The 72,089-nt window shown below is 38.3% G+C and overlaps 2 long non-coding RNA genes across 2 annotated transcripts; both read right to left on the reverse strand.

Annotated features, from left to right (window-relative positions):
* Positions 1 to 2,670: 2,670 nt before the first annotated feature.
* Positions 2,671 to 22,207, reverse strand: LOC136237213 (uncharacterized). The gene is made up of 4 exons (XR_010692345.1): positions 22,067 to 22,207; positions 7,194 to 7,223; positions 2,992 to 3,136; positions 2,671 to 2,939 (listed from the first exon to the last, which is right to left on the reverse strand). It is a non-coding gene; the product is annotated as an uncharacterized lncRNA (long non-coding RNA).
* Positions 22,208 to 22,563: 356 nt separating this feature from the next.
* On the reverse strand, positions 22,564 to 34,618 carry LOC136237214 (uncharacterized). The gene is made up of 3 exons (XR_010692346.1): positions 34,523 to 34,618; positions 32,683 to 32,897; positions 22,564 to 22,802 (listed from the first exon to the last, which is right to left on the reverse strand). It is a non-coding gene; the product is annotated as an uncharacterized lncRNA (long non-coding RNA).
* Between the last annotated feature and the right edge of the window lie 37,471 nt (positions 34,619 to 72,089).

The raw sequence follows: 72,089 nt of genomic DNA on the forward strand, positions 1-72,089 counted from the left end.
AAGTTTTGGGCTTGGTTAAATTCTTCCAAGGGTAGACGTGCTCAAATACCGCCTATTACTGTTGCCGGAGTACAGCTAACTGAAACTGTGGCAAAGGCTAAAGAATTTAATCAGTATTTTCATTCTGTTTTTACCAAAGAAATGATACCAGCTTAAGGCAGTCACTTAGGTTTTCCAGGCCTCTCCTATCAACTGTTAGCTTTTCACCCCAAGAAGTGTTTGCTCAGTTAAGTTCGATTGACATCTCTAAGGCTTGTGGTCCTGATGCAATACCTGGATTCCGTAAGGGTTGTTCAACTTCCCATTTATTGTTACAGGTTGTGCATGATTGGGCAAACGCACTTAATTCTCGGAGCAGTTCTCATTGTTTACTGCAAAAGCATTTGACAGTGTACCTCATCAGCGTGTTTTGCTAATGTTTGGGGATTCATGGTGACCTATTAAAGTGGCTCAACTATTATCTTACTAATCATTTTCAACGCGTGATGATAAATGGACAGTTCTCTGAGTGGCTACCTGTGTTGTCTGGAGTCTCTCAAGGGTCTATTTTAGGACCTCTGCTATTTATACTGTATATTGATGATCTCCATGTTGTAGTTAAGTCATCCTCTTTGAAAGTATATCCTTTTTGATGTGTTGACGACTCCTGTTAATCATTTTAAGCTAAAACTGAAACGTTTTTCGTTTTTAAATTCTACTGTAACTTTCGTCTTATTGTTTGCGTGTGTGTTTGTTTTGTAGCTGTTTGTTTGGTATAGTTGTATGTTGTGTGTAATTTTTGTGGGGAAGCACCCTGTACAGGCTTATGCCTTTTGTGTGACCCCTGTCATTGACAAAAATTGATAAAAATAAATTTAAAAAATAAATTGATTGATAGCTAGGGCAACAGTTCCTTTGACATAGCTTTGTGCAGGGGTTAACTTTCTCTCACTTCACTTCTGGGAACTGATAATGGAAAATTTGAAATCTATTTACTAAATTTGAACTGTTTTAAATCATTCTTCCAACTCTCCATTTATACAAGCAGTCTATTGTAGATCTCTCTGCATGTTCTATTAGAGTATAATCTTTAGGCTATTAATGTTGTGTTTAAGCCATGCATGCATTTCTGCATCAATTCCACATGCAAAATGAGCAACATTATGTAGAAAATACAAAAGCACACCACACAACTATATATTTATTATTGCCATAATAGCAGTAGGTCTGTGGTATGCTCACAATCTTGTTCATCAAGTAATACAGTACCTCTTATTGTGTAACTACCATATACAAATAGTCATTGGTGGGAAAATTTCTTTCTAATCCTACTATCAAAATCACTAGCGTTGTCACCATCATAAAACACTTCTTTTACAAACACATGAAAATATCATTAACTTAGGAGAGTTCACTACAAGTACAGTAATGCCTTCACTGGTCACTGATCTCACACACAACACTACATGTACCAGTCCACCATGAGCTGACAATGAACTCATAAAATTGTCTGAGATATTTGTATCTTGAGACTTAATAAATATCTATTGTAGATTTTGGTTAAGAAAAATAGATGAAAGTGAACGAGGAAGCTTAACAAGCTTATTATAATATTTCAAATACCTGAGATCTCCACAACTAGCTATAAGATGGTCCACACCAACATGTAGAGGATGATGACCAACAGTTAACACACAATGGTGAAGTGAAGGAAATTGGGATAACAATGGCACAATATCACCAACAGCACTTACCACAACTTTGAACAGCATTGCAGTGCTTTTAATCCAGAATGTAACAACATACACCAATCAATTGTTAAGTGAGTCAACTTCATGTCACTCAGTATTTCCCACAATTGAAAATGGTTCTCCACCTCTGTAACTGGTATGTCCATCAAGTTTAGTCCTTGTAGGCTGTGACAGTGACTAGCAATAGTACATAGGCCTTAGCTTGTAAGTTAACTATTAGATCTTAAATCAAGTCTACGTAAGTTAGGACACAAAACAGCTAATCGTTGCATGTGTGGATAAATGTGATGCATCAAAGTCAGTCATAAAATCAAGACTGGTAATACAATAATTCAACTGATCTGTCTTCATGATGCTATTCATTGTCTGCAGTTTTGCCCTGCATATTCTTGTCTTACCACCACAACTACAATCTGTCAGTAGTAACACTTTCTTTAGCCCTACTGATTCAAAGTTGTTGCAGCTCACTTATGGAAGACTAGAAGTTTCACTAAACTCTAACTGAAAGATTGGTGCTATAGCAAAAAGGTTCATTGAAGTTTTTATACTTTTGTACAATTTGAAGTGACTGACATGGCTAGGAAATGATTTAGAGTTTGAATTGAGCCAGTTAAGTATCATGTTCTCATAAAAGAAAGGATATATATATTCCTTACTTTGGCCCCTTTTCTGTTACACCTTATCAGTCAGTCAGTAAGTCAAGTCACTAGGTCTAAGTCCTTGAAATTAGGTTAGGTAATCCTAAGGCTGCAGTACATGTTGCTGTCAGACCTTCAGTGCTGGTCACTGTAAAGTGCTAATAATAATAATAATAATATAGTCGTTTCGCATATCCCAAATCAAGAGTAAGGGTTTGCGATATGAAACCATTGGACATCCAATATTTAAACCATATATTAACAGATTCACTACATTGCGAACGAAAATAATGTCTGGCTATTCTCTTATCCAATCTGATTGTTAGTTCTTTAAGGTTTATACCTGCACACAGTGAATATAGAAGCTGCGTAATCCCACTGGATATCCAGCCTCTGTAGACAACCCAAGTGTTGTACAACTTGTTCTATTTGCTCAGGGTCCAACTTGCAATTGGTCGTTGGTATACTCAAGCTCAACATTGCTACAATGTTTGGTCATTTTCACAAGTGTTGCTGGTGTCACGTGATCAGGGAAAGAAGCTTGATAGCTACTCCACACACCCTCAATACACTATTAACACAACGTTCATCACCAGAGTGGTAATAAGGCCACACAAACTCACTCCACAGTGATGGTATTTCGCACACAGTTCATAGTCTGTTGGAGACACATCGTCGTACGTCCACACGTTCACGTGCTGTTAAAAATGACATGATATGAACTATTAACTCTGTTGGAAGAGCCTGCAGGTGCCTCATCAGCCTCCCCTAATAAAATAATTGCACACACTTAACATTATGTATGTTCAAAACTTAAAAAAGAGGATGAATAATAAAGATATCATGCTGCACTCATTACAGGAATATTTTGATGGTGTACTCTCCCATACAGAAAGAGTGCATGCTGTAGTGTTAGGGGTGGCACTCCAATATACCCTGTACTCCCACCTTCATCCTCGGTCAATGTTGTCAAACTTGAAAAATAAGCCTTGATCCTTGACTTACATTAAAATCCATGCTCAACTCTTGACCAAATTTTTGTACATTTTCGTAAAAAAAATTATAAGTTATGTTAAGTATTAATTGTGGCATTCACTTTACAATCAAACTTGTCTTTTGACCTACACTGTATTGCAAATTTCTTGCTTGACTTTTGACTTTCGTTTTGACCGAGGACGAAGATCAGAGTACAGGATATATTGGAGTGCCACCACCTTGTAATGCTTGGTGTCTGCTAAAAAATCTGCAGGTTTTTGTAGTACGCGTTTTTTACCCAATGTATTTCAATGAGGTATTTCTCAAAAACAGAATTAGCTATGCAAACTAGTTGGGATTTTGTTCAGCGGGTCACATATATAGAAACTGTGCTAAGCCTGTAGTAAACTTCCACAAAGGTAAGCTTTGCACTGAGGCTGCTTGAAATACAGGAGTCATGACTCTCTACAGCTTTTTATTGCTTCCAAATAAATACACTTCAGACTGTAATACAACATAGCTTAAGGAGAGAAAACTGTCACTCTATGGTCGTCAAAATGCATGAGTACGATATAATTACCTTAACAGAAGAGTGAGTGACTGTAACAAAGCTATTTGATACAAGTACACAAAAAAATTGGAATTTTATTCAACTAGAGTAGGGACCATAACACATCGATAAAAGTACTGATCAGTAGTAATGACTTGTGGCTAGCTATTCAGCTAGGGCTGGTGTCAAAGGCTCTGGCATGTAGGTAATTTGTTTATGGCTTGTGGTGACCACGAGCAAATCCTAGACAAACAGTGATGGTTGAAGCACAAGCCCACCTGTCTGATTGGTAGCTTTGACTTGTGGCATGTGTACTGTGTAGCTTTGCAAGCACAAATTTTGTTGAATTATGCACATTCAAGTGTATAAATTGTAGAACTCTAGAGTAATAAATTATGGTAGTTGTCCGACTATCAAGCACTGAGTAGCTATGTAGACCCGGTACTATTAGAAAATGGTACGCATTTGATTTTTGGAGCATGATGCTTTAAAATCCACTAGGAGATCTGCTAGCAGGTTCCCTGCAGTGGGTGGCCAGTCAAAGTTCAGCTTGCTACCATAGTTGCAGCCTTAACACCTTGTAATGTGATAGATAATGCATGGAAAACGTCCTTTTAGCTATTACTTGGTGTTTATCTATGCATGATTGCAGTATAGCGGAATGCCTATTTGCAATTGATTGATTGCATCATTCAGTACTGCTGCTATGCACTTTCCAAATGCTTACAAACTTATTAGACAGGATCAGAAAAATAAAATTTAAGAAGGATGTGTATAAATACAAGAAAACCTGTAACTTGAAAGCCAATACCGAAGCTTCGAATGTTCAAACATTTTATTAGCGAATGTTTGAAGGTAAATTTCAATATTCGTCCCAGCTCTATTATAGAGTGTATTCCTTGGGCGTAATGTATTTCACAGACTGGACTCATGAACTGGACTCACGGACTGAGCTGGAAACAGCTTTTAAACAATAATCCAGGAATTATCCATCTCTTGCAGCACTGAAGACACTACTATCGAGCTACAACTGCTGGTACTGCTCTTCCTTACAAGTCATGGCACTAGCGCATGTACTAATTAATTAGAATACACTTACCATACAAGGTCTCACACAGTGGGCATGAGTCTCACTCATCTGCATGCGATCTCATGCTCACATGCGCAAAACTGCTAATCTCACGCATTGCAGAGTGGCTATACTCTTCTCAACATTTGTCATCAATCACAAGCTCCAAGTTCAACTAATTGCGCTTATAACTGAATACAGTAATTATGCTTAAAGACGCTTACTTCTATTTTAAAACAATAAATAGCACTAAAAAGTAGCTACGTAGGCATTATACAGGCTAGCTTACAAGGATGGAGTGTGTGGCAGTACTACCATTCATTGTGTGATGGGTTCTATCTGAAGTTGACAGCTACTAATGAGACTGACATGAAGTGACCGCAGCTGAATTTGAGGGAAAATAAATGAAGCTAGTTTAGCTATCCACCTGCACTAATATAATAGATACATTAAGTTTATGCACTATGAGAAACTACCAGTTAATATGCATTACACCATTATATCCTGTAAATGACAATTACTCTATTAACTTGTATGTTGCTTTGTGCATGGTAAGTTTTGTACAGAGCCTTCCTAAGATAACAATGTTCTGTGGTACATTAATAAATTTACATCTGGTCATGCAGGGCAATCTCACTGCCAAGTGATTGTGAACCTAGGCATCTCTGCATGGCGTACCAGCAGTGATAAAGCGTGATAGAGGCTATTGTTGTAGCATAGATGTTTTCTTCTGTTGCTTTAGCACTAATGTTAGGGCTGTAGGTCAAGATGAACCAATAATTATTCTTAGCAGGTAGACCACCGTGTGGTCGAGGTGATGAGGCTATGCAAATAAACTGGCTCATCACTACAGCCCTGACACCAGTGCTAGCAACAAAGGAAAACATGTACGCTACAACAATAACCTCTATCACGCTTTATCACTGCTAGTACATGTGTATCGTAAGTATGTTTTAATTAATTAGTGCACATTCTAGTTCCACGACTTGTAAGGAAGAGCAGTACCAGCAGTTGTAACTCGATAGCGGTGTCCCCAGTGTTGCAAGAGATGGATAATACCTAGATTATTGGTTAAAAGCTGTCAGTCCATAAGTCCAGTCTGTGAGTCCAGTCTGTGAGTCCAGTCTATGAGTCCACTTCGCGAAATACATTATACCCCTGCTATTTGTGATTTAAGTGTCTTTAGCACACCTAGTAAAACAATTGTACACGTTTAATATTCAAATTTCAATAGACAGCTGTGCAAAAGAAAAAATATATTAAGCTGCACACATTACAAAGAATTTAATTGATTTCATCCAAGCAAATTACATTTTGTTGTGATGATGTAGTTGGTGGTACTAAAACAAACAATTATTAACATTATGTTCCAACAGCAAAATCAAGTTGTATGAAGATATACTAATGGACATTTAATCCTATTTCAGTCAGGGAGGTTGCATACACCTGAAGATATATACTAGTGGACATTTAATCTCTAATTCGGTTTGAAATGATTAAATGTCCATTAGTATACTTCAGGTACATGTAGGTGACTTCCCTTGTTTTCCTTGATCTTAATTTTTACTTGTACTTGTTTGTTTACTTTTTGTCACATTATTATAACTGGTAAACATGCATGTGTTGCATTAGGAGAATGGCGCACATTGTCTGAGTTTGTTTTTTTGTTTTTAGCTATGTTCAGCCCATTACACAGTGTTACAAACAAATTAAGAACACTACGAGAAAGACATCTGTAATCAATCCAGTCACAACAGAAAACTCGGACAAATTCTGTTACAAGTGTGTGGGGAAACAATCCTGCAGTACTACTGCAAATTGACAACTTGTGCTATCAGCAAAGATAATTGGGACATAAAGGCCGGAGGACACAGGTAAGTCCATGAAGCATTGCATTGTACAGGTGTATGTTCTGCGGTATATCAACAGGCTGAAGCAACGTCATATAGTGAAAAAAATCAAGCCCATAGTCTTAACCGATATCAACTTACACTTGTCTGAAGGCATCAATCAGTCAGGCAGTCGGTCAGTAGAAAATTTCACTGAATATTTTTTCTTGTGTTAATACTGCTAAGGTTCCATGCAGGTATTGTGAGGCTGGTTTTAGGGTGATATTTTTAGCCAGAAAAGTTCATGATCCTTTTGGTCTGTATGATTGCACACTTGTAAATTGTGTACAAAATCTCTCAGTCAGTAAGATGTAAAATTATTAAACTATAGTATGCACATACCTGTGGAGTCAGCTGGTGATAGTGGTTGATCTACAGTGGTGAAAACAAACTATATTACACACTTGTGAGAATTTTGCATTAGTATAAGATACAAAAGTAGCTTTAAAACAGACTGGCTAGGCTACATAGTAAATTGTGCTCTAACTTTCATTAAAATTTACTCTAAAATTTAACTCCTATGATGTCTACTCCATCTACAGTTATATTTGCTACAACAAGTGCCTGTGCAGTAGGGGAGTATACATAAGAAAATTTCCCCAGCCATTTCCGTGATACGAGTGGCCAAAAAATTTTTTTTTCAGTTTTTTCTTTTACTTCTTTTCGCACACTTTGCAAAATCTGCAATAAGATATAAATGCATACCCTGATCAAGCTAAAACTTGGCACACTTTAAGGGCTCATTACAACGGTACCATGTTTGGTGGGAACCCAATAAAGAATCACAGAGTTATGACTGGTTATTTGTGTAAAATAAGGTCAAACTTATGTCATGCCCACAGGGTAAACCCCTTGAAGGAATGAGCCCATGCACAGCCGTCTGTAAGTCTTTTCCTGTTTTGATGCTGCATTTGATGTCAGATGGACTAATACGATTCCATAAAGGAGATTTTCAAAGATGTTTCTTGGATGATTTTTAAAGGAGCCGCTGCCATTTTAAGCAGCACACGTTATTTTTGGGGGTCTTTCTGGCTTTTATCTTCAATCAGGTTAGTCTTCTTCCTTCTCCATGCAATGAAACCAAAAATTTTCCTATCACCACTTTCCTTGAGTGGCATATTTAGACACCGCAAACTTATTGAAGTGCTTATGCTAGGTAGATACCTGTAACTTCACGATAGGTTGAATGCCACGCATATTAATACAATCTTTGTTGATTAATAATGATCAAGCACTGAGATGGGCAGTTTCGTACAATGGCTGCTTCTAACCCCTACCTTCGTTGGGATCAGCGCCATCAAGAATTGTGGTATGAAAACATGTCCAACCCCAACACTTCACAACGGTGGCCATGCCCTTAATTACTGTGGGGCTAAAAACCACTACCCAGACAACCGCCCTCACTCGCCCTTTCGTGACAGCTCGCAACGCTCTAGACCACCAAATCGCAGAACATCCGGAGCTTCAATATGCGGTGAATTTAACAACGGGCAGTGCACCAGAAATGCATGCACTTTTCAACACATCTGCTTTACATGTAAGGGTCCCCATCCTCGCATCTCCTGTCCTGACAGGAGACCAGCCACCCAAAAACCAGTGAGGCCAACCTCAGGTCACGGCGACCGCTCATTTTTGAGTGTGACTAAGCCCCTTATAGACCATTGCTTACATTCAGGCAGCCAGGCGTTCAACCTTTACTCCATTTAGAGTACACCCATGCCTTTGGAAATGAAGCTTCAGAACACACCTCGTGCACTGAAGCTTTAGCACACCCACACACTAAACTTCTACAACACAACTTGTGCAGTAAAGGTTTAGACAACTTACTAACCGCTGCTAATACTAACCTTTTAGAACACACCTCGTGCACTAAAGGGCTAGAACACTCACACACTCCTGACACCACAACTTTGGAGCATACCCCTCAGAGCACTCTTGCACCACTGCTTTCCACACTGAAGCACCACACCCACCACTTAACGTATGCACTAACACTCCAAAGTTATTGCACTCGCATGCAAAGCACCTGCCATGGCAATTGCAGTATCTTATCAGTGCACGTCATCTTAACTCAAAGCCCTGCACACCAATCAACCTGCATGTTCTACAAAATGAACTAGTGCTTCACCCTGATCAAACCTTTGTGCGCACTTTAATTCACAACCTAGAGCATGGTTGTGACATTGGCTACACTGGACCACAATTTACACATTCCAGCAGCAACCTTCCCTCTTCACTCCAAAACCCTAGCATACTGGATGCCAACATCACTGAAGAATGCAACATGGGTCACATGCTGGGTCCATTCCAGACTCCACCACTTCCGAACTTCCACTGCTCAGGACTGGGCTTGGTCCCTAAGCATGATGGTGGCTGGCGTGCAATTTACTATTTGTCTGCCCCATATGGATCCAGCATCAATGACTCCATAAATCCAGAGGATTATGCACTTTCTTACTGCTCAGTTGATGATGCATTTGCAATCGTATCTGCCCTTGGTAAGGGTACTATAATGGCAAAAATAGACCTTACGAATGCATTACGTCTTGTTCCAGTAAGACCAGAAGACTGGAACCTTCTAGGTATCCAATGACAAGACCAATTCTATATTGACATCTGCCAGCCTTTTGGCCTTCGATCTGCACCTTTTCTATTTAATCAGTTAGCTGATGCCATCCACTGGTCCCTCCAGCACAACCATGGTGTACGCCATGTACTCCATTATCTAGATGATTTCTTCGCTGCTGGCTCTCCCGGTACAGAGGAATGCTCAGACAACCTGCAAGCAATGCTCTCCCTATGTAACAATATTAATGCTCCCGTCAAGACTTCTAAGATTGAAGGTCCATCAACCCGACTCATGTTCCTGGGGATTGTTATTGACACTGAGAACATGACAGCCAGTATCTCACCAGAGCGAAAAGCTGACCTTATCTTATCAATACAATCACTCATGAAGAAGGATAAATGCACAAAACATCAACTGCTGTCCTTAGTTGGAAAACTATCCTTTGCTTACAAGGTACGTAGTCCCAGCAGGCAGAATATTTCTACGCTGACTCATATACCTTAGCTGCAAAGTGTCACGCATGCACCACCACCTACGCTTAAGCACAACGCATGACTGGTGCCTAGCCTTCCTCCCCACTTGGAATGGCACATCATATATCCTGGAAAGCACTTGGTCCACCTCTCCGTCTATGTCTCTGTTTACAGATGCATCAGGTAGCCTTGGCTGGGGGGCCTATTGGTCTGGACATTGGATTCAGTCACACTGGTCAAGTGACCAAGTAGACAGAGGCATAGTCTGGAAGGAACTATTTGCTATAGCTTCTGCAGTGAACACCTGGGGCCACCATTGGCCTAGAAAGAAGGTCTTGGTTCATTGCAATAATCAGGCTGTAGTAGAGATTTGGAGAAAAGGCACCACTAACTGCCCTGAAGTCATGTCCCTTGTCCGGATGTTCTATTTTTGTGCAGCACAATATAACATACATGTAATTGTTACTCATATAGCTGGCACAGATAACTGCATTGCTGATGCTCTCTCTCGCTTTCAGGTCCACCGTTTCCACTAACTTGCTCCGAGAGCAGCCATCAACCCCAATACCATCCGTGCATGGCCGATCCAGTTCTTGAGGGATTGCTCAACCATTATCAATCCTTAGGGGTTGCTCCATCCACAAGGAGAACGTATCAAGCAGGAGTGAGAGCCCTTCAGCAATTCTGCAACTGATACACAGTTACAGCCTTTCCAGCCTCACCACTTTACCTTACGTTATTTTTGCTGTTACATGGCATGCCAGGTGTCATACAAAACTATCAAGGTATACCTTGCTGGCATACGCCTGGGTCACATAGAGAGAGGCTTTGAGGACCCCATGAAGGATGAGCTGCTCCACCTATTGTGCACTGGCATCAAACGATCACAAGGGGTATCGTCACACACTCGCCTACCAATAACCATCACTGTCTTTCAGACACTGAAGTCTCAACTTAGTCTGGATCCTTCATTCTCCCCCCTGGAGAAGCATCTGCTCTGGGCAGCCTTCATGCTAGCATTTTATGGGTTCCTGAGAGCTAGCTAATTTGTAACCCCAAATCTGACTTGGCGCCACATACAGCTTACTGGGGACAGATACACAGTGCTGATAGAGCAGTCTAAAACTGATCCTTTTAGACATAGCCATACCATTGCTATTCATGCTAGAGGTAAATCCACATGCCCCGTCAGAGCACTTCAACTTCATGTTTCAGCAATTCTACCACTCCAAGATGACTCACCAGTGTTCAAGGGTGGAAGATTTTCCCCATTAGACAGGCAGCACTTGACAAATACCATTCGCCACCTTTAGCTGAAAACTAAGTGCAGTCATCATCAATATTCCAGCCACAGCTTAAGAAGTGGTGCAGCAACCACTGCTGCTGCAGCAGGGATACCGGATTGGCTAATCAAGATATTAGGGAGATGGAGTAGCAATGCATACCAAGTATATATACACTCCTCTCCGCAATGATACATTCCATACCTGCACTCCTAGCTCACGCCAACATCTCTGATACAGACAAGGCGGCCATGGCACAATAATCTCTACTAACATGATATGTTGACTTATGGTACTCATGTGCTGCTTGATATGCTCATTGTATGTGTACTGCTCGATATGCTCATTGTATGTGTACTGCTCGATATGCACATTGTATGTGTGCTGCTTGATATGCTCATTGCAGGTGTACTGTTTGAGATGCTTATTGCATCTATGTTGCTCCCGTTGTATGGGGGTGTGTGTGTGTGTGTGTGCGTGCGCGTGTGCGTGCGTGCGTGCATGTGTGTACCTGCTACTGAATTTTGGGGAAATTGGGCGCAGTGAAGCTGCTTGGCCAGGTAGATTGACCATGATGCTCGTTATATAATAGCCACGGTCATGAGATGACAAGTGTAATGCAGAAACCGTGTACTAACTTGGACAGGCACTTCACTTAGCCATGTTCTGGGCTGCCCATTGTTTCCCAAATTATGCCAATCATGCACCCGGGTTTGGGTAAGCACGGCCAATATAGGCAATTTTGTAACCATTTGCCAAATCGCCAAATTTAATCCCACGCCAAAATTTCTGCCTATACAGTACATACAGTGTAGTCAACCTACAAGAGATATCATACAACAATTGGGGGGATTACACCAACATACGACTTTATAAATTAAATAGGTTATTATGGTAAAAGATATGATTTGTGCAAGTCATACACATACATGCACAATTACACAATTTTTTTTTGTGGAATTTTCAACTAGAGTAGGGACCATACCACATTGCTGAAACAAGCTGGAGTAGTGCATGATATTAAATCACAGTAAAACAACAAGAAGTATTATATCCCTACTGTGCTCAATATACCATAATGGAAATGCACAGTAGAGATATAGCACTTCTTACTGTGATTTAATATCATGCACTACTCCAGCTTGTTTCAGTACTTTATATCAATGTGCTATGGTCCCTACTCTAGTTGAAAATTCCATTTTTTTGTGTACTTGTTAGTTAATTTTTTTGTAAATAATGTTATTATGACTGGTGAACCCATGCATACTGTGAAAGAATTGGCCAGCTATGTTAATTATCATCTGAAAAGTGAAGCATCCATTATGCTTTGTTGTCAGCTATGTTCAACCTACTACACAGCAGTATGAATCAAGAACTGTTCGAAAAGCACCTCTGCAATCAAAGTAGCCACTATGAAAAATACGGATGATTTTCCGTTAAGAAGGGAAGCCATCACAAGCTAGCTACCACCAAATCAATACTCTTCGCTGTCAGCAAAGATGAATGGGACACAAAGAAGGACACTGGTAAGTCCATGAAGAATGCATTGTGCCAAAATGACATAGAACAGTGCAAGCATGTAGCCTTAGCCGTTATAGAGTTATGCTTGTCTGAAGGCATCAGTCAGTTACTCAGTCGGTCAGGGGCGTAGCCAAGGGTGGGCATGGGCAGGCATTTGCCCAACTATCACAGTTTCTTGCCCAACCATCACAAACCTTTTCCCAACCATCACAAGTAGCTTAAGATTCATGTGAGGATTCACAGTAGCACACACAACAACCACTGTAAATCGTAAACGTGTACCTCATTTGTTGAACCATGACTTCAAAGAAGGGATCGAGATAGATGGTGTATCACGTGATCCATCACGCGGAAAATCCCTTGGGAAGTCCCTATAATTACACTTCTTGTAGACGCACGTGCCATGCTCGAGCTCCTTGGCGTGGTTTAAATTCTAAATTTAAAATGGAGTCGAAGTGTGGTACACTATAGTCGTGGTACTGTATCTCTAAGTCACAGTGAGTGATAATCGTTGGTAGAATTCAGTGTGGATGGTGCTGGCAGCAAAAGATTTCGTTTCAGATAAGGAAAGTACCATATAGCCTAACTTACTGCTGATGAAAGAAAATGGGAAAACGTACTCTTCTAGATAACAATAATGGAATATGGAGCTGGAAATGGAGAAAAGGTAAAGTCATTATGAAGTGTCACATGCACAATTTGTGCAGATTAACCGAGTTGTGGTTTATACCAGATTCATGCAAAATGCACATTGGCTGCTATAAGTCTGGGAAGAAGCTTTATTGGCATGCTGATATTTGTGATAGGACTTATAGTTCATAAATCAGCTCCCCTGGCCTTCAATTGGGGCCATGTGGCATTTATTTGAAAAAGCAATACATATCGCTGTGGTGGTTGGTCTGTAAGCTATACTGCCAGTTGATTGTAGTAAATATGTGATGAACTGTTTACATTGTTGGTTCTTGTTGGTTCAGCAGTTTGATGTCACGTGATGCTCGGCTACGACGATCATTGGTGGATGCTTGCCCTACAAGTTTAATAGAATAGCATATAGCTAGTAAATGTTTGCATGCATGCAAGCAGCATTTGTTTTCCCTCTAGCATAGGAAGCTGTAGGCCTTGTGTGCATACACTTTTCATTTTTTTTGTTGATAATGTCTCACATAAAAGTGAGCGTGTTTCTTGTGTGTGTGTAGTTAAGTTCAAATATTGGCTGGCTACGCCCCTGCAGTCAGTTAATAGAAAATTCTGTTTAATATTTTTTTTATAAAATTTCGTAGCAACTTGTTGAAAGCGTTTCAGGTCGATCTGAAGACTTAGTTTTACCTAACCAATACTGCCTCATTGTCGTCAGGGAAAAATGAGGCTGGTTTTTGGGTGACGTTTTTTCATGGGCCGCACCCACTCCTTTGTGGTCCCTACTATATATGATAGCAGGAGCTTATGAGCCACCGAAGGAGCATGAAACTTACGTAGCCTGCTGGGTGCCATCAAAATCCAAATTCATTAGCGATTAGTTTCCATAAAAGGAAAGTAAAATCTCTACTGTATACTAATTGTGCGCGACACTCGTAGCAATTTATTCAAAAAACGTGACGTAATTTGGGTTGTGATGGAACCGAGTTTCATGCTCTTTCGCTGCCTTTGGCGGCTCATAAGCTCCTGATGATAGTCAACTGGTTTAGCTGTTGGAGTGCCACTGCTGGTTATGCTACAGTCAGCAGTTCATGGCTGGAATTACACGAGTTGGCTCTTTTGTATAACTACCTAAATGTATTTCAAAACCTAAACATTCAAATGTCTGACACCTTAATACAACCAATCAAAGTTTTCACTACTACACATTTCCTATAGGGAACCCATAAAAGTACATAGTCTTTTCCTTGATTTGCAATGAAGCACTAACCACACATTGACACCTTTGCTGTCATCACTAATCATCTGGTTGGCTGAAATGCTATTTTACTAGAGAAAAATCATATTTCCGCTTTTTCATTTTTAGCTTTTTATAGGACTCAGCTCAATGATGAAGACTGTATGTACTGTGTACATATGTACATAATATGTACATGTAAACTGTGCACAGTAGCTCAGTAAGACATGAACCCATTGTACATGAAGCCTCAAACATCCCAGCTCATTGTTGTACCTTCACAGCTGCTTGTAACATGACGTTCATTAGTAGAAACTGTCACTCTAATTGATATGGCACTCGTTTTCCAGTTAAACACCCATGGGTTGCCAATGCTACAGGCATGTAATTGTTATGTTTTGCATTGAGGATCTATTGAGACAAAAGCAAGGGATCTAAGTAGCCAATGAATTTCAAGTATTTTATCTCTAAAGCATAGTATTTTCTGCATCACATTGGAGTTGCATTATACCTGGCCATAATGGTCTAAATAAGGTAGACTTCAAACACAGGATTCTATGGAATTTATAAACACTCAGATCCTGTAGTAGTGCCCTCTCTTTTCTTGGGCACTGCAACACAGGACCTTTTGGGTTACTAAATTCTGTAGAGCCCTGTATCTTGAAGTCTAACTATCACATAGAACCTAATCCACTACCAGAAATAAAACTGCTCTCTTCTCCATCTCAGTAGCCTTTATAGCTAACAATTACAGAAGAATGATAAAGATACATGTGACCTGGCCCATTTGTGGAATCAATAGTCTAAGAGCATGACAACAAGGTTGCTACACATTATGACCACAAATGTCAGCAATTAATGTGCCATGTACATGTATTCTTCACTCAATAAATCCAGTCTGTTAAGGTATTAGGTTCACATGAAACAGTGATATGGTAAATGGGCAAGATGGCTGCCAGCTAACATTGCTTATGCTGTCTACCTATACTTCCTTAACCAAGACTCACCTTTGATGTTGTTCAAGTCACTTAGCACAAAACAATTTTACTTTGGCATCTCACCACAATTCAAATATTAATGATCACATGCAATCACATTCAATGGACTCCATTTAAAAGCCAGAGTAAAAAATATAACAAAGGTGTGACTAAAGTCTTGGTGCTGGATCAAACTAGGGACTGACAGAATATTTGGATTAAGAGGTCAATGCACAAACACTACAGCTTTGTATCAGCAGTTTTTACAGTGCTCTACTATCTTCAACAGATCATAGATGAAAGGGCAACACTTAGAAACTTATAAAATATGGGCTATTACTCAAAGATGATGCACATTTCTATTGACACAAAAACTGCTTTGATACATTCAGCAGCTGGTAAGAAAAGTGTGTGAACTCAAATGGAATGCAGACAGTCAGATGGATGGCTTTTCAGCTTCATTTATATAGATCTCACCACATGGTGGATAATATAGCAGACTATAGCTATTTTGCATATATTGTTCCATATAATGCCTATCATGAAGCAGTGGGTGGCCAAGTCCAATACACTACTAAGGTGATTAGAAAGCATTACTAATTATTTGTCGTTATAAGTACTGATTCATTTCACACCCGTTTTCATAATATTGTTTGCAGGTGGCAGTTGGCTAGTACTCCAAGTCTGGATGCATGGATGGAAAATCAAGAGCAAAGAGCCATTTTTCTAATGTTGGAAGTTGCTCCTATCTCTGATAACTCCTCACATAATTCAATCAACACAATACACTTGACCTGGTTTGAAAAATATGTGATATGGCCAGAGAGGATTATAACTAGTCTTCATTGATCTGACATTATGTCAGATCAAAGACAAAGTTGATCTGACATGATCTGACATTGTATGGCAATGCTTAGCAGCATGTGTAAGCATGCCAAATTGGGGCATACCCCTGAAAAAAAAGGATTATCAAATCTTGGATGTGAGTATTTTGACACCCAAAACTCCTTCAGAAGGTTACATTTGTTAAACCACATACATAATAAATCTGTGTTAACATGCTACCTTCATGACACATCACGGCACGTTACGGCATGCCCTACACAAACTACCCTTCCACCGCACTGAGCTCTAACACATTACTTCACATGATAACTACATAGAAACATCACATCACATACATGTACACACATACGTACATACAACTCTTTGGGGGAGGTAGGGCAACTGAGGTGAGGCGCATTTGCTTGAAAGGGAATCGTGTGTTATCACTGTCCCAGTTGTGCCACGCTTAATGCTAACATTGATGATGTAACTTACAAGACATTAATAACGCCCAACAGTACATACACCCAACAGTGCTTATGCCCAACAGTACTTACGCCCAACAGTACTTATGCCCAATTGTAACTTTACCCAATAGTGCCTATACCCAACAGTACTCACGGCCCACAGTACCTATACCCAACATTACATTACAACACTCTAGCATTACCAACATTAAGTGACAGCCCACATTACAAACATCTAGTCGGAACAAACATTACAAACATTAAGTCGCAACAAACATTACAACATTTAGTCGCAACAAACATTACGAACATTCAGTCGCAACAAACATTACAAACATTCAGTCGCAACAAACATTACGCACATTGCAACAAATAACCACATGTAATCGCAACACATAGCCACATTTAGTCGCAACAAATATCGCACATATAATCGCAACACATAAGCACATATAATCACAACATATAACCACATTTCTTCCGCAACAAACATAGGCACATTTAGTTGCAACAAACGTAACCAGTTTGAACATAGCATTTATTGTTATGTCGCATTAGTGATAACACACGCATCTTTGGACTGAATTACTTTTAACTAAGTCCAGCAATTTGCGCCCAATTTCCCCCAAAATAGTTGTTAACAGTGATATAAAACATAACACATGATGATGTATATTTTTGCAGAACTTGTGTCTATTTGTCATACTTAAATTAATGTTCCAGTACTATTAATGTACACATACAATATCAAAGCTCACAATGAATACAACATCATGAGTGACAAAATCCAATAATTCCATTGAGTGTAACTCTGATTTACCATACCATTCATTACTGTTGCATTATGACTATGTAATACTGCCACATGTGATGGTAATTAACCCTTAATGACATCAGAATCTATGAATGATGTAATGTATATAGTAGTAGTAGTATATAATCAATATGTATCTGTATATTATTATCACAGTGGTCGTGTTGAAACCATAAATGGTGTCTACCACTACTGGGACAAGCCATCAAGTTGTGCTGCTGCCCCCCTTTGAATAACTTCTTATGTACTGACCGTAAGATTTGATGACAAATATTATTCTACTTACCATGGCTATGGGATGTGCACAACCATAAATCTGTGACATGTTTTATGTGAATACAATGTATCCTCTGGTGATATTCTATGTACCCATATATTTTCAATGAAACTACATGATTAGCTTCAGCGGCCGTATCACTATGCACACAAACCCAAGTTATGCAGGGTAATGTGAACCTACACATGAATATGCATGATGGTAACAAGTGCTACAAATTAAATATGACGCATAACTCTAGTACATTTGTTAATGTATCCTGGTGACATGTTGGGATAATGCACAGAATGAAGAGTTTGAGTTGAATAAAATATCAGGGATCTTCGTGAAGTGTTCAAATGTAATAAGGATTATTAGTGATTATCAGGGTTCCAACCTTGTTAACTATGGAGCATATCTACTGCATAGTAATTAAGAACACATGCAGAGGGATCTATAAAATTGTTACTGCTGAAACCCACAGGTGCATACAGGTGAGGGCAATGAAAGGTTCTAGTTTGAATGCGTTCTGAGCAAGAGGATCGCCCAAAACAGATGGGTTCACAAACGCAGATTGTAAGTTGTGCGCTGTGTCCATGGAGTGTGGGGCAGTGGCGTAACCAGACTTGTACCGACACCAGGGCCCAGTGCAATAAGTTGAAATCGTATTCACAAGTGAAGCTATTTGAGTAGCTAAATTATCGAAGTGATAATTATTTCTAGAGGCGCTTATACCAATAACTTGGCAGTTTGAAGTGATTTCACAATAACGAAAGGTAATATAGCTGTTTTGCAGCCAAAAATGTGTGCAAGGTCTCGATCGATTATTCGGTAAAATAGTTTTTTTCTACTACTCTATTACTAATTCCGTGGGCATGACTTGATTGCTGACACCCGGGCCTGGGCCCGGGTTTAGTTACGCCATTGGTGTGGGGCTGTGTAACTGAAGTTACACCCCTGTCAAATGTTTGATAAGAACAGCTGTACAAAAGCCTTGTCACGGTGATTGCATAGTTCACACTCAAGAGTGAGTGGTACTGTAGTAGTGGGGTGCATGCACCCTACTTACGTATGCTGGGTAGGGGAATCCCCGCAAATAAGTTGGCGTGTTGGCAAGTTATTAGGTTGGTCAAATCACAGCAGATTTACACGAGTGATTGTGGTGGGAAGATAGGATGGACTGCTAGGGGGCAGGTTGGAAGTTTAAAGTTGCGTTGCACTAATAATTGGGTTGAATTATCGGTAAAAGCCGATATTAGCTAATTTTACAAGTAGCAGTATCAGTTACAAAGTGGAGATATTTCGTTGATTAACTAAAACCCACAATCAATCATTGATGACGGTAATGAACAGGTGAAAGTAAAGCTGTGAAATGCAGCATACAACACTTAACTGTTTATAACTATGTAGGCTTTTTTTTTTGTAAGTATGGCTGCCAGGCTATAGTAGGCTGTGGATATTTATTGGCACCCCACGTAATGAGTCAATCACTTTTCGCAAATGGTCTTGAATCCCACCAGAAACACTGTTTGATAAGCTGGCTTAGCTATTTTATAACCACTTGGCTTCTTTTCCATGAAGGGGTTAGTGGCAATACTTCAACAACATTGTAAAATCGTATGCACACTCAATTAACTACATTGATTACATTATCATTACATTTGCAATTTAATTTAGGTGATATCCTGCTCCCCTTCCTTCTTCTGAAGGACTGAACATCAGCATAACCTTTACAAGAATAGGCAAATATTGATATTGATAAAATTAATGTGAAAAATGTGTATCGGTGCAACAATAGTTTAAGGAGTATAATGCACTGGTAGCTGAACATTTCTAGCACTCGGGATAGTTTAGCTAGAAGAATGGTGGAGACATACATGTTCCAGGCCACCATCCATGAGGCAAAGGAGTTGATTTTTGGAGTGGGTGGGGATTGGGGTAAGTTGAAGCACATCACTCTGAGATGATATTTTCCGCATGAAAAACATTTGCATATATGCTGCTGAGTGGTGGGTGTGTCGGGTACAGAGGATATGGCATGGGCGAACGAGCTATTGAATTCTATGTACTACTCCACAAGGATTCCAGTGCGCAAATGTGCCGGTAGTGGAGCTATTAGTGGAGGAGGATGAGTAGTACCAAGAATGGCTAGTTCTTGGGTATGCAGTTGTAGCTGGTTGAGGCTACCCGAAGATGGCCAGAACAGCGGGACATGGCCTGAAGTGTAAGTTGTTGTTGATTGAGGAGCTTTGGTTGCTAGCTGTAGACTGCAGCTGAGGAAATATGTTCGGGTCGACTGCTGGTTGAGAGGTAGGAGTCACTGTTGTTCCAGAAGTAGGAAGCACGAGTTGTGCCAGGGAAGCCTGTGGACTGGAAATAGCAACGGTGACCTGTGACAGGTATTTGGGTGCAACAGGTTTGCAAGCTGTATTGTGACAAAAGTAGACGCAGTGACTCGTTGTTCATTGTAGCCGCGGCGTCACTGTGACTGGCGGTTGCGTTGGTATGTTGAGATGACACTGTGGGAGTCGCATAGGAAGCCTGACCAGTGACAGGTGGAGTTTCGTCAGCTTGTATGTGTTGTTACGTCAGCCTGCAGCTTCAAAGAGTTCCTCGGCATGACGCAGGTTTCTGGACTTCCGCTCCGCCAAGGGATCCAAGCTACGACAGCCAATCCGGCGGAGCGAAGGACCGCCCGAGAGCCAGGTCCAGCGCCTCGACAAGCCCCTCCGCACGATCAGTGGTTGTCTGAGCAACCCCTCACAGCAATATCGGGACGCGTTGCTGGTTAGGTGATAGCTAACGCTATCGCTATTGAAAACAAGCCCGCGTGAGCCGGTAAACCCACTATTTTACATTGCTATTTTACGTCACGCGGTCAGTTGATAGTTGAATAATGCAATAGCTATATTTAAATTAAGACAGTTATACACATGCAGTGTGACTTAGCTGGTTTTGTAGCGGAGCAGCTAGGAGGTTGCAAGCTGGTGGTGAGGGATTTCACTGGCGTAACTTAGCGATCCGAGTCAGTCAAGCAGCTTATGCATGACTTCTCTAGCAGCAGCAGCAGCAGCTCAGAATGACCGACGACGGTTTATCCTGTTAAACTTCTCTAGTTAGACCTCCAACTTCTCTAGTTCGACCTCTAATTGCTGAGAAACTAAAACCGGGCACCAAATGCACAGATGACACAATTAGACAATTGTGGCAGATACAACTCAATTCCACTACTATAAAGGAATGTGGAATTTAATTATGATATGCACTTATGCAACCAGATGACAGATGGTGCTAAAAGTTGATTTCTGCTCCTGACCCACCAGTCCAGGAAGCTAGCCTGTTAACTTTTGTTTGTTGCTGAGGCAACAAACTACATATAATAACATTATGATGATCTGATATGAAATTATCCAATGCGATGATTTGTGACATGTACTGTATCTATATCAGTTATGGTTTTAACTGCAGGACATTTAAAACTCCTTTAGAAACCACTAAAACAGTGTATGAGCATGTGGTAGAATGGTGCAGATTGTACTTCATTGAAGGGTGCAGGGTTCAATTCTCCAAATTTTTTCTTCAACTTTTTGAATCTTTTAGGTACACCTTTTTAAAAGCTGTTCGACTGCTCTATTAGAGTCACTGACTGTTCTATTAGAGTATATCAATTTTCTGCAGAAATCAGTCAGCCATCCTTGACCGGTTCAGTAGGTAATTGGGCAGTCTTCGAGCTAATTGGTCGGTAAATGTCCGATGGCCGACCATTATAATCCACTCTAGATATGGCCAAGTAACAGCTACAATGATATAATTATGCAATCACTTTGCGATAAGTCATCGCTGCAGCCATTTCTTGGTTGTCACCCTTTGATATAACACCCCGTCTCAAACTAACTTATGTATTCTGATAGCAGCGTTCTTTTGTCTGTTTTGAATTATACTATTTGTATGTTTTGTTATCTTTACTGGTTAAGAGGACAAAATCATCAAAAAGCATTATTTTTAAGTTGAATCATTTTGGTATAGCAAGCCTCAAAACTCCCTAGTTGGCTTTGGAGCATGCATTTTACTTGCTTGTTTCGTTTTTCTTTTAAAAGCTAGCTACAGAGTATGATTGTCTAATAACACAACTATTATACAGTATATAGACACTGTACCTCATAATCTACACTTGGAAAAGCAGTGGTTACTGAAACATGTAAAGAATACTTGTTGCCAAACTGTTCCAACTCCTCCCAGAGTGATGCAACAGGTATACCATAGTATTTTCTCCCAGACAAAAGAAAAGTAGCTTTCCAGAATTTTCAGTGAATGGCACACGTGGCACATCATTTCTAAGGAGAGGGAACATGGTCATTTTAGCAGGGTCATCACTTTCTCTGAAGTGGAACTAATTGTCTAAATAAAAAAAGTTATTAACTGATTTTATCACTGTACAGTAAGTATATTCATAGCCAGTGTGTTCCATGATTTTGGATCCATCTGGAAAGTTGCTATCTAAAGACAAACAATAATAAGCTCTACGGCAATGGTATTGCTGGAGAAACATCAGCATTTGTGTTACAACGTGATCTTGAATAGTACCAACATTTTGAAGTGATGAAGGTAGAACTTCAAGAATTGAACAATTCTGTTGCTTGAAGGTGGGTGGAAAACTAATAACATCTGAACAATGACCAGCTTCATTGATAATTACTACATAAAAATATTTGTTCAAACAATTGCAACTCAGTACAGCATCTAGATGTTCTTGTTTCCTACTAAACCTTCCATAATCTAGTATTAGGATGTTTCGTAGATTCTCACGTTCCTTAAGAACACACAGATCCTGAAAACATACTGCAGCACTGGCCAGAGACTTTACATCAGCATTATCCATATCACACGTGCAGCCTATATAGCAAAAATATTACACAGTGGTAAAATGCTGACAATATCATGATTGGTATGTATTACATACATTCAAATACACATACAAATCAGTACTAGTTCAATAGAGGATATACCCAGTATGGTAAATTGTATTTCAGAGGTCCAGGTACAAGGTACAGTGATTAACTAACTGATGGTATTGCCCCTACATTCCTTGCATGTCAGCATTTCAAAGCTACTGTATTAATACGATGATGTCACTTCAGCATTTTTGTATACTAGCAGCAAGACACGTGGCCGGTGTATTGTAAGTAGAAAAGAAACGGGAGAAGACCCTAAAGGCAATATCTCAGGTAATGACTCATTAAGAGATGCTCTTAGGGCACATTTACTAACCATCCTGCACCAAGTTGGGCAATAGTAAATAGCATATGACAACTAGTGACCAGCATGGACCTCACCCTGAATTGACTATGCAAATATGTACCAGGTTGTGCAAATGCACCAATCTGGTAGTCTCAACATCTAACAACACGCTGATTCTGAAGTCCCACTGGTCAGTCACGTCAGTTGGTAATCCTGTTGTTACAGCTAGGGGAACCAAGCTGAGGATGCAGACTATGATACAGATAGGCATTAATTGGAATTACACCAACAACATGGGCAGCAGTATTTACATGTAGATGACAGATCAAAAAATCCACAGAACTTTGACCCCAACATGCTAGATGCCAAGAAAGACAACACGTCTATCTTGCAACAAGTAATTACTACAAATTATCTAGAAAAGCCCTTCTGTCATACCCTGAGAAAAGTTAACAGGTCGCAATGCATAAGGCACATGAGATCCACAGTAGCAAAACAACCAGTAGTTGACCAATTCGTGAAGGACTACCTCAAATCTTGCTTCTCAAAACAAGGGGACAGCAAAACTAAAGGTTTGTGATCTGACCTCATTGAGTAAAATCTGCTAGAAGATGTTAATGCAACAACAAAAAATATTTATGGCATGCTAGACATAGTCCAGTGATCATTAGTACTCCTTGGAAATGCAAATGAGTTACTGTCACAAATGAGAAGGACCAATAAATTAACTGCAGCTTGCAGATAAATCGCTGGGAAAGTATAACCCTATCAAGCTAGCAGGAATTTATCAAACGTCTACAGAACAAGGTAAAATCTGATGCTTCATTAGCCCATTCAGTATCAGTTTCACAATGGTACTATGGTAACATGTCATGCACCCTACCATCTATTGTCCAATTGAAGGAGCCCTGTTAAAAGTTGGGGGCATTGGCAGGGTAACCTTAACAACTTAACATGAATACAGAGGCAGGGGCGTGGCAAGGACAAGGCAGACCTACTGACCACCAGCCCCATCAAAGAAATTCTAACTCAAATGTCACCTCCTTTGACACCATTACATCTGGATTTTTCATTTAATGCCACACACAGACTCGCTCTAGTTATTAGCAGACTATATACCTACAATTGAGAGATTCTTACAAGGGATTCCTAGGTTCTCACCACAGTGAAGGGATATCACCTGCCTCTATATTAATAGCCTGTTCAGAGAGTAGGTCCTAGCTGTGAACTTCATCCTGGGCACAATGGGAGAGGATTACTAACAGAAGAGATTTCCAACTTGGAAATAAAAGGAGGGGTAGTTTATTATTGTCATATCATTATTTTTTACTTTTTCCAGGGCACATGCAACCAAGCAATCACCAACGGGACAACCTACCAATAGGGCATGTATGCAATGCATAGCCAGCACAGTGTGAGTGGGTGGAAAAGATACACATACACGGTAACACAATTGACTGGCACTTAAACATTAGAATATGCAATTACAACCAGTACGAATTCTGAGTGACCACTATATTTATTTAGATTGACTGTACTCCTGATTACATTATCATGAAAGCCAGTGTAATGAAGCTCAAATTTCTAAAAAAAACACTTAGGATTTTTATGATGTATCCATGCAAAGTTTGTGGCACATGATCCTTCTCATGTGATCCCGGGTGTTTAAAAGAGGAAATGGTGCCGGACTATGACATGGTTGAGTTGTCAATAGCAATCCACTAGGCTTGTAGTTTTCTCATCACTCCCTATAATTTTACAAAACTGACAAAATCAACAGGCAGAAACTGACCAAACTATCATTTGGTACTCACAATTACTTACAATGTTAATGGGCCTACCAAGTACTCCCAATGGATTACAATCTTCTACTTAACCCAGACCAGTGACCACACCCTTTCCAGATGTTGACATTGAATTGAGGAAGTGGAAATACTAACAATGCCTAAAACACAGCCTGGCATAAGTGGCATCACTGGTGTACTGAACAGGATGTGATTCAGTGATAAACTCTGCAGTTCTTTGAGAAAGCTTTCGCATTTCAAGATGCTACCTCAGGTGGTCAAGTACAAGTTCCCTTTCAGCTGTGGTGAATCACAGTGTAGACCAGTTTGATACTGATGACTCCAGTACTGTACAACCAATACTTTGTGGTCAGCCATATATCTACCACTTACCATGAAACTGAAGGAACACAAACAGGAAGTCATCCATTGGTTTCCTATATGCTGAGAGGCATGTTTAACTAACAGTAAGCCCCACATTATTCCTGTTCTTGGCACATCAGAGCAGTCGTGGAGTTCACAGCAGTGCACATATTATTGTATAGTTTACATTTTAACACCTATAGCTCACCATTATGTTTTTGATGTATCAAGTTAAAACATACAATGTACACACATCAACAGTTTAACGATAAATGAGGCAAAAAATTTGTTTAGCACCGCGCACCTCTTTGCTAAAAGTAAGGGTCTGGTAAAATACAGATCCCATATCAGTTCTAGCACAGAAATTCCACACTAGCCAATTAATGTGTGCCAATGAAGTTCAGCCATATGTCAAACACAAGTCGCCTTGGCAACACAATGCCTTGCAGGGCAATCATCTGACATACACACACTGTCAAACACAATTTTACCAGATTCTTACTTTTAAGGGTGGGCAGCACCAGATAATGGTGATACTAATGTTTGGAGATTTCCTTGTACATTACTAGCATATGGTCAGAACATATAAAAATAATTATTACTGAGATATAAAATTGTCAATTGCATCAATTTGTCAACTTTGGTGAATCACTTCCCGTAAGTAGTTGTCATCAATCACTATTAGCAGTCATGTTTAAAGGACATGCAATTGTATTAGCACTGTAGGGAGTGAAATATAGTATGAGGGGTTGAGACCACTATAGCAGTAGCACAAGGCAAAGCTGAGTACTATATTTCACATTTGGCACGAGTCTTTTTTGATTGGTTTAATGAAATTAGCTAGCTTAGCATTTTTAAAAACAGGATTAGAAATGAGAAAGCGATACAGTGATTTCTTCTAGCTTGATTCATGCAAGAGTATAAATACTATCCAAAGTTCAATTGGAGAATGGATGGGTACAGGCTCAGGTATTGACAAAGGTACTAATATGTCTAGCTATTCCTCGGGTTTGAAGCAGACCTTATTGATATGATGGTGTTTGACCGTTTGATGATGTGTACAGCACAAGGTAATACACGTGAAGAAGCAGGAAAAAGGTGCAACTATGGACAATGAAACACAGAACAATAAATGTTTAAGCCTACAAGAAAAGAAAGCCACTGTCTGAACTGGCAAATCAAAGTAATCAACATGGATTCAAAGTAGGGCTGGGACGAAGCTTTGAATGGTTTGTGGGTTCGAAGGTTAAATAAACTTCAAATTATAAAAGTGTCCTTCGAAGCTTCGTAATGCACTCATGGTCTACTAAAGAATTACAAACAAACATCGTTATCTTCATTCCTCTTGTGTGATCAATGTTCGTCTGTTCGTGATCAATCTTTGTGTGCCATGCCCACTTTTAAACCATCGAAGTTCAGCTTACTACCATAGTTGCAGCCTCAAAACACCTTATAAAGTGATAGATAATGCATGGAAGGCATACTTTTAGCCATTACTTGGTGTTTACCTGTGCATGATTGAAGTATAGCAGACACGCCCATTTACAATTGATTGATTACGTCATTCAGTATTGCTGCTATGCACTTTCCAAATTCTTACAAACTTATTAAATAGGTTTAGAAAGATAAAACCTAAGAAGGATGTGCATAAATACAAGATAACCTGTAACTTGAAAGCTAACACCGAAGCTTCGAATGTTCGAACATTTTATTAGCGAATATTCGAAGGTAAATTTCAATATTCGTCCCAGCCCTAATTCAAAGACGTCATTGTGGAAAACAAAGTTTGTCAAATGTATGTTCTTGTAGGGTCTGATCTCTGTGTTGTAAGAGACTGTAGGATGAATTAGCTTCCACCTGTCATACACTTATCCACTAAAGAGAATTCCACATGATTTAGTGACTTGGTACACTAGACAACGTGCTGGTGTAAAAATCTGAGTTTGCAGTCTCAGTGTACCACAAGGCATACTAGCTGATCAAGCAACAGCTATGTTTTGTGGAAAGGTCCCAGAGAAGCTTATTGCAGGACATTATAATTTAAAAGCTATTAGTAGAAACAAGCAGCCAATGATCCTTAGGCTGCAAATAAGTTATGCATCAGTGATACAAGCAGGTCCTATGATGGAGGAATATGTTGGATATGGGCTATTTGCAGCTACAGAAAGGCAGATGGTCCTCCAGCCAAGAATAAGCCTGAAATACATGGTAAACAAGCAAGTCATATAAAATTAAATGTCCACTAGCTTATCAGCAGGTATATCTCCCTTGTTTCTCTACTTTTTTTCTATGTTCCCTAATTGAACTTATAATTCTATTTGTTTACTTTTTTGTAATGACTAATGAACCTGCTCATCCCGTATGAAAGAAAGAACAGTGCCAGAGTTAATCTTTTCATCTGAATGTGTGTCCCAGCTATCAATTACTGCCTCGAAGTGAAGTGGCCATAACACTTTACTTTCAGTTTTGTTCAGACCATTGCACAGCATTGTAATGCAGAACAGTAGGAGAAGTGCCTCTGCAATCAATCCAGTCACCACAGAAAATATGGACAATTCCTACAAACATAGGGAAGCCATCTTTTGCTATCATGAATCAACACCTTGCGCTGTCAGCAAAAGAAATAGGACACAATGGAGCACAAAGGTAAGTCCATGATACATGCGTTGTACATACTGTGGTATGCCAAAAGACACCTGTCAGGCTGAAGTGTTGTTGAACAGTGAAAAAATCAAGCCTGTAGCCTTACGCCTGTCTGAAGGCATTAGTAAGTAAGTCAGTCAGTCAGCAGAAAATACCACTAAATAATAAAGTTTAAAAATTTGTAGCAACTTATTGGAAGCATTTGGGTTGCACTAAGGCACTTTTGGGCTTGGTTATACCTAACCAATATTGTACTACCAAGGTTACAGGAAAGAAGTATGAAGTTGATTCTTGTATGATACTATTGACAGTCAATATAGTTCCTTTGATCTTCTCAGCCAAAATTCAGCCATGCATACACATGAATTGTTTTTATTTATTTATTGTTGATTTTGTCCATAGCTAGAAGTTTAGCTTATTTTTTATTAGTTATTCTTCTTAGTCTATATATCCTCAGTAAGTTATGGTATTGTGTTGTGTGACTGTACCATGAAGGCTGGTGCACCACACTGTGGGAAGAATATTGACAGGAACAAAGAATATGCAAATTTCACGTAGTACTCCATGTTTCCTTCCACAAATGGAATACTTTTACACCGCAAATGCTCTCCTGCACCTTCTGAATTGCACATATTAAATTCGAGCAAAATCACCATATGTATTAGTCCTCATAATTTCAACTCAATTTCTCTTTTTCCCTTTATTTCATTGGGTTTACCTTCTACCTTTTCCTTTGTACACTTCACAAGAACTGTTATAAAACACAAACGTGTATCCCTATTGTCTTAAGAGCGTAAGAAGTCAAATCTACAGAGGGAAATATGATTATTTGCATACAAAGAGACTTTTGTCATGCCTACAGGGAAACAGGTAAAAATTTGAAAGTTGGTCTGTATGTATGTTAAACATCTCCAAACTTTTGTAGTTTGACGTAAAGCTACCAAGCTGTAAGAAGAAACTTAACCTGGTATAGTGCACGTGGAACCTCTCTTATCTGGTACATAGCTCAGAAATGTCCATAACTAAGAATAACATGCTATTTTGCTAAATGACTAGCTTAAATTCAAGTTATTATTGCTATCAGTTAGTGCTATGCAGTTTAGTGGGCATAGGGGGAAGTCACTACAGAGCATTCATGGTCACTCCCCTGGGCTGTAAAAACCCATTATCACCTAGCAACCAAGTGGTAGTTGTTATTATAGTAGAATAAACAAGCCATCAAACAGGTAAACAGCAACCTTTAGGCTCCCTCCTTGTGCTTTCATCTAAACCAAACTCCATTACAAACTACTCCATTACAAGCCACATTACCAACTTGGGCTGTCCAGACAATGGCACATAAATATAATAGGGTAAGTAGAATCCAAGGTAAACAGGAACAGGACGGAAACGGAAACAACCCACGGAAAATTCCTAATAAAGATCATCATACAATGATACAGGTTGGACAGGTTTGATTTTGCAGCACAATGTCATTGTTTGGATCCGTTTGCTAAAACGATCAAAACACTCTAATAGAACAGTCAAGAATGTATTGTTACCTATCCCACCAGGGACCCACATTGATGGCTTGTGAATTAATGGACTATAGCTGTCATAGGTATTATAGACTAGCTAAGCAGGGGTGGATGTAGGGGGGTCATGGGGGGCTCTTGACCTCCCCCCCCCCCCCCAAAAAAAAAATAATAATTTGTATACCAGATCAAGATACTCTAATAGAGCAGTCACTCTAATAAGCAGTCACAGTATTAGAGCAGTGTGTAGTGAGCTATTTAAGGATTTTTATGTACTTTATCAGCTATAAATGCGTAGTTGGTGAGGTGGGCAGCTATTGTCAGTTGGCTGCGACCTTTTTATTTTTTTGGTCTCACCTTACTAAACCAGACAATGTAGTGCTTCAATTCATTCTGACCCCCCTTTCTGTAAGTTTGTATCCGCACCTGTGGTTGAGTCATCAATATTGAAAGTTCTCTACTTCTCTGAAACCATAACATTAAACATTATTATAACTTGAGATTCCCAAATCCCAAGTCAAATGATGGGAATATACATCAGGGGAGGAGAACAGTACTCAAAAGTGGGGGAAGGGGGCAGTATTCCATTTTTGCATAACTGAAATAAAATAAATTTAAAAAAAAATTATTGCATAATTTTTAGCACAAACTCTAGTACATCAAGGCAAAGTAAGTTGGTTAATGACTACAATAGTTGCTTTACTTTAGCAACTGGGCATTGAGGGGGCACTACCTCTCCACTTGTAAAAGTTGGGGGGGGGGGGGGGGCAGTTACTCCTCCCACTACCTCCCCCACAACCCCCATTTCTCTGCGCCTGTTATACATGCAGCATTGGTATGCTTGTCAATTCTTGACTGCTCTATTAGAGTATTTTTAATGCAGGTGACTGCTCTATTGGAGTGTTTCAATTTTTTTATTGAAAGGATCCAAACAACACTGCAAAGAAACATTGTGCTACAAAATCAAACCTGTCCAACTTGCATATTACATGATGACCTTTATCAGGCATTTTCTGTGGGTCATTCCCGTTTCCGCTTTCAGTTCCGTTTTCCTTGAATTCTACTTACCCAATATAATATGCAATACAATACAATTATAACGCCTGTCTTCCATAACCATCATTCTATCTATTGACCAAATGCTTTCTGTGTTGGTTTTACTGTGATGTGGCCAACTCTGTAATTTCACCATTAGCATTCAACTATTGTCCCGTCCATTTTCAAATCTAGCTGGTGCCTGTCCCACCACCCCTATATGAGCACTCACGACACTACACTACTATAAAGAAATGCTTTGAAAGGTAATGAATTAATACATCTTCAAAAAATAAATTCATAGTTAGCTCACTACCCTTGGTGAGTTACAATGACTTGAAAGCTTGAAATCTTATAACCAAAAATGATCAATATATTCTAATAGAAGGGTCAGCTTCTAAAAAAAGGTGTACCTAAAAATGAACTGTCTGAATCAAACCTACACCTTTCACTGAAGTGTAATCTGCATCATCTTACCAAATATTCACACACTGTTTTAGTGGCTTCTAAAGGGTTTTAAAATGTTCTGCAGTAGAGTTGCGAACAGGTATTGTCTAGGTCAAGCCAATTATTGGCTAAGAAGCCTTTAAACTGGTTTTTCCCACCCACTTGGTAAACCATAAATTACCCCTGCTGATAGGTGTTAACATCATAACATAACCTCAAAGCATGTGTTATGTGCTTGTAATAGCTGTTATTGTAAAGCAGGATGTTGATGGTCACTTTGGTACCACCCTAAGGCTTTCAACAGGCATGTTTAGTGCCATAATGTCTGCTAATCAAACAGTAACCAGTCAATATCCAATTATTCACATTCCAATAACCAGTTTTAGCAAACTCTGCAGGTTCACAGCACTATTCTGCAGTATATGATTATATAGATTGCAAACCAAATATATACATGTCAGAAAACATTGCATTGGATAATATCATATCAACTCATTATAGATTTACTATATGTACATATGTGGCTTAACAATGATGCAGTGCATGGCTGCTGAAGGAGTTTTGGGTGTCGAAATACTCATCAATTGCAATCTCCAAGCATTGAAACTCCAAAATTGTCTGAGGGGGCATGCTACAAATTCCCCTAACTTGGCATGGTTATGCATGCTGCTGCTTTGCACATTCATTGTCAGATCATGTCAGATCAACTTTGACTTTGATCTGACATAATGTCAGATCAACGAAGACTATATATATCTGTTGTGGTAGCAAAGTCACCTCCTGCTAAACTTCCCTATTATACTTCTCATATAGCATGATAGTACCGTATAGTAGGGACCACATAGGAGTAGGCGTGACCCACAAAAAAATCACCCAAAAACCAGCATTAACTTTCCTTGACAATGATGAGGAAGGATTGGTTAGTTACAACCAACAAGCAAGCTTTTCAATTGACCTGAAACGCTTTCAACAAATTGCTACAGATTTTTTATTTTTTTAAAAATTATTAAATGGAATTTTCTACTGACTGACTGCCTGCCTGATGCCTTCAGACAAGCATAACATGATAACGGCTAAGGCTATGGGCTTGATTTTTTCACTGTTCAATGTCGCTTCAGCTTGAGAGTTGCTTTTTTGGCATACCGCAGTATGTACAATGCATTCTTCGTGGACTTACCAGTGTCCTCCTTTGTGTCCCATTTATCTTGGCTGACAGCAAAAGGTGTTGATTTGGCAGTAGCATGTGATGGCTTCCATTCGTAATGGAAATTGTCTGTATTTTTCATAGCGGCTACTTTGATTGAAGAGGTGCTTTTTGAACAGTTCTTGATTCATAATGCTGTGTAAAGGGTTGAACATAGCCTACAACGAAGCGTAATGGCTTTTCAGACGATAATTGGTAGCTGGGGTGTGCAGCACTAATTCGGTATGCGTGGTTTCACCAGTCATAATATTATTTTATAACAAACAAGTACACAAAAAAATGGGAATTTTCAACTAGAGTAGGGACCATAGCATATCAATAAAAAGTACTGAAACAAGCTGGAGTAGTGCACGATATTAATCCCTACTGTGCTCTTCTTATGGTATCTTGAGCACAGTAGGGATATAACACTTCTTATTGTTTTACTGTGATTTAATATCATGCAATACTCCAGCTTGTTTCAGTACTTTTTATCGATGTGCTATGGTCCCTACTCTAGTTGAAAATTCCAATGCATCACAAAATAATTATTTTGCTTTACATACCGAAATATTTTCTTTTAGAGTCCATGTTGATAATTTTTGTCTATTGCAAGAATATCTGATTATTAATCCACCATCTCCACTGACATATTGAACTATCACATTTCCATCATTAGTGATCACCGTGGATTTGGGAAGAACATTGTAAACATCATCACTTGTAGTTGAAAGCTTGCATAATAGATCTCCTTTAGTGTTGTATAGTAAGGCAAAAGCAGCTAGGTAAAGATATAGCATACTGACTGATCAATTGAGTCACAAACACAGTTACAGAATAATTACCATATGGTACTCTACAATACTCATATAAATTCTTTACCACTTTTAGGTGTGATGTATTAAACTTGCTTATGTGCTTATAAGATGTTCGTCTACAATATTATGTCCCGAGTAGATTCACATGATACACTAGCTAATGTTATTATTTTAATGTTGTGAATGTTCTATTAGAGTGTGTTTATCTTTTTCATGCAAAGTTTCAGTGTTGCTACTTAACAAACAAAGCCTGCATTTGTTATGTTATAATATGCTCAATTGTATTTCCAGCAGATGGGCCAGTTACACAGTCTTGATTATTGTGAAGCACTTGAAACATATTTCAAATTATCTTAGTGAAGATTATGTCTGTGTATGATATACTGAAAGCTTTTCTTGATACCATATAGGAATATGGCACAAGGGGAACATGGAAAACTATGAGAACTCTAAATTTGTGACCGGATTTGCAAAAAACTGGCATAATGTACAAGCCTAAATTTGCCATTGATTGCAATGGGTACACTATTTGTGTAATTTAAAAAATTCCGTAAAACTTTTAAATGCTTTGTTCTTTAATTGTGAAGAAAGGGTCTAATGATAAAATCTTATTCACCTACTCAAGGGGAGTTCGAAAATCCTTGCAGTAGGCTAAACGATACACGAGTTATGGGCATTTGTTTATGTCACATCGAAGCAATCGTATGCGATCGATCTTTCTTCACTGATTCTGTCTCTGTATGTAGTGAAAAAGGTGGTAGAAGGAAAACCTTACCCAGTAATGGACTCCCCTATTAATCGTAAACATGATGGTGCATGTTGCAACTCTGTACTTCATTGTTTTCGTAAGTTACAACAGTTTTTGTAAGTGCCAGTAATTTATTTTCCTAATACTTGCTGTACAAATCGATCTTTCTGTTGTTGTTGTTATAGTAGGACTGTAACCCTAGCTCCAAAAGTTGTAGGCATACGAGGCTGAAACTTGGCCACAGAGCATATACTTGGTTAAGTAGGTTATAAATATTCAAAAAAATAAAGATTTTTAAAAATGCGCCATTATGCCGGGTTTTCACAGATCCGGTCACATTTTAGAGATTGAGATACTCCAATACAGCAGCCATATACTCTAGCAGCATAATAACAAACAGTGTTGCTGACTCAATCCACAACATTAATGTCAATAGAAATCTCTGGAGGTCAAAAATCATATAGTTTAAGTGTATGGTGTTGTATTGCACTGTCAATACATATTTCACAATGCATATCCATAGCTATAGCTTATGCAAAGATATCTTTAACCTTATGAGCTTTAGTATATATCTAGCTTTTGACATCCCTTTGACAAGTCACGAGTTTCATTAACAGTAGTAAGCCTTGTCCTACTATTATAATCTCAGACAAGATCTCGCATTAAGGTATTGCCTCTGTGGCCTTCATTTAGGACCTGGTGTTTATTGAGCTTAGCAGATAAATACAGTATTCCTGCTGACGACAGTACAAACACCAAACACTGCATTACAACATACTAGTCTACCAGAATTATTTTAACAGATTGTAGTTTAGAGTTTTAGTTTATTTCATGACTTACACAGAACTCCACCTGTAACTATTCCCAAACTGCAGTTCAGTGCAACAGATACAACTGGAGTATGATGACCAGTTAGTACTGCTATTGGCTCAGTAGTACCTAATATAATGGAAGTATGTAATTCATGTACATACACACAGCAGGCTACATCTTAATACTTTTTGAGGAGTAAATGCAGTGGTGAGGAATGCTACAAGATTTCATTTTGCTGTACATAGCATTGGACAGATGAACAATGAATAAGTATACTGAAATGTGTTTATAAGTGGAGAAAAGGTTACTGTAGTTCTAGGCACTTTTACAAAACAGGTGGAGTTAACATGCTAGCAGGCAGCAAAGTAAGAAATGTTTTAAACGTGGACTGAAGAGGACTGCCAAACTGTAGACTTTCCTAACAGTACAAACCAATAGTCAATATCTGTATGAATTTACTAAATAGAAACAGATAAACAGACAATTAATGCACAAATAATCACAGAATAATTTACTTGGACGTTGAGCTAATAATTCAGCATATTTTGTCCACTCCGTTTCCACAACATTACAGTGCAGTCACATGGTCCACTTGCAATCAGACCATCTTCATTATTGGAACATAACCCTCTGTCTTGATTATAATCCAAATATAACACTGTACTGTGATGTCCAAATACACTCTGAATTAGTTGACCTGTTCACAAAAATATATAATCTAATGTGGAAAACTGTCAATGTACACATTGTGAGAGAGCAATTATAAACATGTCAATACAGTATAGCTTGGAAAGGCCAAAAGCTATGAGTTAAAATTTCACCATGAATGCAGTTATAACCATAGTGTATAAGTTGTTAAGTTTGCGTTTACTTTTCTCTTTTAGGCTTGAAGCAATGGGGAATTTTGTTTACTGAAGCTAGCGATACAAACTTGTTTTACACTGCTACACTAGACATTTTTGTTCACATGTGGTGCGTCTAACAACAGCTTTCAGATTTATAACACTGAAACAGGTACTGTGATATTTGTACTAAAAAGGTTTTGTATTTATTTTAGTAAATACCTCTGTGTTTCAGAATACCTCTTTAATGTGATTCACTATGTACCTGTAATGTATGCAATACCTGATAGAGATTTTGGTGCAGTACATGAGTTTTTTTTCCAATTCCCTTCCTTTGTATAAAGTTGTCTCACTTAAAGTGCCCCACATACAAGTTGTAAGGAATAAGACTTGCCTTCTTCACTCAGTTATATTTGGTTTGTGTGTATTATTTTATGTATGAAGAAACTTTTGGACACAGGCTTGAGCCATTTATGCTCTGTGAGGAATGCTTCAATATTTCGTCCCTTGTTCTTAAGATAGTTGGTTGATTGCTCTGTTTACTGTGTTAAAATGAACACATTTAAAAAGGATAGATCAGCTTGACTGTTGTATTACAGTATTTGCTCTATTATTAATGTATGCTCTAAAACTTACTGAGGTCTCAAAGTCATACACTAAATTTCTCTTTCCATGGATACTGTCTGTTATGCTCTTACACCCCTGTACACCTTATTGTACCCCTTGTATTGATGACTGCTCTATTAGAGTAATCTGGTGTATATCTTTGGGGTATCATGAGTTAATTGATTACCATAATTAATGTGACAAAATTTTTGAAAATCAATTTTGTACACAACACTGAAGTTGACTTTCACCATCAATAGATAGTCACACCAATACCATAGCCATGCCGCTAATTTGCTCAGACTATTTTTCACAACTGGATTTCTGGAGACATGTGCCAGCCACTGGGAATGCTCTTGCACCTTGGAATGCCACTGGCCAGATGGAACATGAGGCTAGAGTAATTGGCACCTTTGGACAGTTTCCCAGGTGTTCATTGCATTCATTTCTTTTACATTGAGTGACACTACATGGTGGTATTAAGGCTGGAGACTCCAAATGACCTGCTCAGCCATTTTCTGTTGATATACCAGTTGCCTGCCTACCACCCCTACCACTATCCATGGTTGTGTGCTTGTATTATAGATACTGCCATGAAAATAGCTACTCAAAATTATATCAGTAGCTAGCTTACTATGGTCTAAAGTCTGAATTGGTGAACTACAGATAACATTAACATACAGGAAACATCACTAGTACTTACTGTTTATGACATTCACTTCAAGCAAACACTTCACTGTAAATTAGTAATAAACACAACACAAAGAAATGATTAAGCAATTATTGTACCTTCAGTAACATTCCAGTTAGCTGCACAGTATACGTAACTTGCTGACAGAGACAAAATAGTTCTTGGATATGAATACGTCTCCTCAGGATGTAACATAATAATGGCTACATCAGGACTGACTTCAAGCTTGCTCAAAAGATCTAGTAGCTGGAAGACACTGTGAAATAATCTGGAAAGGAAATAATCATAATATTAAAGGAATTTATTAGAAAAAAAACAACAACACAAAGTTGAATGCATCATTATTGACAAGCATCTACTGAATGGAAACGCAATTATACATTTGCTACAGCTACGTATGTGAAGTATTTTCAGCTCCACACAGAACATAGTGTACCTTTACTGGTGGATTTCTAAGTGCGTGTGGATCTTTCAGCATTTGACCGAAACTCTTTATCTGTTCCTCAAGTAACTAAAAAGCACATACAAAGTCACAATGCATTAAATAATTACACAGCTAACACGTAGTCCATGTCTTGATAAAATAAGAGTACTAAAGTTTATTTTATAGGAATGGAAACTGGACCATTCTTAATTAACCACCGTATAGCAGGATTTTCAATGATTATTTTTGGGGGGGGAGGGGGATTGCCACCATCCAAAACTTTGAGGTGGAAAATTTTCACATCTTTAGGGTTGTATACAATCACTGGACTGGACTACTTGATTCAAGTATTTTCTAACCAAATATTTGGGCACAGCTGACAGATTCTTGTAAGAAAGTCTTGATATTTCCTGTACAAGGCATACATAAAATCTCTCACAAAAACCTCTCAGAATTGTGCGTACTGAATAAACACTATGGGTATGAGATTTCTGTGAAAGTTTCACACCTCTGTGCATAGCTGAGAGATTTTTTAAAGATATTTTAACACCTTCAGCACAAACATCTTAACATCTCTCACAATAAAATCTCTCAGAGTTACATTCATTGAGTAAATGCTACATGCACAGGTTTAACACGGCCCTGAGAGATTCTGAGAGATTTCTGAGAGAAAAGAATTTTCTATATAAGCTTTACTCCTCTCAGCAGTATGTCTAATTCAAACTGGGAAGGAAGGCATCAGTTGGTTGAAAGTTGCAGATGGCTTGCAAAGAACATAGCTCATGTGGCATCTTGAGAAGTGACGATCACCGTGGAACTAAAGCTTCTCTACAGGTTCTTAAGGATGTTACTTTTAGTGACACTGTTTCTGTGAAGTTTTACGATTCTCCATATATTGATCGTCAATTTTGCTCACAAATGGATATAAATGTGACAGGTAGAAAGCATTGTGAAAGACTGTAAGGACCACTGAACAAGACAGAAAAGCTAATAGCTTCAAGCTTTCATGATCATTGGTGCTTTGATAGCAACAAAGGAGTGGCTGATTCAACAGATATTCTTCGCTGGTTTAATGAAATGCTGACTAGAACAGGACACACTAAATGGAAAAAGAACAGCAGACAATGGGCCTATGTGCAGTGGAAGTTCAGCATTCCCAACACTGAAGCTAAAATTTGGATGCTAAAAAAACTTGCAGAATAATTATTTTATGTACTAAACTTTAAACTTCACAATTTTAAATGCATTTTGTTGTTGATATGTACACACTGTACAAGTTTATAATTTAATAAGGTTTACATAGCATATTTAAACCAAGTTAATGGAGGAGCAATGAAAGGTGCATTGGGAATTAATTAGAGTATCAGGTGAGCATCAATCAGAGTTCACGCATGCGCAACAGTCAACATGTGCATTGGATGTTTTAAGAGTAGTGGGAGTGTTCAAGTGAGATCACGATTTCCCTGAGAGACATGCCTAGGATGAAGAATGGAAGTGAAAAAAAGACCCCTATTCCGAATACCACGATGACGGCTGAAGAGCAACTTGCTACTACTGGATCAGGCCGAAGAAGAAAGAACCGTCCTACTGGGGCTGGAAAAGAATCTTCTGGAACTACTAAATCAACTAAGAGGAAGAGTACAATGGCGGATCCGCCACGTCAGAAGCGTCAGCGTGTGGTTACTATCCGTGAACCAGAGAGCGACTCCTCAACCAGCGAAGATGATGGAAGAATTCGACGACAATCCGTTAACTGAGGCCAATATTCCAAAAATTGTTGAAGCAGTCATTAGTAACCGGAAAGTGAGGACCCTCAGGAGAAGAGCCAAGATAATCCCCACCTAGGTGAGTAGCTTGCCTATCTGTTCGAATCGTGTGGCATCAGGCGTGACGGCGTGGTACTGTGCATGATAATTGGCACAATGCAAAGTCAGCTGGCATGATGATGTGGCACTGTGCGTAATAATTAGCATAATGCAAAGTAAGCTCCTTGCGGTTATGCTGTATGTCACGTCTTGCTTCGTTACAGGATTCAAACACTTACAAGTATAATGTGTTTGTGTTGATGGTAATTATGGTAGGGACATTTGTAGCAGTGTTGTGGGCATCAGGTAGACAATTAGGTAACCATGAAGCCATACACCAAGACTACCTTGCCCAACTGTCTAGCCAAGAGATAATTAACAAAATATATATATATATATATAAACGGACATACCATTAAGCCCCATTCTTTCTGCACTCTACTACTATGATGGTGTTACCTCTCTCCTGCACCTTCCTAGATCTGGAGCATATCAACGTACTTTCATCAAAACGGAAGAAGGCCCCTCGTCCTACCAACCAGCTGTCTGCACCTCTAATAGCAAGTTCAACTATACCACCACTCCCATCAAAGCTGGTTGAAAAGATTGAAGCTGGCAAATTCATAGAGATGGGAGACCCTGTTCCAAGCCACTTGGGTTTTGTGGAGACAGCAGGATCCAAGCCAAAACAAAGATCAATTACCAACGTATCTGAATGGCTACAAGCATTCGCTGTTTATGTGTCAGTCGTTTCTAAGAAGCATGTTCCGGACTTGATGGGTTACCAGATCCTAATGCTGGAAGCCAGCAATGAATACCAGAATAATCGCTGGCTGGCATATGGTTGACAATTCCAACAGCTCGCCGCCTCCCAACCAAGCTGCAAGTGGTCTAACACAGATTCAACACTTTGGAGCCTAGCTTTTACAGGCCAAGCCAAAGCAAATCGCTGCAAACATTGCTTTAGTTTATTTCACCAATCCATAGACTGCAAATTTGCCCCAAGTTCAACCTCCAGCTCACGTAACCAAACGCATCAAGCTCCAGGCCGCCGACGATTCATTTGCCTTCAATGGAATGAATAACACACTCAGGGATGCACTTTCCCAAACTGTCGTTATGAACATGTGTGTTATTACTGTGCCTTTAATTCGGTTGTGAAGGACATCCATCATAAGGCTTTGTTCTGTTCTAACCCTCCTGCCCAGTAGTCAACTACAAACCAACGGCCTAGACCACGGTTTCAATGATGTAGACTGTGGTCAAAAACTATTAGCGTGCCACTATTTCATTTAACTACTAGTATGTGTACTAATATTGTACAATATACAATCAATTTTTTTTGCTGTGCTGTTCAATAACATGTAATTGCTATGAGGTATCTACCTTAATAATTCATATACATATTTATTTATAATTCATACATAATTATTCATAATTCCAGATGGTCTCCTAGAGCCAATCCATCGACGGGATACAAAATCAGAACCACAGTGTGCGAAATAACGTCCGGACACCTTTCCTGGTCAATTACATCAGTTGTCAGGCCATAATTGAATTTGTTCAGAAATAGTGTCCTTTCAAAGTGTAGCAGAGTTTATTGGGCTAGGAGGGTGGCCAGACATGATGGTATTGACATGTAATTAAGTTATTTGTTTTTGGTCTGTGGTGACCACAAAGGTATTCCCAAGATGTACTCCGAGGTTAACTACTGTGCCAGCCTACTTGTCTCAGACCTGTACTGCAGTAGTAAAACGTATTTATAAACTAATTTCCAGTAGTACTTTTACTTGTGGTTTTCATGATCACTTGTACAACCAGTTTATATTTTAAGCTAGAATGGACAAAACATCATATGTTCATACACTGTATTAGGGTAAAGCCACTACAAATGTATTTTAAACAATGGTAGCATAAGCAAAGTTTAACCACATATAGCTATGTAGAAGACCTTGACAGAAGTCCTTATGACCCCTTTCCTTGTAATAGAATTGATTTCATAGAAGCTCTTTTATGTGACCAGTAGTTACCCTTTAAAATACTGTAGTATCAGTGTGATTGGTTGAGTAGTAATCAGCTCTACAGTACATGGGTGCCCCGGAAGCAAACATATCTACTGTAACTTGGCAAAAACACAGGAAAGGAGAAACAACAAAAGTTAAAAAGTCTGGTCAAATTGTTTGATGTCCACTAAACTTTCACAATGTCCGGACAGTATGTCAGGACATGTTTGAAAAGTTATTTCGCACACTGGAACCATACCCTCAGTGGCTACAGCAATGGCAGAATCACCTTACTCCTGTCCCACTTTTCAATCAAATTCCTGTAGAAGCTAGCTACATTCACACTCCACTCATCTCGACTGCTTGGCTATATCACCTAAGGCATCACCCACATCAAAACCTAGTCCAGTATTTCCTGCAGAGTATCTCCCTTGGCTTTAGAGTGGGTTCTAATGGGAGTGGTACACAATCAGCACAAAGGAACCTTCAAATCACCCTACAGTTGTGGATGAGTACCTTCATAATGAACTATTACTAGGCAGGATGTTGGGCCCATACCCACTGACAATATGTCCGGGTGTTCACATAAAAAGATTCAGGGTCATCCCGAAGAACCATCAGCAGGATAAGTGGCGGCTCATTACAGACCTGTCCTACCCAGCAGGTAGTAGTGTGAATGATGGCATACCTTCACAGCTGTGCAGCCTGACCTATGTAACCATAGATGATGCCATATTAAACATACTTAAGTCAGGAAAAAATACAATGTTGGCAAAAATTGATATCAAGAGTGCCTTTCGCCTACTACCTGTACACACAGCAGACTGACATTTAGTAGGGGTGAGATGGAGAGGCAGTATATATATATATTGATCATTGTATCCCCTTTGGTCTATTATTCAATGTTCTCGCTAACCTTTTAGCCTGGATCATGGAAAATGCAGGTGTTTCTTATCTTGGTATCCCCTTAGCACCCGATAAACTAGAAGGTCCTTCAACATCCTTGTCATTCCTGGGAATCATATTAGACACTGAAAGAATGGAAATTATGCTACCAAAAGATAAACTCACTAGAATACAGCAACTGTTGACGACATGGCTCCTCAAGAAGAAAGCTAGAAAGAGGCAGATTTTATCACTAGTAGGCACTCTCCAACATGCCACAAAGTTGTGCATCCTGGCAGAGCATTTGTCTCAAGAATGTATTCAACGGCAGCTAAGCTCCACGAGATGCACTTCATCACTAGGCTAAACACATCATTGAGGTACGATTTGTTGTGGTGGCATACATTTCTCCAATCTTGGAATGGTCTCAGTATTCTTAGTCACCCAACTGTCTCATATCCGGATTTCTGTGCCCAAACAGATGACTCAGGAGCATGGGGTTGTGCAGCGGTGTTGGGCCTCCAATGGTTGCAGTGGGAATGGCCCCCAGAATGATACAAAATAGGGATAATGGCAAAGGAGCTTGTGCCAATCATTTTCACTTGCATTGTATGGTGGCCTTATCTGTCCAAACACCACATTAACTTCCATTGTGACAACGCTAAATTAGCGTTAAGTTTGTAATGCATCTGCTCCGCTGCCTATCATTTTTCGTTACTCACTTCAACATTTACATTACTGCTATTCACCTACTGGGGGTGATCAATGTGACTGCTGATCACCTTTCTCGTGGTCGGTTGAATCAGGCCTTCCAAGTTACTCCCACCTTGTCATATCAACCTACAGTGATACCCCACACAGCCTTCCAGTTAATCTCTCCTTGCAGGCTTCACTGGATCTCCCCCCACTTCCTTCGACTTTTTCACAAGACTTTATCATTCATTTATAGGCAATCATTTTGATTGTAATTGTATATGCTGTTAACACCATTAATGTATTCATGTATTACTGCTAATACTGTTGTGCTATTACCATGGTTGCCATGTTTACACCAAAAAAAAAATTATTTTACTGATTTCTTCATTTCTTATACCTACAGAGCTCTTGTCAGCCACACTATTCCAACTGAGTGCAGCAGCACAAACCTAGGAATATCAGCAGCAACAAAGAAAGCCTACACAGCTGGCCTCCACAAGTACATCACCACAAGGCATTGACAAGAGCATCATTTAGCTCAGCCCTCAACAAAGCCTTAAAAGAGCTGCACATGGATCCCTACCAGTTTAATGCGCATAGATCAGAATTGGTGCTGCTACATCAGCCAAATGGGCCGGTGTGAGTGACTCACACTTATAAGCCCTCGGAAGGTGGAGAAGTGATGCCTACTTACACTATGTTCGACTGTCACCACAAGATTTAACAGGATTGTCGAAGTCTCTTGCATATACACCATCTTCGAAACAAAACAGTTAGGCGTGTCTTGCTTACCACGAACACTTAATATTATCCAACTCACCATGTATCCATAATCTATGCTAGATTAGTTATAATAACTATACCACAGTGCAGACATGTTGTATGTATAGGCATAGCTAGATGAGTTATAGCTCTACTTACATAATGTGTATATGTGTAGTTACAAGGGATGATGGTGTGTCTTACATGTAGAGTTGTAAATTCAGGCAAATAATCTAAAGAAATAGTTTTCTCATAGATACTTCATCTATATATTTAGGTCTACGCTTGGGTGGAAAGCCATGTGGCATGCCTTTCTATGGCCTGGTACACCCAAGCTACATCAGTTAGAGTATTCACCCTTAGTCATTTAAAAATACCCCCTCCAAGCCAATTGATATGTACACAGAACATCTTCTCCAGAGTTATATCCCAGCCTTAAAACTGATTAGGTTCCCACAGCAGACAGAGTCCTTGTACGACTACCAAACACACCACATCAATTGACAGTATAATTAGTGTCAAGTATGTTGGGAGGTGAGCAAACTACATTAATTTCACGTATTGTTGTCGACAAAATTAATCGAGTTTATCACTGTTTCAACTGTCAAGTGCTATAACTCTAAGAGCATTCATAATAAAAGGCTGAAACTTTGGCTGTCCACTCTTTTGTTACTATAGATTACAGAGATGCAATAAAATGGAATTCGAGGAATGTCAAAAATGGCCGGTTTTTGTTCAGTGGGTCACAATCATTAATTAAGTGGGAAAATCTTTACTTTGGCACTGAACTAAACACCAAAAATAGCAAACAGATTTCCAAGCACACACACCTCCTCGTGTACTCTAATGAATTCTTCTGGTGAATTTGCCCAAGGAGGAAGCTTTACATTTCCAATTGCTTCTCCAAAATGATTGACACCTAATTCAAACTAAAAATACACAAACACAGCTGGTAATGTTTAGTGAGCAGCAATTAAAAGATTACGGAGGGGAAATGCACATAACCATCCGTCTGTATATACAAATTAAAGACTACTAGAAAGTTCACATGTAAAAATGGATAAACACACATGTAACACTTTCACATCTCAGATCAAAGAGCTGCCTGGACTACATCTGGGAAGTGAGATAAGGTTGAAATCAATTGTGGGGATCGATTATGCTCATGTCATATGGATTTTCCATGTAAACCACTCAGATGGAGAGCATTTTGTTATTCTCGCTATCCTACGTATGAGTTGAAAAATGTTGGGCTAAGGTGAGAATTAGTGCTATAGCTTTCGCACCAATCTTTTCCACATGTTTCTGAACACAGACCACACACCCATCACAAAGTTACCACTCTGCACGAAGTAACCACTCTATAACCAAGCTTACAATACATCAATTATTCCAAGCTTACAATACATCAATTATTCCATAAGTGATTCAATAGCACTGATTAAAACACTAAACTTGCATAACTGAAATTCATCATGATACCTCTAGGATCTGTCCAATCATCATACCGAGAATGTACTACAGTAGCTGATGACCCATAATCAAAAGTTTTAGGTATGCATGTATAATATATCCAGTGGCTGCACTCATATTGGCTTGGGTGATTGATCACCCTGTGCAGGCCATTAGCCTGATACTGATGGGAAGTATTACATATTAACATGGGGCATTCGGGTTTTGTCTGAAATATTTGCCCTCCGCCCTCAATCCTGCAGCCCTCGGGCATACATTTCAGACAAAGCCCTCATGCTCATGTTGTACACAACATTCACCTTGTTATCATTTACAAACATCTGTGGTAAGAACAACAACTCTGGTTGATCAGCTCCTACAAAATAGACATTAGTATTTTCAACTAGCAGTAAATCTATAGATTATTGTTATTTAATTTTGACCCTAGTAATACAGAGTTGATAAAACAATGGACACGTACGCTAACATCAGATGTACTTTCTAAACAATTCTTCCAAGCTTCTTCCATAGAAGAGAATATTCTGTTAGGATCATCAAAATAGCCTTCATTGAACTTAATGTGGAGGGATGAATAAGGTTCCTATGTACAATATCAAAATCAGTAAGAATGAATTACATAACAAACGTACCACTCTGATTAACCAGTGTAGGGTATATGCCATTGTTGAGTAATGAGTTCCAAACAGAAATTTTGGCATGTCATCATCCATAAAATCATAGCGTGTTTTGAACTAGACAAATCTCTATAGGGTTTTGGGTTGTTAAGATCTAATTTTTCAAAGCAGTAATCATTCAATATCCATGGAAACACTGGGTACTAGCCAAGGTCATTATATGATCGTCCTAACACAACAGAAAATCAGTGACAGAAAATAGAAATACAAACTGGCAATATTTACCGTATACAGTTACGTAAATTACAAACCAAACTTTCAACTATGGACTCAAGTAAAAATATAAACACAAATCAATACAAACTATACATACAGTACTTGATTAGATTTATGAGATATGTACAATTTGCGAACTGTATGTAAAATGTATACACAAGCTACAAAATACCTGATATAGTATTTAAAAACATCAAATAATCAAATTCGTTATTTTTCTTTTTTGCCATCTTGATGACATATTAGATTTCTTAAGTAGCTGCAATGAAGAAGCTAAGGAAATTGACCTATGGCAATGGAAAATGACATGAAAAAAAAGATGCATAATACAATACACACACTGTATACCACCACAAAGTTATTACAATTGCTAGGGAAATTCATATGTAAACACACTACAGCAATGCTGATTATATTCACAAATTCATTGTTTTGTACCTTGTAATAGGTACTCCATACAACTTTCCAACTCCAAACGCTTTACAAACTGTTTCAGGGCTTGGAAGTTGTCAAAGAAAGTAGCCACTACATAATAACACACAGATGTAAACATCACCAAAAAATTACAAAGAAAAGATAAAGTTAACTTAAGGAGAAAATTGGTTAAATAAAAATATATATAGAAACTTGTTGGAGGGTTTGGAGGCTGTTCTACATTGCCAATTCTGCCACATTATGAAGGGAAAATGAGGTAGGTTTTTGATATTTTTGGGCAAGATAATCCAAACCTCCATGATCCCCGTACTGTATAACATATGTGACCAACTGGCCAGTTCCAAAGACACCATGGACTCCGTCCACAACCACTGTCATTAGTCACTGAATAAAGCTAGTTAAATAGTGCAAAGCTAACAGTTTGATTCAACTTATAAAGTATGATATGAAATAGCTCTGTAAAGCTAACTATAGGATTGTGCTACACTAATTTTGCAACCTTAAGTTCTTGTATCATGGTGGCCAACCAACCTGATACACATCCCACATATACGTACATGTATGAAGACACAACCAGTTCAAATTAACATGGAGTTATATTTGGAGGCAATGAAAATGGAGATCACATAATGAAATGTGGAGATACTTTCCAGGAAGGAATTATGTATGTGTACAGCAGGTGTCGTTTAATTTCATGCTTCGCAGCATATAGTGTACTAAATATATGGACAATAGCAGGCATTAAACTACAACAAATATCTTCTTGTACTTTGATTACAGAAGAACACTTCAGCAGCTCTTCTTTGGTGAAGATACAACCGTAAGAACACTGCAGTCACATCAGCATACCACCACTTCTCAACACATGACGTATCCAGCTAATGGAGACAAGTAATTATAAACTATGTAAACACTACATAGTTAGCTAGGAATCAAAGGTGCCTATAACATTATATTAGAGTTATACATATTCTATTGCACATCTTACATAATTAGAAACTTCAGTTGTGTCTTTAGGGTTGAAGCTAAAAGATGATTTGCCAAATGTCAGTGTACCGGGAATAGCATGTGCCATTAGAAGTATGGAGCAGCTCATAGTTAAAGATGAACTACCTACAGTTAATATAAATGTAAGGTAACACTCTATTAACACTTATTGTATATCTTCATTCTCTGTGTTCCTCATTCTCTGTGTTCCACTGAAAGCTGGTCGGCTGTACTTGAACTGTGCCTGAATCTGAAGTGTCAGCAACAACTACAAAAATACACACAACATTTCAGCCAACATTGCTACATTGCTATCAACACAAATTTTAAATATAGATGAGCCCAGCAGCTACATTCCTAATAGTGTATGCTGATTTCACATTTAACCAACCAGCTTAGCACCTCATATGCTGAAGAATTAACCAAGCACAGCAGTGTTAATACCTTTATTTCTAGAGCCTTGCAAATAGGCAGTACCATGGGAGTTTTCAACTAATTTAAGTCTTCATCTGCTGCTATCTTCAGTCAAACATAATTTTCAAAATCCTGATGAGGCATCACTTGTACTAATAGTATACAAATATGTAAAGTAACTATGTACGTATGTAATATCTAAATACCTTGTTGACAAAGTGTCAAGAATACCCTCCTCATTCACAGATCACATTAACTGCATCAGACATGACTCAAGTAATACTTTATTTATTAACCTCCTTGGTTACCATTTTCCATTCATTTACTGAAGCAACATTGTGTCTTGCTAGAGCAGTTACATTTAGATGATCATTTTCACTAGTTCACTCTGAAGACTTTGTATGATAGTCTGCCATAGTTTGCTGGGTAAGTAACATAAACAAACAGTAATGTTGTTAGCTGTATACTGTATATACATTTCCTTTTTTTTGAAATAATCTGGAAATACTGTTTAAAACGACATCCAGTTCACTATCTGCTATGCTTCTCATGTACGAATCACAAAAGGTAACTAGTTGCCTATAGTACAGTATAGTGTGGTTAGGAACACTAATACAACTAACTACATGCACTTACTTTCTTTATCAATGAGTTCTTGAAATAATTTTGCAGCAACATTCTTTATGGCCAAATGTAATTCCTAAATACACAGCAATTTAATATTTACTGCAGCTGCACGTGCACGTGCACACACACATAAATGTCATATGGACATACTACTTTGTCTACATAGTTAAAGCTTTTGATTTACGGTCTGTACAAAGTCATTTATGCCACTACCATTAACATTGGAATGAATCGGCAGCTCTTGCTTGTGCCACCGCAGTTAAAATTGTAAGCCTTTTTGAAATTATACAGCCACCCGCTTGTTAGGATTTAGGATTGTCACTACCACTAACATTAGAATTAATGTTGTTCACTCACCTTACTCAACTGTAACAGTGTGCAGCTCCGTATCCACTTCACTGCTAGTTCCGGTTGGCCATCTGTTTATCCTTCACATGGTTGTTAATGCTGTAGACCTCACACAATGAAATGATTGTGGAGGGGTTTGGTAAGTGTACAAGACCTTGACAGCCGTGGGATATTTTGTTTTGTATCACTTTTTATTGTTAGTGTGGAGGGAAAAAGAATGTAAGGCGTTAATAATGGAGTTTTTCCTTTTTGACAGATACTTGGGATAGCGAGATGTCTGGGGCAAGGCTAGCGATAGTCCCCTTCCAGATTCTTGCTATTATCTTAAGCCAAACCATGTGTTGAGCTGTGCATTACATGAACCTAATCAGCTGTCATCCTATGGAGGCCTTGTACTATCACATTCCCTCTATCGGGGAATGGATCGAGATGCTGTATATCAACAGCGATTACTCTGCTAACACCCCCTGTCATTGCTGTAGATGTTGTGGGCATAACTTTGAGAGTTTGTTAGAGTATGTTTGTTTAGCAGAAAAAATCTATTTTGGCCTAAGTAGGGGTCAGTTGGTCCAGATGGATGGAACAGAGTTGTAAGATTGATTTTTTGGTATTGAAGGCAGTGGGGGGGGGGGGGGGTTGGCATGTAGAGAGTAAATAATTAATGCTAATAGCGAGTGCGCACGCATGGGAGTGCCATAATACAACACCTAACTACAGTACGTGGTCATGCTGCGTGCTTAACAACATACAGCTACAGTACACGGTCGTGTTGTGTGCTTACGATAGGTGCTTACCGAGGTCATTGAAGGACGAGCTTGGTGTATCGCTGCCCCTAGCTAGGATATTAACATCGGAATGAATCAGTGAAATTGTATGGCCACCTGCTTGTTAGGAATTAGGATTGTCACTACCATTAACATTGAAGTGAATCGGTATTTCTTGTTTGTGCCACCGCTGTTAAAATTGTAAGCCTTTATAAAATATTTTGAAATCGTACAGCCACCTGCTTGTTAGGAATTAGGATTGCCACTACCATTAACATTGGAATGAATCAGTAGCTCTTGTTTGTGCCACCACTGTTAAAATTGTAAGCCAAATAGTTTGAAATTGTATAGACACCTGAATGTTAGGAATTAGGATTGCCCATTGGAATGAATCGGTAGCTCTTGTTTGTGCCATCACTGCTAAAATTGCAAGCCTTTATAAAATAGATTGAAATTGTACAGCCACCTGCTTGTTAGGAATTAGGATTGCCACTACCATTAACATTGGAATGAATCGGTAGCTTTGTTTGTGCCATCACTGTTAAAATTGTAAGCCTTAATAAAATAGATTGCCACTACCAATAACATTGGAATGAATCGGTAGCTCTTGAAAATAGTTTGAAATTGTACAGCCACCTGCTTGTTAGGAATTAGGATTGTCAATACCACAATGGAATGAATCAATAGCTCTTGTTTGTGCCACCACTGTTGAAATTGTAAGCCAAAATAGTTTGAAATTGTATAGCCACCTGCTTGTTAGGAATTAGGATTGCCACTACCATTAACATTGGAATAAATTGGTAGCTCTTGTTTGTGCCACCGCTGTTAAAATTGTAAGCCTTTATAAAATAGTTTGAAGTTGTATAGCCACCTGCTTGTTAGGAATTAGGATTGCCACTACCATTAACATTGGAATGAATCGGTAGCTCTTGTTTGTGCCACCACTGTTAAAATTGTAAGCCAAATAGTTTGAAATTGTATATACACCTGCTTGTTAGGAATTAGGATTGCCCATTGGAATGAATCGGTAGCTCTTGTTTGTGCCATCACTGCTAAAATTGCAAGCCTTTATAAAATAGATTGAAATTGTACAGCCACCTGCTTGTTAGGAATTAGGATTGCCACTACCATTAACATTGGAATGAATCGGTAGCACTTGCTTTATAAAATAGTTTGAAATTCTATAGCCAACTGCTTGTTTGGAATTAGGATTGCCACTACCATTAACATTGGAAAGAATTGGTAGCTTTGTTTGTGCCATCACTGTTAAAATTGTAAGCCTTAATAAAATAGATTGCCACTACCAATAACATTGGAAAGAATCGGTAGCTCTTGAAAATAGTTTGAAATTGTACAGCCACCTACTTGTTAGGAATTAGGATTGTCAATACCACAACGGAATGAATCAATAGCTCTTGTTTGTGCCACCACTGTTGAAATTGCAAGCCAAAATAGTTTGAAATTGTATAGCCACCTGCTTGTTAGGAATTAGGATTGCCACTACCATTAACATTGGAATAAATTGGTAGCTCTTGTTTGTGCCACCGCTGTTAAAATTGTAAGCCCTTAGAAATTGTATAGCCACCTGCTTGTTAGGAATTAGGATTGCCACTACCATTAACATTGGAATGAATCGGTAGCTAGCCACCACATACGTATAAATTTGCATAAATTATAAGCTATAGCCAATATTAGACTAATCTTAGTTTATGCCACAACTGAAAAATAGCCACAACTGAAAAATAGCTACCTGCTTGCAAGGATTGCCAATACAGTAACGAATCTGATCATTTGCCACCACTATGCTGTCTTCACGAAATGTTTGAGATTAAATAGCCACCTGTTTGTAAGGATTGCCAACATAGTTAAAATTGACATGAATAGCCACCTGCTTGTTAGGAATTAGGATTGCCCATTGGAATGTTGTTAGGAATTAGGATTGCCACTACCATTAAAATTGGAAGGTAGCTCTTGTTTGTGCCACCACTGTTAAAATTTGTGAAACTTTATAAAATAGTTTGAAATTGTATAGCCACCTGCTTGTTAGGAATTAGGATTGCCACTACCATTAACATTGGAATGAATTGGTAGCTTTGTTTGTGCCACCACTGTTAAAAGTGTAAGCCAAAATAGCTTGATATTGTATAGCCACCTGCCCGTTAGGAATTAGGATTGCCACTACCATTAAGCTATTTACATTGGAATGAATTGGTAGCTCTTTGCTTGTGCCACCACTGTTAGAATTTGTAAGCCTTTATAAAATAGTTTGAAATAAAAAATAGTTTGAAATTGTATGGCCACCTGCTTGTTAGGAATTAGGATTGTCACTACCATTAACATTGAAGTGAATCGGTAGCTCTTGTTTGTGCCATCACTGCTAAAATTGCAAGCCTTTATAAAATAGATTGAAATTGTACAGCCACCTGCTTGTTAGGAATTAGGATTGCCACTACCATTAACATTGAAGTGAATCGGTAGCTCTTGTTTGTGCCATCACTGCTAAAATTGCAAGCCTTTATAAAATAGATTGAAATTGTACAGCCACCTGCTTGTTAGGAATTAGAATTGCCACTACCATTAACATTGGAAAGAATTGGTAGCTTTGTTTGTGCCATCACTGTTAAAATTGTAAGCCTTAATAAAATAGATTGCCACTACCAATAACATTGGAAAGAATCGGTAGCTCTTGAAAATAGTTTGAAATTGTACAGCCACCTACTTGTTAGGAATTAGGATTGTCAATACCACAACGGAATGAATCAATAGCTCTTGTTTGTGCCACCACTGTTGAAATTGTAAGCCAAAATAGTTTGAAATTGTATAGCCACCTGCTTGTTAGGAATTAGGATTGCCACTACCATTAACATTGGAATAAATTGGTAGCTCTTGTTTGTGCCACCGCTGTTAAAATTGTAAGCCCTTATAAAATAGTTTGAAATTGTATAGCCACCTGCTTGTTAGGAATTAGGATTGCCACTACCATTAACATTGGAATGAATCGGTAGCTAGCCACCACATACGTATAAATTTGCATAAATTATAAGCTATAGCCAATATTAGACTAATCTTAGTTTATGCCACAACTGAAAAATAGCCACAACTGAAAAATAGCCACCTGCTTGCAAGGATTGCCAATACAGTAACGAATCTGATCATTTGCCACCACTATGCTGTCTTCACGAAATGTTTGAGATTAAATAGCCACCTGTTTGTAAGGATTGCCAACATAGTTAAAATTGACATGAATAGCCATATGCTTGTTAGGAATTAGGATTGCCCATTGGAATGTTGTTAGGAATTAGGATTGCCACTACCATTAAAATTGGAAGGTAGCTCTTGTTTGTGCCACCACTGTTAAAATTTGTAAACCTTTATAAAATAGTTGAAATTGTATAGCCACCTGCTTGTTAGGAATTAGGATTGCCACTACCATTAACATTGGAATGAATTGGTAGCTTTGTTTGTGCCACCACTGTTAAAAGTGTAAGCCAAAATAGCTTGATATTGTATAGCCACCTGCCCGTTAGGAATTAGGATTGCCACTACCATTAACATTGGAACGAATTGGTAGCTCTTTGCTTGTGCCACCACTGTTAGAATTTGTAAGCCTTTATAAAATAGTTTGAAATAAAAAATAGTTTGAAATTGTATGGCCACCTGCTTGTTAGGAATTAGGATTGTCACTACCATTAACATTGAAGTGAATCGGTAGCTCTTGTTTGTGCCACTGCTGTTAAAATTGTAAGCCTTTATAAAATAGTTTGAAGTTGTATAGCCACCTGCTTGTTAGGAATTAGGATTGTCACTACCATTAACATTGGAATGAATTGGTAGCTCTTGCTTGTACCACCACTGCCAAAATTGTAGTCTTTATAAAATCCTTTCCACCACTATGCTGTCTTCACAAAATGTTTGAGATTGAACAGCCACCTGTTTGTAAGGATTGTCAACAGAGATAAAACTGGAATGAAATAGTAGCTCTTGCTTGTGCCACCATAATTACTAGCTGTAAATAGCCAATATGCCACCTCTAATATACTGTTAGTTATTTGTTAGGTTCAGCCTTGCCACCACATACAAATAAATTTATAAGCTGTAGACTAATCTTTGTTATAAAATAGTTTGAAATTGTATAGCCACCTGCTTGTTAGGAATTAGGATTGCCACTACCATTAACATTGGAATTAATCGGTAGCTCCTGCTTGTGCCACCACTGTTAAAATTGTAAAATAGTTTGAAATTGTTCAGCCACCTGCTTGTTAGGAATTAGGATTGCCACTACCATTAACTTTGGAATGAATCGGTACCTTTTGTTTGTGCCACCACTGTTAAAATTGTACGCCAAAATAGTTTGAAATTGTATAGCCACCTGCTTGTTAGGAAATAGGATTGCCACTACCATTAAAATTGGAAGGTAAAATAGTTTGAAATTGTATAACCACCTACTTGTTAGGAATTAGGAATGCCACTACCATTAACATTGGAATGAATTGGTAGCTCTGGTTTATGCCACCACTGTGGAAATTGTATGCCTTTATAAAATAGTTTGAACTTGTACAGCCACCTGCTTGTTAGACATTAGGATTACCACTACCATTAACATTGGAATGAATTGGTAGCTCTTGTTTATGCCACCACTGTGGAAATTGTATGCCTTTATAAAATAGTTTGAACTTGTATAGCCACCTACTTGTTAGACATTAGGATTGCCACTACCATTAACATTGGAATGAATTGGTAGCTCTTGTTTATGCCACCACTGTGGAAATTGTATGCCTTTATAAAATAGTTTGAACTTGTATAGCCACCTGCTTGTTAGAAATTAGGAGTGCCACTACCATTACCATTACAATGAATCGGTAGCTCTTTGCTTGTGCCACCACTGTTAAAATTTGTAAACCTTTGTAAAATAGTTTGAAATTGTACAGCCACCTGCTTGTTAGGAATTAGGATTGCCACTACCATTAACATTGGAATGAATCAGTAGCTAGCCACCACATACATATAACTTTGCATAAATTATAAGCTATAGTCAATATTAAGACTAATCTTAGTTTATGCCACAACTGAAAAATAGCCACCTGCTTGCAAGGATTGCCAATACAGTAACGAATCTGATCATTTGCCACCACTATGCTGTCTTCACGAAATGTTTGAGATTAAATAGCCACCTGTTTGTAAGGATTGCCAACATAGTTAAAATTGACATGAATAGCCACCTGCTTGTTAGGAATTAGGATTGCCCATTGGAATGTTGTTAGGAATTAGGATTGCCACTACCATTAAAATTGGAAGGTAGCTCTTGTTTGTGCCACCACTGTTAAAATTTGTGAAACTTTATAAAATAGTTTGAAATTGTATAGCCACCTGCTTGTTAGGAATTAGGATTGCCACTACCATTAACATTGGAATGAATTGGTAGCTTTGTTTGTGCCACCACTGTTAAAAGTGTAAGCCAAAATAGCTTGATATTGTATAGCCACCTGCTCGTTAGGAATTAGGATTGCCACTACCATTAACATTGGAACGAATTGGTAGCTCTTTGCTTGTGCCACCACTGTTAGAATTTGTAAGCCTTTATAAAATAGTTTGAAATAAAAAATAGTTTGAAATTGTATGGCCACCTGCTTGTTAGGAATTAGGATTGTCACTACCATTAACATTGAAGTGAATCGGTAGCTCTTGTTTGTGCCACTGCTGTTAAAATTGTAAGCCTTTATAAAATAGTTTGAAGTTGTATAGCCACCTGCTTGTTAGGAATTAGGATTGTCACTACCATTAACATTGGAATGAATTGGTAGCTCTTGCTTGTACCACCACTGCCAAAATTGTAGTCTTTATAAAATAATTTGAAATTGTATAGCCACCTGCTTGTTAGGAATTAGGATTGTCACTACCATTAACATTGGAATGAATTGGTAGTAGCTCTTGCTTGTACCACCACTGCCAAAATTGTAGTCTTTATAAAATAATTTGAAATTGTATAGCCACCTGCTTGTTAGGAATTAGGATTGCAACTACCATTACCATTACAATGAATTGGTAGCTCTTTGCTTGTGCCACCACTGTTAGAATTTGTAAACCTTTATAAAGTATTAAAATAGTTGAAATTGTATAGCCACCTGCTTGTTAGGGATTAGGATTGCTATGACCATTAACATTGGAAATGAATCGGTAGCTCTTGCTTGTGCCACAATTATTAGCTGCAAATAACCAATATGATGTGTTTGAGATTACCAGTACCATTAAAATTAGTAGTTCTTGCCTGTTTTAAGCACTTAATCTTAGCTTCTGCCACCTCTGCTACCTTTCCACCACTCTGCTGTCTTCACAAAATGTTTGAGATTGAACAGCCACCTGTTTGTAAGGATTGTCAACAGAGATAAAATTGGAATGAAATAGTAGCTCTTGCTTGTGCCACCACAATTACTAGCTGTAAATAGCCAATATGCCACCTCTAATATACTGTTAGTTATTTGTTAGGTTCAGCCTTGCCACCACATACAAATAAATTTATAAGCTGTAGACTAATCTTTGTTATAAAATAGTTTGAAATTGTATAGCCACCTGCTTGTTAGGAATTAGGATTGCCACTACCATTAACATTGGAATTAATCGGTAGCTCCTGCTTGTGCCACCACTGTTAAAATTGTAAAATAGTTTGAAATTGTTCAGCCACCTGCTTGTTAGGAATTAGGATTGCCACTACCATTAACATTGGAATGAATCCATAGCTCTGCTTGTGCCACCACAATTATTAGTTGCAAACAGCCAATATGCCACCTCTAATAAACTGTTCATTGTTTGTTAGGTTCAGCCTTGCCACCACATATGTATAACTTTGCGTATATTACAAGCTGTAGCCAATATTAAAACTAATCTTAGTTTATGCCACAACTGAAAAATAGCCACCTGCTTGTAAGGATTGCTAATACCAGTAGCTCTTGCTTGTGCCACCACAGTTATTATCTGTATAATGAATGGTAGCTGCCGTTTTTACCACCTATGTTGCATAAGAGCCAGCAATTTTGAAAGAAATCATTTGTAGTAATCACAACAGCTAAATACTAGACTTTTTATTTTCTTGTTTGTGGCTTGATGCCGCATACTACATAAAAGCCAGCAATTGTAACAGCCAGTTGAGTCGGCCAGTTTGGTAGAGATCACTTGTTTTTGCTTGCCACCATCTGTTGAATAATAGCTAGCAAGTACATTAGTAGCTGCCATCACTTATTGCATAATAGCCAACAATTTGATACTTGTATGACCAGTTTGGAAGAGATCCTTTATATATAGCAACAGTTTGTTTGCAGGGATTAACACAACTGTAAAATTTGTATCTGTAGCCACTATTTACATATTGTACTTCTTCTGTTTGAAAGACTAATTCTTGCTTTAGAGCCACCAACCTATAGTTACCACAACTTTGATAGCATTTGAAGCAGTGTTTTAATTCTGATAAGTTTTGCTTGTCACCACCTGCCACCAGTTTAGCCACCAAATAGCTAATCTATTGACCCAGTTTAGTTTGTGTTTATGAATAATACATAGCTGCAGGCTTGCCTTCACCTGTTGTTCAGCAGCCATCAACTATTTGTTTTACCAGGAGGAGATGAATGATTTATAGCCACTTCACCATTGAATTTCTTAGAATTGAAAAATTACTCTTAAATTGAGTTGCGTTTATGCCCTTTAAAGTTTTCACAATACAAATATGGCTCCCACCTTGTTTGATAGCCACTGACTAAGTATTTGATTGGATTTCCCACTTTATGAAATTCTCACCTCATATCTTGAAGTGTTAAATCATTTGAAAATTCAGTAAAAGTACTTTAATTTCAAAATTACTGCCTTGCTCCCACATAATTCTGCATAGAATACCAGAAGTAGAAAAGAATATGGCTCCCACCATATTTGATAGCCACTGACCAAGTATTTTATTTTGTTTTTTTTGATTGAATTTCCCACCTCATGAAATTCTCACCTCATATCTTAAGGTGTTAAATCATTCAAAAATTCAGTTAACAGCTGATACATATCTTCTAGGTTGACAGCTGATATTATTTATCACTTTTGTTTTTACTACTTTAAATATAACAATAATTCATTGCCTATTATAGCTACATAGTTGTCTGAATTTAAAAATGCTCACTATTCCCTTATGTGATGTGAATACACCAAACAGCTTTGGAAGAGTGGCTGGCTGCTGAAACTTCAATGAGTGACCCTGCAGGTGATAAGTAGATGTAACTGGGTAAGGTAGGTGTCAGGTATGTCAATACAATTCTGAATTATTAACATAGTAATAGTGTTAGTTGGTCTCAACAGCATAGTAGAGTTGGCCAGTTTAGTATTTCTGTAGCACTTCAGTGGTAGGAATAATGCATCTCTGTATACTGACTCATTGCTAGATATATCCTTTTGCATATGTGGTGCCCAAGCATACTCCAAAATTGGAGACTATATATATATAACAGTAGGCCTTGACAGATACTGGACAATTCTAGAGGTTGCATTGTAGAAAACTTTGTTAGCTTTATTGGTAACTTCTCAAATATGTTGTGACCATGATAGTTTGGAATCAATAACTATGTCCGAGTATTTTGTGTGTTCTATTTCACTATAACTTAATTGTGTAAAATGTATTGAAAATGGATAGGATTATGTTAAATAACTTGGTTGCACACTCTTCTAGTTTGTGTGGGTCCTGCAGGAGAAGTGACAGTCTTCTTCTGAATGAATGGGTCTGTAAAGAATGACATCATCAGCATATATATAGTCTGACCGATGAGATGATATTATTAGGTAAGTCATTTATGAACAACAAAGGAGCCAGCACAGTGTCCTGTTGGATCCCAGATGCTACATCAACAGGGTCAACGTTTACTATTACCCATTGATGTCTCTCTGAAAGAAAGTGCTTTAACCATTCTAGAAGGTTGCCTCTAATGCCATAATGATGTAACTTGTAATATAGGTGTTGGTGAGAAACTGTATCAAACACCTTTGAAAAATTCAGCAGGTATTGCTGGCAATGGATCATGTCTGTGTGATCCTTTATCCTAGTTGCTCAGCTTCCAAATGTTTGTTGTAATACAAGTCCACCTGTAACAAAAATTGTGTATTACAGTTAACACAAGTTAATATAACAGTGAATATTCATCACACAACATGGAATGTATACATGGTTTATATTATTACGCACCTACAAGTGGGTTGAAACTACTCATCATTGATGTATGATGACTGACACATTCTGTTTCACTTAGCTTGTGCCTGTTAGTTCTGAAATAATCTATATCAAAACAGCAACAGATGAATTCACATCTACTACTAACACAAAATCCTTACCTTTGATTTGCATCAAATAATGTGTTTTGTTCTCTACTCTGTATTGACATTTCAATCCAAGAAACTCCACATTTTCAGCAGGTACAATCAGAATTTCTTGTTAGGTTTTACTCCAAATTCTTCTGATTATATAAAGATGTTAAAATATGACATCGACAAACCTTGAATATCTTCAGGTTTCAATTAATCTAAAGATGGAAAAGCTGAATATCTGTTACATTTTGGCAGGTATGTCCAGTCATTATGCCTTTATTGTTAACATTGACATTGTATACTTGTAACCATCCTCTGATTACTATAAGCAAATCGTGAACATATCGAGTGAGAAATCATGAAATGCAACAAAAAGCATTTACTATAAACCTCCACCACAAACCAAGTCTGTAGCTCTGTACAAGATAATTCTAATAAAATAAGCTCTTATGTACAACACCACATAATGCATCACCTTTTTTTTTTTTTTTTTTCTTTTTTTTTTTTTTTTTTTTTTAACCATGGAGCAATTGATTTACATGTATCAAATAGATTGTGCCTTGATGTATAAAAGCTGACACATTTGGCAAAACCATATCTTAATTGTGTGGTAATCTCTTTGCACAGCCACTTTGTATTGTGTTTGCATGTGTGTACGTGTATATGCACTTGAGTATGTACCTTAATCTTACTAATTGCTTGGAGACAATAGTACATATTTCCATTTAATTGATGCATGTCATATGTATTTTGTACATGTGGTTTCCAAGTTATATTAGCATAATTATGTATTGTTCCTCATGGACCTGAGCAAGGAAGAACAACCTTGCCATTTGCTTAGAATGTAAGAAGAATCTTTTGTAGTTTCCATTTAATTGATATGTTGTACAGTACATGCGTGAATTTAGACAAGGTATAATGATCTTGCCAATTGTTGGAATAAACATCTTGTCCTGTTTCTTTATGCACTTGGGAAAGGTCATGCAACCTTGCCAATTTTGCTTCTGTGCTCCAACTTGTCCTTAGCGTGTGTGTGTATGTGTGTGTGTGTGCTGGTGTGTTCTTGTAGAGAGGATCTGGTCATGGCTGCTAGGATACACAAAGTAGCTGGTGAGCTTGGTCTTAATAAGACAAAGCTACTAGTTGCTGGGATTGGTCTCACTGAATATGGCTTGGTTCCATTAGTATTGCATGGTATGTAGGGAAAGGTCATGCAACCTTGCCAATTTTGCTTCTGTGCTCCAACTTGTCCTTAGCGTGTGTGTGTGTGTATGTGTGTGTGTGCTGGTGTGCTCTTGTAGAGAGGATCTGGTCATGGCTGCTAGGATACACAAAGTAGCTGGTGAGCTTGGTCTTACTAAGACAAAGCTACTAGTTGCTGGGATTGGTCTCACTGAATATGGCTTGGTTCCATTAGTATTGCATGGTATGTAGTTGAAGTGATTAATCAGTTTAAGCACTTGGCATCATTGGTTGACATGTAGTGGAGTAGCTGGTGAGGTTAGTTGTAGGATTGCACAAGCTTCCAGAGCATTTGGCAGTCTTGTTTACTGCATCAGATTTCATACTGGAGACTAAGAGAACAGTGTAAAGATATGTTGTATTGGAAGTGTTGTTTTATGGTGCTGAAACATGGGCTCCACCCTAGAGTTGGTTAGTAAGTTGGGTAGGTTTCACTGGAGATATATATGTTGCATTTTGGACCTAAAGGAGTACCTCACTATTGCTGAGCTAGCTGGCAGATTTGGAATGATTGAGTCTATTGGTGAAGTGTTAATATCGTATATATCGAGATGGTTAGGACATGTTGCCCAAATGCCTGACATAAGGCAACCCAAGAAGCTATTGTTTGATTGGCTCCCTCAGAAGCACCCTGCTCATGGTGTCAATTAAGCTCCATTAGTGGGACAAGGTCTGTCAGGATATGAAGAAGTATTGAGTAGATGAGTCATCTTGGTATAAAGTATAAATTAGCCTGACATCATACCAGATGGAGAATTTTTTGCAATGAAGGACTTGATCAGCATGTGATGGCTCCACCTTTGAATAAACCCTCAGAAGCACCCTGCTCATGGAGTCAATTAAGCACCATTGGTGGGGCAGATATGAAGAAGTATTGAGTAGATGAGTCAACTTGGTATAAAGTAGCCAGACATCATACCAGATGGAGAATTTTTTGCAATGAAGGACTTGATCAGTATGTGATGGCTCCACCTTTGAATAAACCATTTATATGTACCACCTGCCATTGATTGTTTCAAAGGAAGCAAGACAAAATAAGGCACAGATGTACTACAACCTGTCTTCATCATTGACAAAGAGGACACATCCTCTGTTGGACAGCATCATCCCAGGATGTCTGGCTTCAAATTCAGTTCCAGTTCAAGTGTGTGTGTGTGTGTACGTGCGTGTGTGTGTGTGTGTACGTGCGTGTGTGTGTGTGTGTACGTGCGTGTGTGTGTGTGTGCATGCATGCATGCGTACATGCATACATATCTGGCTTGACCATTGTAGCGCTTTCCAAGAATGTAACATTTGTGTATGCATTTGGGAAAAGTACCAACCTTACTCCCTGGAGTTATCATTTGATCAGTGTATCCTGTGTATGATAAGTCTTGTGTTTGTATAGTGAATGCATATGTGCACTTAGCTTGCCAATTGTGTAGAATTACGTCCTTTGGCAGCATCTCATAGTTGCACTAAGCAAAACTCTTGCCATATTCATTGTATGAGCTATTGCTCATAACTAAGCATATCCTTAAATGGTTAACATAGCAGGGACAAACATTTGTCTTTTCTGCAGTATAATTAAAATGAAAAATTACGGAGACTGGAAAACCATTCCTAGGTTTTGAATGAATAACACCGTGGTAAAGTTATTAAGTATTAAGAGACTAATTTTCTAAAGCAGTCAGTGCCATTAAATAATTCATTGTATGGTCACCCTGAAAGTATTTACAGAAGACGTCCTGTAGTCATGATGCAAGATTTAAGTGTGTTGCGTATGCGTATGTGTGTGCATGTGTATAATTGCATATTCAGGTTTGCAAGCAAAGATGCACAGGTATAGATAATGCCAAGGAAACTGTATCAGTGTGAACAGTGTTGCAATGTATCTGTGTGTTGTGCCATAATAAAAATGCTGGGTAAAGGTGCACTGCATATGTGCATCTGTGTATGTGTGCAAGTGCCTATGAATTAGTTTTCTGAGAACTTTTTACAGACTACTGTATGTTTGAGTAAGCTACTACTGGTTAGGTAAAGAAAAATATTGCTAGGTGCTCATGGCTATATATGGCTGGAGGTGATAACATACAATGATGATACACACATGAACTATTCTTTAGAACAACCACGCACAAAACTACAGACTTGACATGTCATGGAAATTCACAGGAATACTCTTGATACACACACGAAACCCACAAAACATGATCAACGTATGCTGTTGCTATAATTAGCCACTTGATTAACTTTAAACTGTGATATAACTCAAATATAGTCAATCAGATAGCTTGGTAGTGAGCTAATGAGATAGTAAAATTGACTCAGCTTAGTCAGACCTTTTATTGTGTAATCTGATTCACAATATAGTTCACAATATTATGTTTATAGTTGCCACAAAACAACTACCAAGCTGTACAATAGTTGAGATATGAGAACTCAATACATACAGTCATTCTTGTATCCATAATGACATAACATTGACACCCGCATCTTCAAGAAATGTAGCTTAGAGATCAAACTTGAACCATTCTGGAAAAAGTTACATATATTTGTATATGGAACTTGCATGGTCTAGTGTTGGTCTTGCAAGGCTACAAAATATGCTGTTGCCTGTTTGTAAATGGCAATCAATTTAATGTACATTAAGTGGGAGAGTGATGTGCTTTGGGGGACTCCAGATTATGCTGATGCTGACAGCCATGTAGAACATGTTTTTTTAAATACAACACTCTATACTTTCTGTGTCAGCAACATTTAATTATTTGGTTCAGGATGCTGTAGGATGATAGGCGACAGTCAGACTCTTGAACCTGCATAATTCCATGCAGATATTGCTTTAAAATTGAAGATGCTTCATATCTGAGTGGTGAATAATGTGCTCCATACTGCTAAGGTTACACCACCAGTTTTCCTAGAAGAAAGGCTGTAGCAATCTATCCAATTACTGACTTATTTGTTGTAAAGTTAGCAAGTCCTAGAAGAAAGGCTGTAGCAATCTATCCAATTACTGACTTATTTGTTGTAAAGTTAGCAAGTCAAAACAGCTCTTGTTGACATGGGTTGAGCAAAGATTAACAGAAGTGCAATTTCTGCATCGCATGCAGTGTCTTAACATGACTGGTGGAATACCATCTAGACCAGGAGACTTGCTAGGTCTAGTGTATTTAAGTCATTTAATGAGAATCTACATTTTCATTTGTGAATAGTGAAAGCAACTAATTGGATATTGACAACTGCTTTGTCAAAGCTGTCAGTTAGAGGTTTACCATTATCAGATGACACCAACATGATCTCTTTTTTCGGCTTGTGATATATTTTGAAATATTTTAGAAGTGATGCTGTTAGAACTGATAAATAGTTGGAACTGATAATTACTACATGAACTGCTCAAATTCTTCAATTGTACAATGAGATTCCCTAGCACTAGGAGTCTGTGGTCTTCAATTTGACAATTGAACCTTAAGGAATCTGATTAGATGAGTGAACTTGTTTTGAGGAATATAATTCATTCATTCCCTGTGTAATAGTGTTCAAAGTCTACCCAGTTTGTCTCAACAGTTATAGAATTTCTGTTGGAAGTGATGATTCCTTAGTCTGTCAAAGGCACTTCTGCATTTTAGCCTTGTAATCAAACATTTCTGGTATGACTGAAACCACAAGATCCAGAGTATGACTACTGTGAGTGCCTTTATGAATTGAGTTGTATAGTAATTTACTGTGTAGAACTGATTAAAAGAGTATAAGTACACAAATAATTATATATGCAAATTAGTTCACAGAGAATAGGTATGAGGATAAATCATCTTCACATTTTCCAATGAATGTAGGAATGGCTTTGCCAAGACAAGTCCTCATCAATCAGATGTATTTTGCTGTATCCGCTGACCATGGATTGATAATGTTTATGTAGGTCTTTTCTTTTTCTTTTATAGGTAAATGGATACATGAGGGATTAAACTTCATTTGCCCACTTCTTTAAATTGAGAAGATTATTTCTGATGGCAGGTGGTATTGGCTTCAGTGCTAATTATTCTGAACAACCACTTGTCATTGACATGGTATATCATTTACACAGATGAGGAATAGTAGTGGTGCTAGTAACGGTGTTTTGCCTTCAAGTAGAACTGACTAAACAGTTTGTCTTTATCCAGTATAAAAGTAAAGTGGTATCCAGTACACAATTTTCAATGGGAAACTTTATCAATTGTTTTGGATCCGTGTGAAAAGCATGTTAATTTGTGTTCTGGATGTTGCGGTTGGACTAGTGAGTATAAATAAAGAAATACAAATGATGTGTTCCCACAAGGATCTGCTCTATTTATTTTATTTGTAGAATGCCATGATTTGTGCTGCTTTTCAATCTTAATGGAATTTGCCTTGGTGTAAAGACTGAAAGATCAATGAAGGTGAGCAGTAACGTTATTTCGTACACTGTTTCATTCAATAATCTAGGAGGAATTCCATCTGGACCAGCTGCTTTGTTGCAAGTATAATTTTATGTTGTAATGATGGATATCCACATATTGTTGATGTAACATTATTGTCACAAATCTTTAATACATTTGTTGTATTGTCAATAATGATGATGTATACTGTGGGATGTAAGTATGACAGGTCTTTGTATTTCTTTTTTTTAAGATTTCGACAAGCTGATTTGATTGTACGGTGAGACCATAATACAATATATACAGTTTGTGCAGTAAAATTAAGTAACTGCTACCATTTGATTGTTTAATACCAAGGATACATAACATTTTTTACAAACATTACCCTCCTTATAAGGAACATAACCATTATTAATTGCAGCATATAATGTTTACCTGAGCATATCATTACTGACCTAGAGGTATATACACAGCTACAGACGTGTACATGTATTAAGCACCTTAAGGTAAAGTCACAGCAAATATATGGAGAGTAATCTTGTAAGAACCTGTTGTTACTCAACAGTACAACTCAAGGTAGTGATGCTACCATCTGAAACACTACATGATTAATACTATTAACAATAGGTTGTAATAACTACTTATATTACTTGTAACAAAACATGCTTTGGCTGGTGGGAGTTGAAAGTAAACTATTGTTAAGTAAAGTTTCAATAACCCCTTTTGGTTTAGTACACAGCTATGTGTATACACCGCAGAAGGTTCTGCAGTGATTTATTTATGTAAGGAATTTGTACAATAATTGCATGCCAGCTTGCAGAGCAGAGTTTCACTTGCTGGTAGTAGTGGTATACAGGACATGAATACTTGGCCTGTGGTCAATGATCACTTTTGACCCATGTAGGTGGGAGCCAAATACTATTATAGTTGTTACCATCAAATTGTCAATTGTAGTGTAGCAAGTTAAGGTTGTTAATAAATGATAATAGGCCAAAGATCTTTGACCATGTCTATATCCACTTTCTCTCCAGTGTTAATCTAGTAAGTGAGATTGTTTTTTTCGTAAATCACTCCATTATAGTCCTGCATCTATTCTGTCTTTTGCCAAGTGAGGATTTAAGATTGGGACGCAGTACACTAAGGGTAATGTTTGGTACTGATCTGTACTTAAAACTATAAACTTCTCAACACTTGATCAGCAATATCACTATACTATGGTGGGATGATGATCTTACATGACAGAATTAAAATCAGTACCACAACTTTAAATGTGTGTCAATGTTGGATCCATGCAGTGTATACTGCTTAATGTAGACTTGAGCTCATATTTAGTGTAATCCACATAATGAAATGTTTTTCTGTTAGTTATGGGGTCTGGGTTGGGGTAACGGACAACTGAAGGTGGTGGCAAAACAGGGATGGTGGCAACACACAAGGTAGTTGGCTGGTGGTGACAAGGTTTGTGTTTGATGGGTTAAGTCCAAAGGCTATCTGCAAACCTGGGTACTTCAGTGTAATGAACATTTCGTTTATATGGGTACATCATCTATTTTATACCACAATTATTACATTCAAAAGGAATAAATGCTGTTGTCACAGTGATAGTCTACCTATAATAAGAAGTTTATATAGTTGGGCAATAATTATGCAGACAAGTATTACTTGCTGCTAGCAATATACATGGTCCATAATCATTCATTAGTTGTCCCAGGTGGGAGCTAATGATATGACAGTATTTTTATAGTTTATGATTAATGTTAGTTTAATAAACTTTGGTTAGTGGCATGATAAAGGTGGGAGCCATATTGAATGGTACGTACACTGCAGTTTGTGCATTATTATATCGGTTGGGTGGCGACTACATGAAGTAGAGGATCACACAGGACATATTTGCCTGAGGTTACAATGATGATCTATATTGTCCCTTTTGATATATTTAGCAGCTAATTTACAATTTATATACTATACGGCAAGTTCATTATAACTTATGAAATATTACAATATTGATCCAACAACTCTCCATATTTGATCCTTTGGAGATATAATGCAAAGACTGTCCTCTGCTACTGGGCCCTTCATCCAGTTGTGGAGTAAGATGTTAGACTTGTTTGTTTTTGTGTGTGTATGTGCTGTACACTTATGAAATATATACATATCATGTAATATACTTATACCGTTGGTCAGAGGTTTATACACTATACATGTTGAATGGCCATGGATGATAACTCATATTTATACACTATATATGTTTGGTGGCCATGGGTGGCATTCCCTTTATACACTATACATGTTGGATGGCCATGAGTGATAACTCATATTTATACACTATATATGTTTGGTGGCCATTGGGTGGCATTCCCTTTATACATTATACATGTTGGATGGCCATGAGTGATAACTCATATTTATACACTATATATGTTTGGTGGCCATGGGTGGCATTCCCTTTATACATTATACATGTTGGATGGCCATGAGTGATAACTCATATTTATACACTATATATGTTTGGTGGCCATGGGTGGCATTCCCTTTATACACTATACATGTTGGATGGCCATGAGTGATAACTCATATTTATACACTATACATGTTGGGTGGCCATGGGTGGCATTCCCTTTATACATTATACATGTTGGATGGCCATGGGTGATAACTCATATTTATACACTATACATGTTTGGTGGCCATGGGTGGCATTCCTTTTATACATTATACATGTTGGATGGTCATGGGTGATAACTCATATTTATACACTATACATGTTGGGTGGCCATGGGTGGCATTTCCATTTCATGTTACTTTATGCATGTATATATGCAGGTGGCTACCCTTTATTTCTGTATTCAGATGTGAAGGTGGTGTGGCATTATACATGTATTTTCCGCCCTTTAAGTGTGAGGTATATATTTGTCTAACTCACTTAGGAGACAAATATATAGCTCACATGATGGTGGTTTATACAATACCTTGTGTGGTAGATGGTGGCCCTTCCAATCTGTAGTGGCTGCACTCTCTGGTAACAGGAAATTTCTTCTACAGTAGTGGCTGGGCACTTTATAGTGAGATACAGTATCAGTAGATGAGATCTGTAATAGAATAAAAGTTGGCACACATCCACTTTATACATTGATGTAGAATTTAGCATTCAACCCTTAAACCAACATGCCCATTTTAACAAAATGCTTCTAAAAAGGCATCATGGAGGGAATTAAAATGCTGAATAGAATGCGTGTACTGACAAGCTTTAAGCAATGAAATACCAGGGTTAGTATGTTACAACCTGTTGATAGTTATAAGCCTAGCAAAAATCTTGCAGGCAATTGCACACAAGATACAGTAGATAACTGCAGGTAGCAGATTATTTTAAAACTTACGTAGTTAATTATTCTAAGGTTTTTAGTGCCTCCTTTATAGATTCATTTAAAAGAGTAACCCTTAAAGTCACACAGTCAAGAAAACTGGATCTAGACTTAATATATATGCATTATGACTGGTGATAGCCCCTCACATGCTGCCTCAAAAGAATAAATAGCCATAGTCTTGCCGTAACATCTAAATGTGTGCCTTATGATTACTTGCTGAGAAATGAAGTTGTCTGAAGGAATTAGTAAGTACACAAGCAGAAAATTTTACCTAATAGAAAGAGTAGAATTTATTGGAAGCATTTTTGGTTGCATTGAAGGAACTTTTGGGCTTGACTATACCACCAAGACAGTATGAAGGTATTGTAAGGCTGGTTTCTGGTTAGTGAGAATGTCCAAACTTCTATGATTCCTAATATATAGTACTATCGTATTGTAGTGCAAGAAAATACATATCAAGAAAGGTTCATGCAATTACCTGGATGTTATAAAACTTACATTGTATGATCCCAGTAGATCACTTGATTGTTCCGACATATGGTGGCATGAGTCATAAACCTGTGTAGGTAGGAACAATTAAAATGATACTGTGTCTTACATCCAAGAACACACATTATAATGGTACTGACTAACCACAAGTATAATAAAGACGGTTTCCCATTACACGCATGCCTATAGGTCTGGTGGAACACGCAGCTCAGTTTTTTGCCTTTGACAACTTACAGCAGGTAAAATTGGCATAAATTGGTTAATATCAACTGTACCATTAGGTCACTTATCCAACTGATTACCGTCAATGGTTGTAGACCATGTACTGTAACTTCAGTGAAAAATGGGTCAAACTACATCGTGGACCTATATGGTGTGCAACTAGAGCAGAGGAAGTTCTTCAAAAGAGCAACTACTTCTGTACCATGCAAGCAAAGGACCATGGAAGTATGGCAGTGTTTCAACAATGATATTGCTACTATGTGATATAGTACATTTATAGGCTCTAGTCAATGTACCAGCAATTTCTGAGAGGAGGTCTATTAGATCTGATAAAACTACATGTAGAACAACACTAGATCCTCAGATACAGGTATATGCCTAAACTGCATGCTCATGTGGCTATATGTTGTGAAAACTTGATATTTTTTTCCCTTTTTCATAGTTGAATGTTCTAGACGAAGCAGTTCAGCATAACCCAAATGCTTGGTGGTGGCTAAAGGCTGATGGCTGTGACATAAATAAAGGGTTAAAAGAATTTCTAGGCTTGAGTGGAGTGGTGATGTGGATCTGGCTGATGGCTTGCTACTAGAAACATACAAGGACTACAGAAAGTGACTGGAGACTGCAGAGAATATTGGTTTACATGGAGACAATGTGGTACAGGAACTTGCCAATGTCTTGGACACAATAAACAAGGATTTACAGTTCCTGCAGTCTCGTATTTGGTTGCAGTTTCACTACCATTTGTTACTATGTGTTATCCCTTGTAGAGATAATCAAGTTCAACAATGCATACTCAGAGAAACTTCAGTCTCATGTGCAAAAAGAGAAAGATCTGATTATTCTGTCATGGAAGGTCAAGGAATTAACTGATCTAAATGAAAATGGAAGGCAGTTGCATAGGGACACTACCTCTTTGATAAACAAAGTAGAAGAATGTGCTGAAGATAACATACCATCCCAGTTGTGCTCATTCCACCACAAATTAGTTAGCTTCATTAAGGGTGTCAGATGACATCAGCACACTCCAGCCACACACATCCTAGCCTTCATTATCAGTACTGAAGACTGCAGGAGAAAGCCCTATGCTCTCCCTGTACGGTGTATCCCGTATGTAGGAGTAAGTGATGCTAACATTCGTGAACTTGCCAATAAAACCATTACTGAAATGGTCAAACGAAAAATGAATGTTGCAGGTATGTACTTAATCTTACATGCAGAAAATTTTTGCATTTGTATATACTTCTAGGATTCACAACAGACGGAGAGTGTAACTCACTTCGAACAAAAGGGAATACACGGCCACTCTCAGTTTTCCAAATTCGTGCTGATTCAAGAGCATTATTCTCGTGCATGGGTTTCCAAAAAATGGTCAAGATGGTTACTGTTGTTTGTAAGTCTTTATTAATCATTCATTAAACAACTACGTATGTGTATTCAATATACAAGGTAGACAGTTGGTTAAAAGAGTGTTATGCATAACATTATAAAAGAAAATATTGTATAACATATAATATCAATGCAGGCAGCAAAGAAGGAACATATCTGCTGAGCTGTGCAATCCTGCCATCAGTGATGAATTACTTGGTGAAATTGACAGTTGGCATGCTCAAGGAACCACTGTTGATGATGGTATTGAAAGACTGTGGCTGAGAACAGTTCCTCCTGGCTATACTACTCACAGATGGATTGAAGGTGCAGTACTTAAGTGTATTTCGTATGTTGTAAATTCTGTATTCAGGAAAGCATGAGAAAAGAGCTGAGAAGCTTCACTCCATTCTGGCACAAATGGAATATAAATACCAAATAGAAGTTTTCAATGCACAAGGCATATCTTTCAAAAAGCATTTACATGTACCCGAGATCCATCCAGTCACACAAACCAGATTTTGTGAGCAAGAAGATGAAGCTCATGTTTTTAAGGTAAACACTTTACAAAATTATGGCAGTATTTTGATGAGTGATACTGTATTTCAGCATATTGGACACAGTCTTAGGCATGGTGGCTCACATAACATTTGCCTAGAAAGATTTGAGGTGGCACTACATGACACAGCAGCAGGACGTACATATCCTGCACTGTCTGGAATCCGCAAACAAAGTGTGGAGGACGCTGAATGGTTGTTTAGTCCAGGTCTTGTATTATAAGGGGTATCATCATGAAGCGGAATACCTCAAGCATGTACGAAATTGGAGGCGAGCTTGTGATGAGAGAGGACTAACCAATGATCAGGGAAGCGAGTTAAATGCTGGATTACTAAACTATATCCTGGATGATCTTATGCCATGGCATAAAGAAGATGGCTTAAGAGATTTTAGTTTGTTAGAAGTTAACCGGTAAGCAATTCATCTACAAATACAGTCCAACAGAACTACCTGTATCACATTGTATATCTAAGGAGTGACAGTGGAGTCAGAGGATTCAGTAGGGAGACACTTGTAGCTGTTGTGGCTAACATTGAGTCCAGAGAGTGGAGAAAGCAGTTTAATCCTGAACACGGCTTGCCTACTGAACATCCTCGAGCAAGTACCACAGATGATGTTGAATGTTTCTTTACTCTGTTGCGTGATTGTGTTGAGAAGGACTTTACATTGAAAGAGGTACGTCACTGGTTGGGTTACTATTCACAATAATATTGCATTTTAGGTGTTTTATGGTTGGCGAAAAGTAACCGAGGAGTTTTTAAAGAGAATGGACCCAGAACTCCCCTATTACTATCATACGTCCAAACACAGCTGCTATTATGAAGACTTGATGCCAGAATTTAGTGTCCAACCAGTGAAGGCAAAATTGAAGAAGTTGCCTCGATTTGAACTACTTAGGGAAAATAACAGAATAACTTTTTCTGTTCGTGGTGACTCTTCCATTCGAGCACAGTTCCACAATATCCCAGTAAATCTCCCTCCTCCTCTTGTTACACACAACCCATGCACTCATGAACATTCATATGCTATGACACATCAGAATTGAACTTGAATAATACTGATACAATTGTAAATTAAACTGAATAAGTTGTAGCACGGCTCCTTTGTACACTAAGTGACCAGTCACCATTTAGAGTGATACGAATACCAGTATACCAGCCAGGAGTACTGAAGTGGATAAGGTACTTGATATAGTAAAATGATACATCTAGTATCTTTCCATCATTAATTGCACGGTGTACCTCATCTGTTATCTCACTGACAACATAACTGATTCGTTGCCAGCCCGAATTATCTTGACACATGAAAGCAATTGCCTTGGAGTCACGTTTATTGTCTGGTTCAGGTTGAAGCTTGACTGGCAGTTTGATACCATCGTCTAGTTTCTTCCTTGCATATTTCAATGTATCCTGGTACCTCTTTCCTTAGTGACCCCAATACACTTAAAAATAACTGTATGAGTAATTGCAGGAATTGCATCATCTTCTGAGCTGAACTATATGTTGAACTACTGACAGATGGTGTTGTACTTGAGTCTCCCACCCAAATCCAGTTCCACAAGACAAAAAACCTTGTCACCTCCAAACAAGTTATACTCAGAAACATCTACAGCAGATCAAGAGAATTCACTGGCCTAAAAGTTAAACAGTTATGTCCATATAATTATAACATGAAATGTAACACACCTCAATTATAAAGGCATGATCATAACTAAATGGTATTTTAAGGGTAGCAGGTAGAGTGTGGTCTAATGCTGCACAATAACGAGTAAAACCATCAAATACTTCTAGGTCTCCTCCACAGTTCACCCATTGTAGCTTCACCTCCGTTAGTTTTGCGCGAATTACAGGGAAGCTTGGCACAACATATTCAAATGTAATACCCTTGCTTAGAACTGTTATAAATGTCCACACATCGCCATCAGACTCCTCCACTTCGTAATCGCTACCAGTAGTGGATTCCGCCATCTTGAACTGATCTTACCAAAACTATGCAAAATGTCCA

This window comes from Dysidea avara, chromosome 10 (genome assembly GCF_963678975.1).
Source record: "Dysidea avara chromosome 10, odDysAvar1.4, whole genome shotgun sequence".
In the NCBI taxonomy this organism is placed as follows: domain Eukaryota; kingdom Metazoa; phylum Porifera; class Demospongiae; order Dictyoceratida; family Dysideidae; genus Dysidea; species Dysidea avara.